Raw genomic sequence first — 68633 nt, 5'->3', positions numbered from 1 at the left:
CTGCCTCTGCGCCCCTCCAGCGAGCTCCCCGGGCCTGAGTAGAAACCCCTCAGTGTTTGAGTAACATATGGCTGATGAGGGTTAGGAGGACCCGTGGCTTGTGCACTGGCGCAAACCCTGTGCTGGGTGTTTTGTAACTAAACTGGGCCTAGAGTAACTCTAGTTTAGTGGCTGGAACACAGTGTTTTGCAGGACTTAAGTGCAATTCTCACAGCCACCTTCCAGGAAGGTACTTCCTCCAGCGAGTGTCTTGTTTTTGTTTGTGACCTGGTCCTACCTCTGAGCAAGCCCAGCAGCGCTCTGGTAGTCGAGCGCTTCCCAATAATAGAATTTTGTGGTAAATGGACCTTAGCGTCAGCAGGCACATGGGCCCTTTGCCTGCCCTTATTCTGTTGCTAGTTCGTTCCTGAGGACAATCTTTAGTCAGACATTTGCATCCCTTCATGATTGCCCACGAAAAAAAGCCCATCACTGCCACCAACACCGCCACTTCTGACAACAACCCGTTGCTATTTTCAGAACCTTACAATTTCTCCTTATAGTTCCATTCTGCTCCCCCAACCCAGACTTGTCCATCCTCGGGGGCGCGGGGGGGGGGGAATGAGTGGGGTCAGGGGAGGGTTTCATTTCACTGTATCGTCAAACCTTCTACCTTCTCCCAGACAGACTTTAAATGATTTCCTCTTGCCTGGATTCTGATTTAACTTCTTCATGGGGACCTTCAAGTCAAGTTCATAGCCCAGACTATACCCGGAAGACTGCTTTCCAGGGATGAGGCAAGGGGCGGGATTTACCTCACCTTCCTGACACTTCGCCACTCAAATCTTGTCCTTCCTTGGGCTTTTTCCTCGGCATTTCCCCCTACGCCTTGCTTTTCCGTCTGAATCTGACTGCTCACCATTGGGCCCGGTATCTGACTCTTGCAGCCTGTGACTCCCTGTAAGGGAGCTGTGTTGTATTGTCTGGTATTAATGTCTGTCTTCCACGACCCCAAATATAGGGGTGCATATAAAGTATATCTTCATGGAAATCCTTCCTAAGTGAAAGAACCAGACAAAGAAACTTAGGTGCAAGCAGTCAAGTGTGGTGGCTCACACTTGTAAACCCAGCAGTACTCAGGAGGTGGAAACAGCAGGATCAAGAGTTCAAGGCCAGCCTGGGCTGTGTACTCTGTTACGTCAATTTCCTTGACTGAAGTTGGTAGCTGGCTGTGGGCAATCACAGGCTCTTTCACTCCCATCTTAGTTACTAATATTAATGCAAGGTACAAACCACACTGAAATTGTATGTGTGTGTCTGCGTTACAGACTACTTCAAAGGGTTACAAAGGCCACAGAATTCAAGGACTTTCAAGAGGCCTTACCGGAGGCAGAGGCAGAGGCAGAGAAAGTCACTTCTGAGGTTAGATATTAACCAGTCGGAGAGCTGCTGAGAAAATGCCGAGAGCAGAAGGGTTGCAGATCTGGCGGGGAGAGTGGAGTTGAAAAGGACGGGGTCCAGGCAGATGAGCAAATAGATGGGTGCTTGGCAATTCACACAGGCTAACAAGCAGACAGACAGGTGGATGGCAGTTCAAACAGACTGTATCAAACACTGGGGACCCAGCCAAGCTGAACGGAGCCCCCGGGGCTGCCAGGAGTTCTCTGTCTCTTCCTTGGCATGTTCACTGAGTGGTCAAATATTAGGTCTCCCATTCACTGTCAGGTGTTCTCGTCTTTATGAGGCCCCAGGGAGGGTGCTCCATTCTTTCCTGTGCTAATTTTTGAGGCCTGTTTTATTTTATGTGCATGGATGTTTTGTCTGTATTTATGTGCAATGTGTGCGTGGTATCCTAGGAGGTCAATGGTTGTGAGCTGAGAATTGAACCCAGGTCCCCTGTAAGAGTGTTGAGAGAGTTTTATGGTTGCACCATCTCTCCAGTCCTTAGTATGATTTTAGTGTGCCCACGTGCCCATTAGTTCCCATTCTGCTTGGCTAAGTTTCCAGGTGGTGACTCTTTACATTTAGAAATAAGCTATCTGTCTTTGCCATCGGTAGGGCTGCCCAGGCAGCGGCTGAAAGGTTGTCAAGAGAGCTGTAGTTCAATAGTGCTACTGAGAAAGCTTACTGGGGAGTAAGAAGTTTATTAGAAATGTTGCCAGACAGTGGGGACGCACACCTTTAATCCCAGCACTCGGGAGGCAGAAGCAGGTGGACCTCTATGAGTCTCAGGCCAACCTGGTCTACAGAGTGAGTTCCGGGACACCCAAGATTGTCACACAGATAAATTCTATCTTAAAAAACAAACAAACAAAAAAACATCCCTGAGTCTTGAGCTCCTGTTGGGGAGAACAAAGAAGAAAATCTGGCATCCACTCCTGACAACCACAGGCCACTGCAGTTGAAAATCTGCTCCCAGGAGAGAGGCCTGGCTTCTCCACACAAGAAGTTCATCCTACAGCTTCTGAGGCCGGTGTTGTTCCCCGTGTGGTTTCAGTTGGCATCAGGGTGTGCTAATCATTTTTTAGAGTGTGTGCCACTGAGAACTAGTAACGCCAGTCTTATTCTTTTTACTTTTTCTTTCTTTTTAAAAATTGTAGGTTTTTTTTTTAGCAGTACTGGGATCATGGACCCCAAGGCCCCAACACATCCTAAGCCATACCCCAAGCTGGGATGGGGCTGAATTCCACTCATACACTCTCAAAAATTCTCAGTGGAAGTCACAAGACAAGGCGTCCTAGGGAACCTGTGCTCACTCTGGGTGCTCAGTAAGACTTGAGACACCAAGAACCACCACTGTTTTACTATGGCATTGTCTGGACACCCCCGTTCCTGATTCTAATTATTAGGGTCACCAAAGGATTAAAGGAACCAGGGCACATCCTTGAATAGCATGTCGAAATCTCCAGTTCAGCATGTCAAAAAAAATTAATTTAATTTAAAAAATGTAAAACCCTCTCTCATAAAAATATTAAGATTTATTTTTACTTATGATTGTGTATGAGATGATAGGTTTTCTATATCCCGATAATCAGTTTCTTCACCAGCACAATAGATCAAGTTGAATTAAAAAGTAAAAGACTAGGTGGACTAGCTTTATTTGGGCAAAGCACTCCCAGGTGACTCTCCAGCCCCCAGAGAGCAAGGCAGGGGAAGGCAGGAGACAATCCCAAGGCCGATCTGAAGGAGGGAGCTTAAATACGCTGTAGGAATATTTTATACCTAGGGATATTTATAGGATATTAAATAACCTAAGGGATAATTACTCATTCTCCGCAGACTGGGTTTGTGTCCAGTTATGATGCCTTGGACGGGGACTGGGGAGCTGGTGGCTTCAGGGGTGTCCTCGCCCACCGTGTCTGAGCATGTGTAACTGGGCCTGTTGGAGATTCTCTGAGAGAGAGAACGGGGGCCTAGCTGGAGATTTCGGCCGAACATGTGTGTGTATCAAGTGCGTGCAAAATGCCTAAGGAGGTCAGAAGAGTTCATTGGCTGCACTGGAGCTGGGGTGACAGGCAGCTGTGAGTGGGCTCACATGGATCCTGGGAACCAGGCTGGGATCCTCTGGAAGGACAGCCAGTGCCCTTAACCGCTGAACCATTTCTCTAGCAGTTTCCGAGGTTAAAAGTTCAGGCCAGAAGATGGAACAGTGGTACATAAACACACCTGCATGCATGCACACACGCGAGGTAAATAAATACATTGCAATGACAGAAGCTTGTCCAGTCAGGGGCTGCTTGTGTACCTCTAATCTATACCCTGAGAAAGTGAGCTAGCTCTGGACACTAGTAAAATCCCCCATCTGGGGTGGTTTGTATGAGATTGACTCAAATATGTGCATGCTTAGTCCCTAGTAGGTGAACTGTTTGGAAAAGATTAGGAGGGTGTGGCCTTGTGGGAGGAAGTACGCTACTGGGCATGGGCTTGAGGTTTCAGACGCCCAGGGCCAGCTCCAGTATCTCTCTCTGTCTGCTGCCTGGGGATCAGGATGTAAAGTTCACAGTTTCTCCTCCAGCTGTGTGCTCACCTGGTACCACCACTCTCTCCACCATGGTGGTGCTAGACTAAACCTCTGAAACTGGAAGCAAAGTCCGAATTAAGTGCTTTTCTTTGGAAGAGCTTCCTCGGTCATGGAGTCTCTCTACAGCAATAGAACACTGTGGTTTGGAAGAAAATGGTCCTCAAAGGCAATGGTACTACTAGGAGGTGTGGTCTTGTTGGAGAAGGAAGTGTATCACTATGGGGTGGGTTTTGAGGTCTCAGAAGCTCAAACCAGGCCTCGTGGCTCACAGTCACTTCCTGCTGCCTGCAGATCAAGATGTAGGACTTTTCAGCCCCTGTCTGCCTGCAAACTGCCATGCTCCCCACCATGACAACTAAGGACTAAACCCCCGAAACTGTAGGCCAGCCCCAGTTAAATGTTTTCCTTTATAAGAGTTACTGGGGTCACAGTGTCTCTTCACAACAAGAGACACCCTAAGACAAACACTAACTCAAATGACACCATTTCAAAAATAACTAAATAGGCAGACTTGGTGGCATACCCAGCACTAGGAAGTTGAAAGCAGAAGAATGAAGAATTCAAGGCTAGCCTCAGCTACATAGAGAATTCCAGGCTAGACAAAGTTATACAAAACCCTACTTTAAAAAAAAATGATGGGGCCAAAGAGATGACTCTGCGGTTAGCAACATTTGTTGCCCATACAGAGGACCCATGTTCAGTTCCCAGCACCACATGTGGCTCTAAACCATCTGTAACCCCCAACTCTAGTGGGTCCAGTGACCTCTGAGGGCATCAGCAACACACATGCAGACAAAACACTCACACACATAAAATAAAAATCTTTTAAGAAGTGGAACTTTATGCCAGGCAGTGGTGGCGCATGTCTTTAATCCCAGCACTCGGGAGGCAGAGGCAGGCAGATCTCTGTGAGTTCAAGGACAGGCTCCAAAGGTACAGAGAAACCCTGTCTCGAAAAACCAAAAAAAAAAAAAAAAAAGTGGAATTTTATTCAGTTTGAAAATGATAAAATCAGGGGCTGGAGAGATGGCTCAGCGTTAAGAGCACCAGCTGTTCTTCCAGAGGTCCTGAGTTCAATTCCCAGCACCCACATGGTGGCTCATGACCATCTACAACGGGATCTGATGCCCTCTTCTGACATGTAGGTGTACATGCGGAGTACTCATACACAAAATTAAATAAAGTTTAAAAACATTTTTTTAAAAAAAAGAAAATGATAAAATCATGCTATTTGGATACAACCAAATGATACAACCAAAGACTATCATATTAAGTGAATTAAGTCAGACTCAGAAAGACAAATACATCATATTTTTTCATGTGTAGATCCTAGGTTTTATACAGATACATAAAGTCATGTCTATATAGCAGAAAAGTGTAGCAAAGCTGCCTAGGAAGATGAATGGAACTAGAAGAAGGGAAAAGTGAAAAGGGAAGGGGCAGGCACAGAACATAGTCAAAAAGCTCTAAGTTTGTACAAAGGTGAAGCCTAGTACTATCTACAATAAATATAAACCAATAAATATTTTTTTAGAAGGAGCTTTGGGTCAGGCACAGTGGCGTATGCTTTTAACCTCAGCACTTGAGAAGTGGAAGCAGGTTTCAAGTCAACCTGGTCTACATAGAATGTTCTGGGCAGCCAGGAGACATCGTGAGACTGTTTTGAAACAAAATACAAACATTTTATTTGCCAGGTATGGTATGGTAGCTCCTGTCTGCAATCCCAGCTCGTGGGAGACTGAGGCAGGGAAAGGGGGATCCTTATGAGTTCAAGATCGGCTTGGATTATATAGTGAATTCCAGGAAAACCTTGGCTGCGGAGTGAGGCTCTGTCTCAAAAAGGAGAAGGGCTGGGGATAGAACTCAGAATGTAGAGTGCTGGCCTAGCACCCACAAAGCCCTGGGTTTCTCCCCTGGAACCACATTAACCACAGGCAGGTGAATTAGAAGTTCAAGGCCATCCTTGGGTACATAGTGAGTTTTCATGAGACCCTGTTGAGTTCATGTTGAATAAAACAAGGATGAATAACTAACCAAGCTCAGACGTCCGTTCAGGGTTAGCTGAGCCCTTTGTGATTTCGCCCCTGGAGCCGCATGAGCTCTGGCTGAGACATCTATATAGTCAGTCCTGGTAACTGGCTGAGACATCTATATAGTCAGCCCTGGTAACTGGCTGAGACATCTATATAGTCAGCCCTGGTAACTGGCTGAGACATCTATATAGTCAGCCCTGGTAACTGGCCCCGGGAATGGCCTGCAATCTGGGTCTGGGGGCTGTGCTTGGTTTCTCAGGGAGAAGGTCACCTTTGTGTTTCTGTGACTGCCCGTCCCATCCCTAGTTTGGAGGTAGGAAGTGGAAGAAAGAACCCTGGGTCCTTTCTGTCCCCTTCTGGGAGAGATCTCTGGTGGGTCTGCTGGTCAGCAGACTCTGTGCTGGCCTCTGGGGACAGGGACACCCTCTCAGGGTTTTCGTGAGGACTAAACCCACAGGTGAGTGTCCTTTGTCAGTTTGCCAGGTCCCTAGTGATGACGGAGCCCAGGGCCTCCTGCAAGCTCGACATATGCTTTATCCCTGAGCAACTCTTGACTTTGGAAATGAGCTTTTGGTGTCTATTGTGGGCTTGCTCACATATCAGCTTTCCCTGAGGGCCATCATCCGGGCACTTAGTAACGTGGGAAGGATGATATGGCCAGGCTGTGGGAGGGCTCACTGTTTACTATTGTCTGTGAAGTCAGTGGGTGACCAGCCTGGAGAGGGGGGAGGCAGCTGGGAGAGAGAGCAAGAGGGGCAGGGTGGCTAGACAGGCAGGAACAAGCCGTCCTTTCCCTGCTTGGATGCCTGACCACTCCTCTCCGTGCTATTCGGGTTTCTTCTTTGGTGTGAAGGCTAAAGCAATCAGCGCCTTGAAATATGGAGAAGCCCAAGCTTGACTGGAGGGCCCATGTGCTGTCTCTGTGTAGGGCTCAGAGACCTTCCCAGGCATTGCCCGGGCCCTTCTCCTGGGATCGCTTCTGGCACCTCCTTCCCCGGGCACCTGCCAGTTTCATACTGTCGTGGTCAGGCTGGCCCCATTGCTTGATCCCCAGGCCCAGGCTGCCCCTCCTGGTCCCCAGCCAGTCTAGAAGCCACCTCTCATGACCTTGGGCCCTTCCTAAGTGCCTGGCACCGGCCTCGCCAGAACCCAGCCAACTCTCAGCTTTGAAACTGGATAGTTGAAACCCAGAAGAACAAAAGGTTGTTTGCGTGGCCCACTGACAAGCTGCAGGTGTCACGTCAGGCCTGCCTACGTACTTGCGGTCACCCTGGCTTTGTGTCATTACAGGGACTGGAGGGGGCCCTCCACCAAGCCGCAACCCTGGCTCAGGGGTGCTTTCCCTTGTTGCCCTCACAGGGCTAACCAAAGATGGCTTTGCTCAGATTAACAGTAAAATACAGGAACGCTCAGGCCTCTTGGCAGCCAGAACACAGACAAGTTCCTAGGAAAAGGGACATCAGGAAGTCAGCAAAACCTTTGTGCCTGCTAACGGGACAGTCAGCTGCAAGCCCTTCCACAGGAAAGCCTGTGAGACCGGTGGAGCTTCTGGCAGCGAAACAGAAAATTCCTGGCCGCCTGGGGGAGGGGCAGGCAGCATGAGCTCCAGACTGGCTGGTTAGGCTAGACATTTCCCCTCCCCTCTTCCTCCCTCTACAGCCAGGGACCGGTTACCTGGACACCCACTTGCCTCCTAGCAATGGCCATGCGTGGCCTCTGCCTGCGTGTGACCAACCAGGCAGCACACACCCCTTCCCCAGGGCCTCTCAAAGAGGAGGAGGTGAGGCCTCCGTGGGTACTGAAGCCACAGTGTCAGCTGCCTCGCTGGCTCATCTGTCATTTTGCAGGTGCTGTGTGTGTGGCTGTGCTGAGAGCAGGATTAGGGCTGAAGAAGGGACTAGAACACACCTGTCCCCCACCTAGGCCTTGGACTGTTCAGGCCAGTGTGCCTTCTCTGCAGCCGATCAGTTCCAAAGCAATACACGGAGGCTTATAGTAGTTATGAACTGTTTGGTCTATTAGCTCAGTTATTTGTATTTTAATAAATATCCTTTTAACAAATAAAGCTTGTCTGAAGATCAGAGAGTAAAACAGCCCCACTGGTCAGCCTTACAGACCAGGCAGTGGTAATGCACACCTTTAATCCCAGTAGCCACACTAGTTGCCATAGAAACCAAGCAGTGCACGCCTTTAATCTCAGTCCTAGAGAAGATTATAAAATGGGAGGAGACAGCTCTCGACAGTCTCATTCTGAGATTTTCTCATTCTGAGATTCCTGGAGGCAGGATGGCCATTTTCGGACTGAAATCAAGGTAAGAGCCAGTGACTGGCTGCTTTGCTTTTCTAGTCTTTAGGTTGAACCCCAATTTCTTTCTGAGCTTTTATTAATCTTGCTTCATTAGTTGGGTGTGGGCTGAGGGCTCGTGGGGATGAATTGGTCATTCTGTCTATTTCTGTGTCTGTTCTAAGTTTTTTGAGACAGAAAGTACAAACGGGGCTGAGGGTGACTGACACCCAGTTGGTAGAGTACTTGGTCCTCAGTGCTGCATGAAGCTGGCCTTGTGAGGGATGGGGGATGGGCCAGTGTTTAGGAGCACTTGCCACACAGGGGAGGTGGTAGCGCACACTTTCATCCCAGCACTCTGGAGGCAGGGGCAGGTGGATCTCTGAGTTCAAGGCCAGTCTGGTCTACAGAGTGAGTTCCAGGACAGCCAGGGGTACACAGAGAATCCCTGACTTCAAAAATAAATAAAAAACAAACCAAAAAATAGCGCTTGCAGAAGATCTGGGTGTGGGATCAGTGAGATTCAGGTTTCAGGACTGGGCAGGCCTCCGGTGGAAAACTCAGCTGAGGATGGCTTAGGGTGCATCACTGCTGGGCAGAAGGCCCCAGGCCACAGCACAACAGCCTACACTGTGCCAGGCGTTTTGGGCTCCACGATGATTCACACTGGATCCTAGGACAAAGGCTGGCTTCAGTGGAGGGTCCTGGCTCAGAAGCCATGGGAGAATGAGGAGCGAATGGACTTCCAGCTTGAGTGGGCAGAACAGAGGCAGTGGCCATGTGTTCCGGAAGCACTGAGTGACCACGGGGCCCAGGATGGGGCAGCATGAAGGTCATCCTCCGGGTTCCCCAGACCTTTGCTGAAGTTGTAGGACACCCACCTGGACTTCAGAAATGGCAAATCGCTCCTGTCCTTCCTGGGTGACTTCAGGCAGGTGTCGCGACCTCCCTGGGCCTCAGTTTCCTGCAGAACTGGAGCTGGTACCAGAGTGGACTGCGTAAGGCAGCTATGGGAGGAAACAGTTAACTGGTAGCTTGTCACCATTGTCATCTTCAGCTGCTCCCCTGAGGCACCAGGGTGACCTTAACCGCATTAGGATAAATGCACCCAGAGAGAGGCTTCTCTGTATAGCTGCGACTGTCCTGGAACTCGCTATGTAGACCAGGCTGGCTTTAAATTTAGAGACCCACCTGCCTCTGCCTCCTGAGTGCTGGGATTAAAGGTGTGCACCACCACTGCCGTGTGTGTGTGTGTGTGTGTGTGTGTGTGTGTGTGTGTGTGTGTGTGTGTTTTAAGGGAGGAGTACAAGAGACACAGTAGGGGGCTTGGATCTCAGAGGCAACCTGGAAGAGTCTGTTCTCTGGCTGGAGAGATGGCTCAGTGTTTAAGAGCACTTGTTCAGTTCCCAGCACCCACAGGGTGGCTCAAAGCCATCTGTAACTCTGGTTCCAGGGAATCCAACACCTTTTTCCATCTCTATGGGCACCTAGCACTCATGTGGCTCACATACACTCATGCAGGCAAAACACGCATACACATAAAAGTAAAAATAAGTAAAAAGAAAGAGCCTGCTATCTTCTTCCACCACGTAGGACTGCCAGGCTTGTCAGTAAGTACTCTTACCCACTATGCCATCTTAAAGCCCGTGCCACTCCTCCCCACCTTTTTTGAGACAGGGTCTCAGGTAGCCCAGGCTGGCCTTAACTCCTTAGGCAGTCAAGGATAACCTTGAATCTCTCTCTTCCTGCATCCACCTCCTAAGTGGGTACCACAGGCCGCATCCCCACACGGGCTCTGTTCTGCTGAGGCTGGACCCCAGGGCTCCCTGCAGGCCAGGCAAGCACTCTACCAACTGAGCTACATCCCAGCCCTGTGGTCCATTTTTAACATTTAGCTGTTTCCTTACTGTTGGGACCATTTGGAGTCCTGGCCTCCAGCCGCTCTTCCCTGCTAGAGATCTTTACTTTCCTTCTGATGTGAGTTACTGAAAGCTGTGTCAAAGTTGTTTACCAGCTCTGCTTCACGAGCATGTGCTGCCTCGGCCTTGAGGATCAGAGGATAAGGTTTTCACCTGTTGGCTCACCTGACTGTTGGGTATATAAGCCTCCATGGTGCTATTGAAAAAAGGGCTTCTTACCAGTGACTAAAGGTCTCTGTCTCTCTGTGTCTTTGTGTGTTTCAACCTCCAGCCCCTTGCCTGAAGCTCGTGAACTGTATGGTAGCACATAGAGTGCAGACAGGCATTGTGCACTGCACCTTACAGCAATGAACAGGGTTAGATGCAAAAGGATGCCGAGAATGATACCAAGTTAAAAAAAAAAAAATCCCGGGCTGGAGAGACGGCTCAGCGGTTAAGAGCACTGCCTGCTCTTCCAAAGGTCCTGAGTTCAATTCCCAGCAACCACATGGTGGCTCACAACCATCTGAAATAAGATCTGATGCCCTCTTCTGGCCTGCAGGCAGACACACAGACAGAATATTGTATACATGATAAATAAATAAATAAATAAATAAATAAATAAATAAATAAAAAATCCCTGGACCCCATGAAGATCATGGGTCAGGCTAAGCTGCTCTGTCCAGGCTCCAGCTCCAGAAACTTCCTGTGACCCCTGTTGCTTCTGCTGGTGCATTCTCTAACAGGGCAGGGGCAGAGGCAGGGGAGACATCTCCAGTGGGTAAAGGTCAGAGTTCAGGAAAGCGGATAAAATTCTGCAGGCTCCTCCCACAGCAGGGAGAGCTGCATCTGGGACCACTTCCTCTTTTCTCACTCTGAAAATAGGACCTACCCTGCAGGGCAGTCTGAAGAGATGGGCACAGATTTCAGGCTGTCTTAGCCCTGCTTCACCCCTAGGACAGGGAGTGCGGAGTGTGCTGGCCAGTTGCCTCCCTCCCAGCTTCTGGGGTAACTGAGGACCACCCTGCAGGCTTGCAGGATGGAGCATGCCGGTGGCAGCGAGGAGAAGCAGGCGAAGGAGGCCTCAGTGTGCAACCTGGTGGCTGTGTTTGAGAACAGCAGGTACAGGTGTTTGGGGAGGGGTCAAGCCCTTCTTTTTGCCTGGTTCTTCGGGTCCTGCCCTGGGTTCTCTCCCAGGTCCCTCCAGGACAGGTAACTGGCAGTACCAGAGACTGCTCTTGGGGTCAGCTGGACAGGGTGAACAAACAGCATGCATTGGGGGGACCCCCAACACACACACACACACACACACACACACTTCCCACTCAGAGCAGGACACAGTTAAGTGGCTGTCGTTGAGATGGAGCCTAAGGGCAGGGCACAGATGACATGGGACAGGGCACACTGCTCACACTGCCACCAGCTCACATCCCTTTCATTCCCACTCACCCGAACGGTCCCAGGGTTCGTTTCCCATCTTTAAAGAAGAAAGAGGAGGCAGGGTGGGGGACCAGGTTCTTTACATTTCTGAGCTTTGGGGCCTGTGCTGAGACTTGCTTCTGAACGGGAAGGACAAAACCAGCTGAGGGAGGGGGTCCTAGTTGGTCCTGGAGGGGCGTGAGTGTGACACGTGGAACTGCTCTGCAGACCTGAGACTTGGGAGTGTCTTAGGTACCGCTCTCTGGAAGCACACCCAGATATCGGTTGGCCTCAGGAGGTTTAGGGGGGACTCCTTGAGAAGCAGAGCCTGAAAGATGGGGGGGAGAGGCTGAGCTCTGGTTGTGCTAGGGAGTTCCAGAACCTAGATGCACCGCAGGGGTTCCAGCTAGGGTACCCCTGCCTCCAGTTGCTAGATGAGAAACCTGGGTGAGGCAGGTTTCTTCCCTGGAGGGCAGCTCCCTGAGGGGGACTCTGACAATAAATAACGCTCAGCCTTCAGTGCTCCCAGCCCTAGAGAGCCAGGAGAACACAGTGCAGTGCCTAGGGGCCTATGGAGGGTGCAGGGACAGACTTCTGCTTATGATAAAAAGTTCTCTCCTCCCACAATGCAAGGCCACAGGCTTTGGATGGACTGGGCAGGCCATGGCGTCCCACCTCATGCCAGCAGTGCTTTCACTTCTGACCCTGCCTCTCCAGGGGTTCAGCCAAGCTCATCCTATTCAGCACCCGGGACAGCTCCCCACCACCCGAGCCGTGGGACCACCACACCCAGAGTGCCGGAGGGTGGGTAGGCTCATGTGGGTGCCAGCCCTTGGGGTACCGAGCTGTGCCAGGCTGCACCTCGCAGGTGGAGTCACCCTAGATGGGAGCAGGTCACAAGAAGCGTGTTCAGGGATGTGGGAGTCAGCCTACAGAGTGAGGGGTGCCGTGCAGGCTTCCCGGTGGGGCCCTTGGCACTCAGCTGATCTGAAACTAAAGCCTGGGGAGGAAACAGCCACAGGCCTGAGTGCTTGGGAAATACAGAAGCTGAAACCAAATGTTGAAGAGAAAATCTGAGACTCAGCACACTCCCAGCCGCTCACCTCCCGCTACCCATGCCTCCCTGGCTGCAGGCTCTGAAGCTAAGGAACTCAGTTTTCAGTGCCTAGAATGGGCCCCCGATATTCCTGCGACTACCTCCATTGGGCCCTGTGACCTGGGCAATCACCTCAGCTCTCAAGAGAAAAGGCACCTTCCTGTGGAGATTTGGACCCCAGCCTGCAGAATTTGAACCACTTCCGAGTTCTCATCCTTCCTGCCTCAGTTTCCACAGCTGCAGCATGGGTGCAATGATACTCTTTCTCTTTGGTCTTTGGAGGTTTTTTAAAAAACCTGTCTGGCCTCTATTTCCCAGTCTGTCTTTTTCACGGGGATGCCTACCTGGTTTGCTTCCCTGCACATGCCTAGCAGGGAGCACTCTGCCAGGGCAGGCTTCTTTGGCCTGTAGAACTGGTATATGCAGTGGAATAAAACTTCCCTGTGAGGGTCAAACCCATGGGACAGGGGTCCTGCTCCCCAGGATGCCTTTGTCCCCTGGTAGTGGTGTGAAGGGCATGGGTTCCCCTGAAAAGCCCCAGGTTAACATCTGAGTCCTTCTGTGTCTATGATTCCTACCTTCCCTTGATGATCAGGAGAAATATAGAAATTAAAACCAGGGTGAAGTCCAAAGGTGAGGGTGACCCTGCAGGCGCCCCTGAAAAGCTTCTGTGTGCCAAAGGAGAGAGGTTTTCTAGACGTGGTTGCATTTGAAACAGGGAAGTATACAGTTCCCCTAAGAATAAAACAGTCCACAATGACTCATTCAGAGAGCCGGTGCAGTTCCCTCCCAGAAGGGTGTGCCGGAGACATGGCTCAGTTGCTAGAGTGCTTGTCTAGCATGCACAGGACCCTGGGTTCTGTTTCCCACACCATGTGAACCAGGCACGGTGCCCCATGCCGATCCCAGCTCTAGGGAGGTCGAGGCAGGAGGACCAGGAGCCCAAAGTCACCTTCTGTAACACCTGCACTACAGGACGGTACGCGAGCCGGGAACTAAGCTGGAGACTTAAAAAAAACACACAGACAGAGACCCGGGTCATCCCTGATACAGGAATTCCCCCTTTGCTGTGCTCAGGGGTAGCTTACATAGGGCTCTGGCCACGCTCCAGCTCTTGGGATCTTTCAGCTGCTGACCCATCAGAACCCACTCTCTTGCCATCAGGGTCTCGTGCTCAGAGCAGCTGCAGGCAGCTCAGACCAGAGTTGTTTACAGGAAATTCAGGGTCTGGTGGTCCCCAACAACCTTCCACTATAAAGAGGGTCAAGTCCAGCCTGTGATGCACGAGATCCTGGCTCAAAAGTGTGGGGGGCAGGAGGGCTGAGGAGAGATGCGGAAGTCTTGGCAGTTTCCTAGCTGTACCAGGCACTCGGGGGGCCGTGGATACCAGCGACTGACTCACACCAGTCACACCGAGGGGACCCTCAAGCATGGTTTGTTCTTAGCAGGACCCTGGGAACAACATCTGGATCCCATAGTCTTGATGGCCAGCCCCAGAGCCCCGAACACCAGCTGCCCCTGTCCCCAGGTCCTTGGGAGACACCTCCTGCTGAGGAGACCTTGAACTCTGAGCTCCGACCAGTCAGCAGGACATATCTGAACTCCCTCAAAAATAAGCTAATAAGTGGGGCTTGGAGGAAATCCTGCCAGCCTGGAGCCAGCCCAGGGCCAGAGGCACAGGTGAGGAGGGCTCTCATGGCTGCTGGTTCTGGTGGGGGATGGGTGGAAGGGCCGCTCAGTCTTCCATCTTTCTTGCTCTTTCTGCCTCCTCTCCCTCTTCCTCCTCTTCAAAACAGGACCTTAGAATGTAACCCAGGTTGGCCTTAAAGTCACCTCCTGCTTCTACCTCCCCAGTGCTGGGATGGCAAGTGTGTTCCAATAAGCCCAAGACCCCCTCTTCCTATAAGGTCACAAACCACATTGGTTCGTGGCCCACCCTTATGACCTAATGTAACCTTGATGACCTCCTACCTCTAAAGAGCCAGAGGATGGCTCAGCTGGGAAGCCAGGCCCCTTCTTCTGTCTCTTCCTCTCTGTGGCTTTCTAGAGAATTCCCCAGCAGGCAGCCAGGTCTCCTCCACAGTGTCTCCTTTGTTCCTGGCTCCCATGAAAACCCAGATGGAAGCTGCCTAACCTTAAAGCCTCAGCCCACGAACTAGGCACCTCTCTAGGCTGTATCCTAAGAAGGCCAGTCCAGGGCCAGACTGTGGGGGGGCAGGGATACCAGACGGGGTGCTCACTGGGCACAGCCACAGTGTCTTCTGAGCAGTGGCAAGCCAAGATGCCTATCCTTCTCCCCACCCCACCCCCCTGTAGGAACCTGAGGAGAAGAGGGTCGTGCGGGAGCTTCTGGAGACAGAGCAGGCCTACGTTGCACGCCTGCACCTGCTTGACCAGGCCAGTGGAGACACCCCAGCACCCTCCATATCAGGAATGCTGACAGCAGCCCAGGGCTTGGCTTTGACTCAACCCACTGACCCTTGGGTGGGGTTGGGCCAGCATCGGAACTGAGACCCTTAGCACCACAGGCACTGCCTTTGTTCCTAACCAGCCTTATACATGGCAGCCCTGCCTGGTTTCCCCAGGTTGCCCTCACCAGACAGACCCTCCCCTTTTTTATGGTGCTTCAGCCAAGGGAAGCCCAAGGCCCCCGGATGGCACAGATGGAGCTGTTTCCTTGTTCCCTTGGCCACCTCCTAGAAACTCCTGGCTTGCCCGTCTGTAAAGTAGCTGGAATCCATTCTCCCCTGGCTATCTCCCCCAGGGCTGTGGCAAGGACTGCTGGAGCGGGCTGTCCCCCTGGGTCTGTGGGGGATGCTGGATGGCGGCTCCTTCTTAGGCAGGGTATGACCAGGTGCCGGTCCCCTGCACAGGTGTTCTTCCAGGAGCTGCTGAGGGAGGCGGGCCGCAGCAAGGCCTTCCCAGAGGACGTGGTGCGGCTCATCTTCTCCAACATCTCCTCCATCTACTGCTTCCACGCTCAGTTCTTCCTCCCAGAGCTGCAGCGGCGCGTGGATGACTGGTGAGGTCCCAGGTCTCAGTGCCCGAGCTTGATCAGGGGCCGCAGACCCAGGCTAGGGAGCCTGTGAGGCAGTGAGTAACGCTGGCCATGACTGTCTCCTAAAGGCCTCTACTCCTTGCACGACTGAGGAGGAAGGGGGCAATCCTAGGCTCCCGGGACTTAAGAGACCATGAATGTCATGAGCTCAGAGTCTAAGGAGGAATGGGACTCTCGGGGTGTCGCTCTCCCCTGCACCTGCCCCAACTGGTACTAGAAAGACTGTTTGCGGCTGGGGCCAGACTGAGAGCCTCCCCTCCCCCACTCAGGACAGCCACACCCCGCATCGGGGATGTGATCCAGAAACTGGCCCCGTTTCTGAAGATGTACAGCGAGTATGTGAAGAACTTCGAGCGCGCAGCGGAGCTGCTGGCTACCTGGATGGAGAAGTCTCAGCCCTTCCAGGAGGTGGTCACCCGCATCCAGGTGAGGGGCGCAGGGGCGGAGCCTGCACGGCCACCTGGTGGGCCTGCCTCATTTCCCCAGGTCGGGCGCCCCACTCAGACCTGGGACCCTGCTCTCCTTTCCCTCACCCTCCCGCCCCCGCTCCCCGCTCCACAAGCTCAGCGAGGCTTCGGGCAGCCTGACCCTGCAACACCACATGCTGGAGCCGGTGCAGAGGATACCGCGGTACGAACTGCTGCTCAAGGAGTACGTGCAGAAGCTGCCACCCGGGGCGCCAGACCTTGCGGACGCCCAGAGTGAGGACACCAGGGGTCCCAGGGAGCTGGGGTGGAAGGCAGGCTGGTCACCGCCATGTGTATACCAAGGACCTACTAAAATGATTCTCATGACCTGTATCATTGCATCAACCACTGACACTTCATACATGTTATCGACACCACAGCCACAGTTGACAGACAGGCCAGTAAGGCCCAGAGAGGTTAAATGACTTGCCAGGGTCACACAGCCCAGAATGGAGCCAAGCTGGGATTTGAATTTACATCTGCAAGGTGTACCTTCTAGGTCTGGCTTTGCTCAGGGAGTGGAGATTATTGCTGAAGTCATACACCTAATCACACAGCTTCCCGGTGGTCTCAGTGCCCCTCTCCTAGGTGATTCCTGCCTTCTAGACCCTCACTATGCTGGCCTGCATGGGAGGGCTGTGCTGTGCCTGGTGGTGGTTATGGCAGGTCCCCCAGGCCATATTGCCGCGCCCCAGCCCCAACCTGCAGGTCTCCAGGAGTAACTGGGTCCTTGCTCCCTTGCTAGGAGCGCTGGACATGATCTTCTCAGCTGCGCAGCACTCCAATGCAGCCATTGCAGAGATGGTGAGCAGCCCGTCCTCGGTATGGGTGTGGGGCGTTCCCGGATGCACCGATCTCTCCCAGCGTACCTGTCCCACGCTGCCTCCTTGCCTCCGGCTCCCTCATCCCAGCCCCACCAGGCACATTATCAAGAAGCTGGGACCCTGCCCAGCGTAGGCTGAAGGTGTGCCCCATCTCCAGGAGCGGCTGCAGGGCCTGTGGGAGGTATATCAGCGCCTGGGCCTGGAGGACGACATCGTGGACCCCTCCAACACCCTGCTCCGAGAGGGCCCCGTCCTGAAGATCTCCTTCCGGCGCAGCGACCCGATGGAGCGATACCTGTTTTTGGTAGGGGCTGTCGGGTTCTGCTGTCGGGTTCTGCTGTCAGGTGTGCACTGGGAAGCAGAAAACCAGAGTCTGAGCCCTGGCTGACTTCTAAAGACAGCACAGCCCAAGGAAATTAAGGCAGTCACCAGGAAAATCTGCCAGACCAACCCTGGAAAAACCAGGGTCTCCGGACATCCAGCCGTATGGCTACATTGAGGTCTATAACACAGTCAACTCTGGGGCTCATCTGGCTGCTCTGGTCCCCTAGTGCTCAGAGTAGAGGGACCCTTCAGAGTTCGTTGGTGCAATTGGGGGCTAGACAGCTACATTCTCGCTCCTTCCCAAATCACCTGTGCAGACTGTGCACCAGCCTAGAGTGTGGCCAGAGGGGAGGGGAGGGATCACCTGTGATGACCTGTGAGCCAGCCTAGAGTGTGGCCAGATCACCTGAGAGACCCTGAGCTGCTACCCATACCGCCTGTGTCTCCCCAGTTCAACAACATGCTGCTGTATTGTGTACCCCGCGTCCTCCAAGTGGGCGCCCAGTTCCAGGTGCGGACCCGCATTGATGTGGCTGGCATGAAGGTGAGCCATCCTCCAAACAGGACCCAGGGTGGGTGACAGTGGGGGGGGGGCAGAGCAGGTCTTTGAGGGGAAATGTGGCGGAGCTCTGCTGTACGGCCCTTAGGGGGCAACACAGCTTTTCCCAGGGCAGTGCACAACGCTGGCAACTTCCTAGCTTTCCTTGCTATCAGCACCATTGCTGTCCACATGGCAGCATGTGACCAATGCTCTGAGAGGCAGGTCTGGGCGGGCCTGGTGGGCCTGACGGCCTGATGTGTGTACACTTTTCTGTTCTGTGTGGGTCCCTGTGTGTGCTGCTGGGGATGGAGCCCCTGCCTGGGATGGCTGGCAAGCATTCTGTTGGGTCTTACCCCAGCCCTGAGTCCTGCATTTCTAGGCCCCCACAAGGGACCCTGACGCTCCTGCCCATGTGCTGATGTTTGAGCAGGATTGGAGAGTAAGGCAGCCCTGGCCACTGGCTGGATGTGTTCTCATCTAGAGTGGAGCTCAGATGAGCCAGGCCAGCCCCGCCTCCTCCTCCATCAGACCCTCTCCACAGTCCTCTGCTGCAGCGTGTTCCCTGGATGAGGTGTCTTCTTATCGTCTAAAGACAGTTATAGATAGGGCTGGGGATGTGACTCGATCGATTGAGCGCTTGTCTGGTGGATTCCATCCCCTGCGCTGCACAAACTAGGCAGAGTGGGGCACCCCTGAAATCCTGGCCCTGAGGACCCCAAAGTCGGGTAGTAAACCCTCCCTAGAGTACCCAAGCCAGAGGGGAAAGCTCAGAGGTACTGAGTCTGGAGCCCAGGATCTCACCCCCATCCCCACCCCATGGAGAGTTCCAGGGGAATGAACACCTTCTGAGGGTTCATAGTGTCTTCACCTGAGTTGGCTGGAGTCTTTTAAGTGTGTGACCCTGACCTGAGGCTTCTAGCCTCCATCCTGAGATGGTCAGAGAGTCTCAGAGGCCAGAGTGCGAGCAGGCATGTCTGAGAGGGGCCCTTGGTGAGCAAGATTGAGGGAGGAGGTAGACAGGACTATGGGTAAGAGAAAGATACTGAAAGGACAGGCTCAGCCTAGAGAGAGTGTCAGAGGCCGACAACGGCAAGAAGCAGACACCAGGGCCGGGTGTGACGGTACATGATTTTGATCTCAGTTTTACGGAAGACAGGCAGATCTCTGTGAGCTTGAATCTAGACGGATCTACATAACGAGACTAAACTGGTCTACATAGTGAGTTACAGGGCTAGTCAGGGTCTCATAGTGAAACCTTGTCCCTAAAGAAGGGGAGGACCCAAAGGAGACAAAAACTATACAGACCAAAGGAGATTCACAGCTCGTCATGGGAGCTCACACCTGTAATCTCAGCACTTGGGAGGCTGAGACAGGAGGATTGCTGCAAATTCAAGAACAAACTGAATTGTATGGTGAATTTCAGGTCAGCCTGGGGTGTACAGAGAGACCACCTCTAAAAACAAACGGAGTTTGTAATGCCTCTCAGTTGGTAGAGAGCTTGCCTAATGTTCCCAGAGATCTGGATCGGATCCAGGCACCCAGTAGCCCAGATGTGCTGGCCCACACCTGTAATCTCAGCATTAGGCAGGTGCTGGTGGGAGGACCAGGAGTTTTGGCCATCCTTGGCTACATAGTGAGGTTAATGCCGGCCAAGACCACATGAGAACCGGCCTCAAAAACAGAAGGACGGCTGAGAAGGCCACGTATCCCTTGTGTGCCTGTTCTTGGCTGCCACCCTCTGGCGCAAGCCTGTGTCTCTTGTCAGTGGCCTCACAGTACCCTCTGCTGGATGTTGCTGGGCACGGCGGGTGAAGAGCAGGCTAGGAACCATTTTCTGACTCAGGTTTGAAGGAATCTGGCTGGTGGTTCTACCGGCCTATGGTCTGGTGCTAGGACCACATGGTTCTCACAAGGTGATTGTGCCCATGGTGTGAGCCGGTCCTGTGAAGGAGAGGTTACAGAGGCATGCCTTTCCAGAATCTCATATCCACCCAAACAGGTGCACGAGGGCACTCCATCGCAGAGGTGCCATCTGTAGCCAATTGTGACATAGCATAGCTCGCATATTTGTAGCGAGAGTTGACCGGCAGATGGCAGTCAAATGCCTTGTTCTAACAAGATCTGGAGAGGAGCCAGTTGGCCAACAGAAGCCAGGAAAGCCTTCTGAAGCAGGGTGTCCTTTGATGACGGGCACAAAGACCTGAGTGGGCTAGAGGAGTCCTGAATGGAGCCAGACCCAGAGAGGGCCAAGCAGGCTAAGATGGCCCAGCAGGGCACCATAGCCTGAAGATGCTAATGAGGACCCCAGAGCATCTTGACCCAGGCAGGGAGTTCCCCTTTCCTCTCAACGCTCTCCATTCCTTCCTACCCTGGACCCCAAGCTTTGGGCTTCCACCTTCTTTTCTTGGCTCCTCCCCTGGCAGGTTACAGAGTCTGCCCAGGCCTCCCATACTGTCCCCCAGCACCTCTGTCCCTAGCATCAGGTCCAAAGGCCTGAGCTGCAGAAATGCTCGGCCCCATGTTGCCAGGCTTTGCCATTTGTCCCTTGTGCACAGTGGCTATGTGCAGTCACCACCATTCATAGGCCTCCCCTAGGCAAGACACAGGGTCCAGGCCATGCCCAGTCCTTCCTAAAAGTCAGGCTGCGCAGAGAAGCCTGGCCACTGAGGAGCTGTAGGAACGCAAGCCCCAGGCTCTAGCCTTGGGTCTGGCTTAGGTTCCCTGGGCCAGTCCCTGTGTACACCTGGGGCAGGACTGGGTTGACTGCACCTTGGGGAAGGGGTGAAAGTTAGTATTCATCCAACCTCGCTTTTAATGGCAGAAACCCAGCATTCGGTGCCTCATTTTCCCCTTGAAATGCTGTGCGATCTCGGGCAGGTGTCAAGCCTGCTCTGAGCTTCCAGTTTCAGCACCATGTAACTAAGGATGAGATCCACTTCCCAGGATCCCTCTGAGAATGACCGAACTTTCTATGACGGAAATATTTGTCCCGTAAGCTTGCACAGATCCATCTTACTTTGAGGTCCAGTTCCTGTTTCTGGTGACTCTTTGGAACTGTCCCTCCAATCCCGAAGGCTTCGGTCTGGTTTGCGTGGAGTCGGGTGCCTGTGCACCGGCACCAGCCTGGCGGGTTAGGGCTGTCCCGCCTGCAGTGCAGGGCCTGATGCTCCTTCCTCCATGGGCAGGTGCGGGAGCTGACTGACGCTGAGTTCCCTCACTCCTTCCTGGTGTCTGGAAAGCAGCGCACGCTGGAGCTGCAGGCCCGGTAGGCACCAGCAGGCGGAGGCTACGGGAGATTGGCAGACAGGGCAGACAGGGCGGGTGGGTGCTACTCTCTGCCCTGTTCTCTTTCTTTCCGGGCAGATCCAGAGAGGAAATGATTTCCTGGATGCAGGTATGGACACTCCAGGCCTACGTGGGAGGAACGAGGAGGAGGGTGTAGGTGTGCCCCACACATGAGTGTGCCCAGCTGCCCCCTCTTCATGTGGAGTTTGAAGTCAGCCCTGAGTTCAAATCCTGCTGTGTCCCACTGCCTTGCTGGGCAGTCTGGAGCAACTCCTGTCATTTCTTTGAGACTCGGTTTTGACATGTATATTCTGGAGCTAATGCCTCTCCTCCATGCTGTTAGAGTCTGGGCCTACTTCAGGTACGGGTAAGATGCCTGGGGCAGCTCTCACCCTCCACCCTCACCTCCACTCAGGCCTGCCAGACAGCTATTGCCCACGTCGAGAAGCGGAGTGAAACCTTCAAGGCTGCTGTCCAGGGACCTCAGGGGGACACACAGGAGCCCAAGGTAATAGGAGCTTCTGTACCCCAAGGCCAGGTCGCAGGAACAGAGAATGTCCCCTACCAGGACTGATGCGAAGCGCTCCAAGAAGCCCTTCCACTCGACACCACCCTCAGGTGACCCAGGGCTAGTTTCCTAGTTAGCAAAATCTGTCTCTGAGCCAGGTGTGCTGGGATGCCAGCCCTCGGGAGGGAGAGGCAGGAAGGTCAGAAGTTCTAGGTTGTCCTCTGATATTTTCTGAGTTCAAGGCCTACTCTGGTCACATGAGGTCCTAACTCAAAAAGATCTTCAAAAATAAAATTCTCCGCCTTTAGCTAGGCATGGCAACAGGCCTTTAATCCCAGCTCCTCACAGTGAGTTCCAGGCCAGCCTGAGCTACATAGTGAGACCCTGTTTCGAAAACAAATAAAGCCAAAATTTCTGCTGGTGGCACCTTGAGTGGAGCTGTGTGAGGCCAGGGACGCCCCCTGCAGAGCCAAGGCCTAACAACCAGAGCTGAGTCCATCACAGAAGCAGGGAGAGAGGGAGGTGAGTGGCCTTTTGGCTCTGAACTCTGGCTCTCCGGATGATGATCCTGAGTTGTTCGACCTCTCTAGGCCTGTTTCCTCCCCTATACAGTAAGAATATTAGTAGGTAGATTACCTCAGACGCTGCAAGGCCTCCCAGGGATGCAAGATGCCTCGACGTGCTCACCCAGCCAGATGCTCTCCTCCCTCAGCCACAGGCAGAGGAGCTGGGCCTCCGAGCGCCTCAGTGGGTCCGAGACAAAATGGTGACCATGTGTATGCGCTGCCAGGAGCCCTTCAATGCCCTGATGCGTCGGCGCCACCACTGCCGGGCTTGTGGCTATGTGAGTATGCCTGTGGGGACTGGGGACCCAGCCCAGCACCTGCCTTTGCCCATGCCATTCCTGCCTCCAGCGTCAGGCTCCAGCTGGATCCGTCCTGGCCAACTCTCTAGCCTCGGCTGGCACACTAGGAGAGGAGTGTCCACTGCCCGGGCCTTACAGTGCCCAGTATGGTGAAGCATTGTGCTACGTCCCTGCTTTCTTGGATTGGGAGGTGGGCTCAGAAGGTGAACTGGCTCCCTGAAGCCTCCTTCCGCGGCTCTCCTGTCCACTGAGAGGGTCTCTATCCCAGGGGTGGGTATTGACTCACCACCCACTGTCTTTCCAGTCCCACCATCTGGCAGGCACCCCAACATCATTCTCTCTCTCCCGTCCTCTTATGTGCTGCGAACTTCACCTTCTTGTGCAGGCCTCAGTTTCCCCACCTGACCTAAAATAAAATGTTAGAACCTGGGAGAGGAGAAACAGGAGGACCAGGGGTTCATAGCCAGCCTGGGCTATAGAGAAAGACCCAGTCTTAAGACTTTAAAAAACAACACTATGCCGCTAAGGTGACTTGGAGGGTGATAGCATTTGCCACCAACCCTGAGTTCGATCCCTGGAACTTATATAGGAGAAGGAAAAGGCTAACTCCTATGAAGTTATCCCAACTGCACACCCACACCATGATGCAGGGTGAGCGTACACATGCACACACACACACACATTCATTCATGCTCATGCACACTAAATTAAAAAATAATAATGACAATTTAACACAAAACCAAATGTCCTGGGACATGTGTGCAGTCTCAGCACACGGAAAGTAGAAGTAGGAGGATCGGAAGCTCCAGGTCAGCCTGGAGCACAGCTATATGAGAGCCCGCCTCAGAAAAGCAAACAAGGTTGATGAAGAAAAAAATTAACTATTGATCCAAGCAGTGGTGGCACACGCCTTTAATCCCAGCATTCGGGAGGCAGAGGCAGGCGGATCTCTGTGAGTTCGAGGCCAGTGTGGTCTACAGAGTGAGTTCCAGGACAGACAGGGCTACACAGAGAAACCCTGTCTCAATAAATAAATAAATAAGTATTGAATGGTTATATGAAACAAATTTCTCAATAAAGGCAGGAGAGAGCTCGCTCAGTACTTAAGAGCATTGGCAGAGGACTCTGGCTCCAGGGGCTCCAACACCCTCTTCTGGCCTCCACAAGCACCCACATGCCTGTGATATACATTCACACAGACACCTATATGCACATAAATAGAAACAAATGTTTAAATGTCTCAATAAAAGCCTAATATACACCCAAGGCACGCAGGCCCTGGGAGTCCCCATCCTGACTCCAGGGTGTCTGGGGGCCCGTGATGTCCTCCTTAGGGAGCCAGTGAGTCACTCTCTCGTTTCGTGTTCGACTGCCAGTTTCTGTCTTCCCTTTGTGCCTTGGGCACCCTGTGAGGGCGGGGTACACAGTGACTCCCTGAGAGTGGCCACACCCAGCATGCCTGGGGCACCCCAGTCTTCCTTGGAGTCACACAGCACCCAGAGTTTCTCTTCACACCTCCCCACTCAGCCTTACCTAGTATCGCTGAATATCTTATGCATCATCACCCTTAGGGGAGAGCTGGGGTGGCTGGACTCCCCAGAATACTCCTGCCAGGTCTTCCTGCCCCTCCGTTCTAATGCAGGACAGACTCCATCAAGATGACAGACTTCCTGTTTTTTGTTTGTGTTTTTGTGACAAGGTCTCATGGAGTCCAGACTAGCCTTGAGCATTTCTTCCTCTCCTATTCCTGTGCTCAGTCATGGCTGCTGCCATAAAATAGACAGGACCGGCAAGAAAGAGTTTTCTTGCAAATGTAATGTGGCCTTGAACATCTTTAACCTCCTGCCTCCACACAAATGCTGGGATTACAGGTGTGCGCTACGTCACCCGCTTTCTGTGATCCCGGGGATTTACCCTGGGCTTTGTGCGTGCATTCTCCCAACTGAACTACATCCCTGGCTCTAAACTGTGGGCCTGTGAAGACGCCGAGGGCGCCTGCACTGCCAGTTAGCCGTGTGGCGCAACCAAGGCACTTTCTCCTCTGAGTCACCCTGCCCTTGTGTCAGCGGAGGACAGAGCCCTGCCCTTGCTGGGGCCAGCGAGGTCCTGGCAGCTACCGGCTTGCCCTGCCGAGCCCTCCAGGACCCAGCTCCAGAAAATAGGCTCATGGAGGGAGCGTGGTTAGTTGCGCAGAACCCTGGGCCTTCTGCCTGGGCTCCTGTGGCATGCTTTCTCACCCCTGCTGCCCCCCTCCTCAGGTGGTCTGTGCCAAGTGCTCCGATTACCGCGCGGAGTTGAAATACGACGGCAACAGGCCCAATCGCGTCTGCCTGGCCTGCTACACGTTTCTCACCGGAAACGTGCTCCCTGACTGCAAGGAGGATAAGAGGAGAGGCATCTTGGAGGTGAGGGCTGGCAGCATCCTTCCCACTCTCCCCTTCCCGGAAGATTCTGTCCTAGGTTCTGAGAAACAAGCCACCAAGTCCCGCCTTCCCTCATCTTTCTATGCACCAGCAGCCCCGTCTCCTCCAGTCCAACCACCCTGGGCCTGACAGCAGCCAGAAGTAGCTATGGACTGTAGGCTACTATCCAATCTCTTCTGCTCTTCTGTGTCCCCATCCAATAACAGCGCGGCCCATCTGTTCCAGTTCACGGTCCTAGGTCCCATCCCGCAGCTCTGCACAGTAAAGAGAGGAATATGTGTGATGGATGGGGTGCCCAGGCTCCAGTCAGGCAGACTGCAGGCAGTGTCCTCACTAGAAGGGGCCTCAGAAAACCAATCCGGAGAGATGACCTGCTTAACATGGTGTACAGCTCTTTCTAACCTCTGTGGTCTGTGTGCACCTTCAAAGCGTCCCGGGACCATGCTCCATCCCGTGAGCCCTCTCTGTGGATTCCAGTCAGGTTCATCTTTGACTCCCAAGTGCAATGTTAAAACCCAGATGCTAGCTAGCATTAAGGCCAGAGTGGCATCCTGCAGTCCCTTGGGAAAGAAGGAAAAGCTGGCCTGTTTGAACCGAGACTGATTCCGACAGGCAAGTTAGCACCTTCTCACAGACTGCAGCCCCTTCCCGTTCCATGTATCCCTTCAGATCAGCCCCTGACTAGGCAAAAGGCCTGCTTCTGGAGTCTCATGCCTGGCAAATCCCAACTCTGTCCCCTGAGCAGCTCGGGATGACATCCCTGGCTCTGGTACCTGCCCTGTAAGTGCGCGCGCGCGCGCGCGCACACACACACACACACACACACACACACACACACACACCTCGTCTCTCCTGCAGTTCTGTCTGTTGTGGGTCAGCACGAGTCAGGGCCACATGGTGGAGTGTCTTCACACTCCAGAGACAAATGATGTCTTCATTCCTTGCAGTATGTGCAGAGATTAATTAGGGCTAGTGATTGTTGGGAGTGCTGGCATATGCCTACTACCCCAGAATCTGGGGGTGCAGGGAAGAGGATCAGAGGTTCAAGGTCATCTCCTGATACATACCAACTTTTAGGTTAGCCTGAGCTATGTGAGCTCCCTGAGCTATGTGAGCTCCTGTCTCAGACAGAAAAAATGGCAGTGATTGTAAAGTTCCCTGGCTGTGTCTGGTCCCCTGACACCTTGAGAGCACTCTGTCACCTGACTGTCCTCTCTACTTCCAGAAAGACTCCCTGGCAGGGCCTGACCAGAGTCTGGTGTGCAGCTTCCTGCATCTCATGGGGGACAAGTGGGGCAGGAGCGGCCCCCGGGGCTGGTGTGTGATCCCCCGAGATGACCCCCTAGTGCTGTATGTCTACGCAGCCCCTCAGGTACGCCATGCCTGTCCCACCTAGGCCTCCTCATTCTCACGGGGTAGGGGAGAGGGGGCTTAGGGTACTATTTGCCCTACGAGGACATGGTAGTCTCAAGTTACAGTTTACCGAATTTCAGAGCTGACCCAGACTGCAGTTTGCAGCTACTTTGCCCTCAGGAAGGCCCATTCTTTCCTCCTCTTCCTTCTCCAGCTTCTGACAGCCCACCTCCATCAGGGGGCTTCTGCGTGAGCAGGGGGGTGTGGCTGTCGGGAGCATCAGGGCTGAAGCCGGGCACTCGGCTTTCTCCTCCACCAGGACGTGAAGGCTCACACCTCCATTCCCCTGCTGGGCTATCAGGTGACCGCGGGGCCCCAGGGGGACCCTCGGGCTTTCCAGCTGCAGCAGTCGGGTCAGCTGTACACCTTCAAAGCTGAGTCTGAGGAGCTGCAGGGCCTCTGGGTGAGGGCTATCAGGCGCGCGGCCAGTGGCTGGACCCCCGAGGAACCTGACGAGGAGGACTTGTCTGACTGAACCACGGCTGATGTTTCTTAAGAACCTTGCCCGTGGCAGCCTTCCCGGGCTGACCCCACTGCTCTGTCTCTCCCCGCCAAGTTAGGTTACTCTGACCCATTCTGTCATCTATGTACAGCTGTTCATCCTGACTCTGAGGTAAAGGATGAAGGTCCTTTACCTCAGGAAGACCCAGCACGTGTCTCAGCCGGCTGGGGCAGGAGTGTCCCTGAGCCGTGAGATCGTCATTGCTGAAACAGGGAAGCGTGACCGGTGTTGTAGCATAGCAGGTAGAGTGGCTGCCTAGCACATGTGAAGCCCTGAACTGGGTCCTCAGCATGACACACACTGCCATGGTGACACATGCTTGTGATCCCAGCAATTGCATAGGTAGAAGAGGGAATACCGAAAGCTCAAGGTTGCCCTTGGCTGCATAGCGAGTTACAGTCCAGCCTGGACTACATGAGACCTTGCAAGCACACCACACATACACACACACACGCACACACACACAAATCAAAATAAGCCAGGTGGTGGAAAACTGGGCAGTGGTAACATACAACTTTAATCACAGTGCTGGGGAGGCAGAGACAGACAGATCTCTGAGTTTGAGGCCAGCCTGGTCTACTGAGTGAGTTCCAGGACAGCCAGAGCTACACAGAGAAACCCTGTCTGGAAGAAAAAAAAAAACTCAAAGTATGAGAAGTCCCAGGTACCCAGAACCCAGGACTGTTGGCTCCCTTGTGAGGGTCTCAGCCCAGGCTGCGAAGTAATCACCTAGGAAGCTTTGGAATGGTTGTGGAAAATAGACACCAATTAACTCTGAAATTAAACATTGTCCATGTCTACTAGCAAGGTTTTTTATTTGCTTGGTCTGGGAAGAGGGTGATAAGGGAACTTGGGTTGCTTCCACTGGAAGGCAGTGTGCACTGGGCTGCCTGGCTGGGGAGGACACAAAAATACTTGGGGTACCTGCCAAAGTCAGTGGGACCAAGCCCACAGCAGTAAGCTTACCGTGGGGCCTCTGCGAGTGAGCACGCATGTGTGCGTGTTCGTGTGCATGTTTTGAGTCAGGGTCTTACTGTGTAGCTCTGTAGCCCTGACTGGCCTGAAACTGACAATGTAGACTAGGCTGGCTTCACAGAGAAGCCCCTGCCTCTGTCTCCAGAGTGCTGGGATTACAGGCACACGCCACCACTGCCCTGGATGTTTCATCTGGACTATCTGAATCATGAGCTGAGACTCCCGTTTTCCAGAGGAGGACCTCAATGCAGGGAGGAAGACTAATTACCCACACAGGCGGTGGGTAAGAGAGCAACTCATTAGCTCTCCTAGAGCTAATGAAGGCAGAGAAGGAAGGAAGAGGAGAGTGGGGGAGATAGGGATGAAATGGGCACCTCTGTCTGGCCCCACCCCTTCTAGCACCAAAAAAAAAAAAAAAAAGTGGGGAAGCTTGGAGACAGAAAGATGGCTCCGCAGGTAAGGGCACTTGCCACCAAGCCTGATCAGCTTGGTTTGAGCCCTAGAACCCACAAAATGGAAGATGAGAACTGACTCTCTGCCCTCTATATGTGTGCCAGGCATGCTCATATGACCCCCACCCTCAGCAAACAAATAAATGTGGAAAAACATGTTTACCCTGCCTTAGCCTAGCAATCCTTCTGTGCTGGGTAGTAGAGGAGGGCTTTTAAAAGTCCCAGGCCCCCACTGATATCATCCCTCTGAGCACCAGGCTGGCCAGAAGCTCATCCCTGTGCTCATTCATTCAACAAACGCGGAACATCTTCCAAGAGTCAAACTCATTAGAGACACAGCCACAGTCGAGCCCCCAGGCAGCTGATCTTTCAGGGGGGGAACTGGCGTGGCAGAGCCCACGAGTGCAAAGCAGAGTTTGCCAGATGTCACAAGTGCTAACCATACGCTACTTCCCTGATGTCAAAACTGGAAGTCTAAATATGTTCATCTTGAGAAGACGGTCTGTGCTGGGTGTGGGGACCACCTCTGTGGGGAGGCAGAGGCAGGTGGATCTCTGTGAGTTTGAGGTCAGCCAGAGCTACATAGTGAGATGCTGTCTCAAAAAAAAAATGCATCTAAGATGTGAGGAAAGAAGAATCTGTTCGGCACTGGGGAGATGGCTCAGAGGTTAAGAGCACTGACTATTCTTCCAGAGGACCTGAGTTCAATTCCCAGCAACCACATGGTGACTCACAACCATCTGTAATGAGGTCTGGTGCCCTCTTCTGGCATATTGGCATATATGCAGTCAGAACACTGTATACACAATAATAATTAATAATAATAAAGAATCCATCTACCTGGGGAGAAGGTGAACTGGAGCAGCCACTGTGCAAATCAGGATGGAAGTTCCTCAGACACTGAAATAGAACTACTATGCAGCCCAGATGTGCCACTTTCTGGCCACACACTCTAACAAAGTCAATATGCCACAGAGGTACCTGCACATCTGTGTGTCCTGCTGCAGTGTCTACAGTCATCAGAAGACAGAACCAGTTGCCATGTCCATCAACAGAAGAATGATACAGAAAATGTGTTGTACATATATGCACAGTGGAATTTCATGCAATGATGAAGAACAATGGAGTCATGATATTTGCATAAAAATGGATGAAAGTTACTGCCTTAAGCCAAATAAGCCAGACTCAGAAAGACAAACACAGCATGTTTCCTCTCATTCATGGGACCTGAATTTTAAAATGTATGAATATGTATATATATGTAGGGGAATTTAGGTCTTAAAACTAGAAAGGGAACCAAGAGATGGGAAGAAGGTCTTGAGGGGAAGAAAGGGGGGCGCACACGTGAGATATGAAAATGGAAAGAGGTGGGAGGGGAATCGGCATGGAAAGAAGAACAGGAAGAGAGCAGAGGAAGGGGAAAGTAAAATGCAAGCAGAAATCTACGGCGGAACCCATTCTTTATACTGATTTTAAAATTAACTTAGGGGCCGGAGAGATGGCTCAGCAGGGAAGGGCGTTTGCTGATCTTAGAGGACCTGGGTTGGGATCCCAGGGCCTACAGCAGGCAGCTAACTGTAGCTACAACTTCAGGGGATCCAGAACCTTCTGGCCTCCAAAGGCACCTGCATTCACACACACACACACACACACACACACACACACACACACACACACACATACACGATCTTAGAATTGCAGAGATGGCTCAGCAGTTGGGAACACTAATTGTTGTTGCAGAGGACCTGGGTTCCGTTCCCAGCACCCACATAATGAAAGCTGGGAAGGACCTGGATGCGAGGATCCCCTGGCAGGAGACCTTGATGAAGGGATTGTGGTCATATGCCAGAGCCTGGAGAAAGCTTGCCTCTATGACCCTCCTCTGGTACATTATTCTTCAGTCCAAGGGCCGGATCCTGCCATCGGCACTCAAGACTTCTGGCTCCCTTCACCCTTTCCTTCTGGACGTGATCATCTTTCCAGCTGGAGCCACACCCTCAGCTCCAAACCAGTCTGTTGGCACCAGTGAGTACCCACACCTGGCCTGGGAGAGGCCAGGAAAGGCAGCTTGACTGGTCTAAGGTCATTCAGGGACTGTTTCCGAGTCACACCCAGCCACCACTAGGGGGCAGCATCTCCCAGGAGGTGGTGTCCAGCCCATGGCACAGCCCTGCCACCTAATGTCCTCTAGGGCAAGACATCTCTGGAGGAGGGTGGCCACTGATCGAATATGTACATAGCCTTGGCTGATAGGCATGTGAGCATCCCCTGAACTTTTTAATTATTATTTTTTAATTAAGGTTTTATTTATTTTTATTTACGTGTATAGCTGTATTTGTATCATGTCCATGCAAGTGTGGCAGAGGCCAGACGAGGGCGTCGGATCCCCTGGAACTCCACTTATAGATGGCTGTGAGCTGTCTGACGTGGGTGCTGGGAACCAAGCCCAAGTCCCCTGGAAGAGCCATACCTGCACTTAAGTGCTGGTCCTCCTCTCCAGCCTCCCTCCCTTTTTTAGAGGTCTCTTGTATCCTGCCTGAAGTTAATGATCTGCAACTTCTGACCCTCCTGTCTCTACCTGTGCCATGTATCATGTATGCAGTGCTGGAACCCAAGGATCCTGTGTATCAGGTAACTCCACCAACAGAGCCAGATCAGCGCATTCTCAGAATAATTCCGTCTAGCCCTAAGCCCGACTGCCTCCGCCTTCGGCATGGATTCCAAAGGGAAAGCCTGGCCCATGTTCCACCATGCTACCCTAGGCCATGCCATCTCTGGTTAAAACTCCCCTGGCTCTCACATGGGTCTTGATGCCCATGCTCTGCATAAATACTCTTTTTCTTTCCTGACAGGGACACACTAGGTAGCCTGGAACTTTCCATGTAGCTCAGGCTGGCTTTGAACCCAGAGATCCACCAGCCTTTGTCTCCTAAGTATTGGGGCTAATGCCATGCTTGGTCACATAAATCATTCTCTCTACAACGGTGTTGTTGTGGTTTACCTAAGATGTCTCCCATAGACCAGGCACTTGAATACTTGGTCCCCAGTTGGTGACACTGGGGAGGCTTAGAAGTTGCAACCTTGCTGGAGGAAGTGTGTCGCTGGACTTCGAGTTCTCGAAAGCCTCTTGCCATGCCCAGTTCACTCTCCGTTATGGTTAGAGGTGTGATCTCTCTGCTGCTCCTTCCTCCTTGCCTGCCTGCTGCTCTGCTTCCTGGCTGGGATGCTCATGGACTCTCTGGAACCGTAAACCCAAATAAACCCTTCCTTCTATAACATGTTTGGCCTTTTTTTTTTAAAAAATCACAGCAATAGAAAAGTAACCAAGACACGTGTGTAGGAGGCAGCTTCCATCTGCAGTGGCATCGGGTTAGGAGTTTATCTGATGGACGATCCTCTTTGTGGGCCACCAGGCCCTTCGTGATCTAGCCCCCCCTGTCTCCTCTCAGAAAATAATCTCCGTGACCAAGACTCCCAGGTGCACCTCAGAGCCTTTGCACCTGTTGCTCCTTCAACTGGGGCTTCTCCATACATCCCTGGCTGACTCAGGCCTTTGCTTCAGTGGCCGTCTTCAGGAATCTCCCTGGCCACCCTCCAGGGTCCTTTCCTACACTGCCCTTTGACTTTGCTTATCTGTAACTATCACCCCGACATCAGTGCTGTTTAGTCTGTTTTCTGTTTGTCTGATTAGCTTGTCTCTTAAAATGTGGGTTCAGGTTTCTGGAGGGCAGAGTCCTTGGAGCTCCAGTACCAGGCACAAGGTCCATCCTCCCTGAAGATCAGGGAATGGCAGCATGCCGTGTGTGGCTCAGCCACGACAACAGTGGCCTCATGCTCACTGATGCTGTCACTCCTTTGATGATGTCATAGGGTTTCCATGTCTGTCAGCTACCCCAGCACCCACTCTTTAATTCACCTTTGGTTCCCAGAGGTTAACAGACAGCAAGAGCTTGGAAGTACGGCGGGGCTGAGGGTTTGCCCAGCGTGTGTGCGTGTTTGATCCCCAACACACCTTAAACCAGGCATGGCGGGATGCCTATAATCCCAGCACTGAGATGTAGAGGTGGGGACGTCAGGAGCTGAGGGTCAATCTGACCGTTGTAGCTAGCCCGGGGCTAACCAGGCTGCATGAGATCCTAACTCAAAACAAGGGGCTGGCTAGAGACAGCTCAGTGGTAAAGAGCACTTGTTACCTTTTCAGAGGACCTGGGTTAGGTTCCAGCACACATACTGGGTAACTCACCAACCACCTATAACTTCGGTCCTCAGGGGACCTGGTGCCCTCTTCTGACCTCCAGAGGCCTGCACATACATGGTATGCATCCACACATGCGTGTAAATAAGATATCTTCAAAACAACAGAAGAAGGAAGGAAAAGCAAGAAAGGAAGGAAACACAAATCCTTGCATGTCCTGTTGGGTCTTCTGACTACATGGCAGGTGTTCTCTGTCTTCTGTTGGGGTGACCAGAAGTCGGGGGGTGAAATATGTGTTTGAGATCACAAGAGAAGGGGGAATCAGAACGAAGCCCCCTAACTGCCCATGATCCCACCCTTTTGCCCTCACCTCTTGCCCGCTTGGCCTCCCCTGGGACTGCTTTTGACACTGGCCCCCACGGGTGCAGTTACACCATGGGAATTAGCAAACACACATGTTGACAAATCAGTCCCTCTGACCCCAACCCCCATCCAAGAGTCAATGTCAAACTGTTACCAGCACACACAGAGCACAGGACAAGGAGGGAGGGGGCTTTCTTAAGAGACCCAGGAAGTCGCCAGCCATGGCCTGAGTTTACCTGAACACCACTCACTGCTTAGGTGGCCAAGGCACCTCCCCCATCCTCTCCTGCTCTCCATGTGCCCAGGCAGGCTGCCAGCTGGATGTGGGCCTTGGCAGATGGGGACACTCTTGGAGGTTGAAGGCCAAGGTGGGCAGACTAGGACAGACTCCGCCTCTGCTCCTGACCCGACCCTGGCCTCTGCCGGTCACCCCATGTCTGTTGTCACAAGCTGGGTGGAGCTGAGCCTTTCCCTCCTTGAGTCTCTGCGTTTTCTGTAGGGTTGGTTTTTTGTTTTTCTTTTTTTCTTTTTAGTTTTTTGAGATAGGGTTTCTCTGTGTTCCCTTGGCTATTCTGAAACTTAACTCTTTAGACCAGGCTGACCTGAAACTCACAGAATATCTTCCTGCCTCTGCCTCCCAAGTATTCGGGTATATTGTTTTTTGTTTTTTTAATATTTATTTACTTATTATGTATACAATATTCTGCCTACAGAACAGAAGAGGACACCAGACCTCATTACAGATAGTTATGAGCCACCATGTGGTTGCTGGGAATTGAATTCAGGACCTTTGGAAGAGCAGGCAATGCTCTTAACTGCTGAACCATCTCTCCAGCCCCCCAGGTATATTGTTTTTAAGACTTCAGTTTGGAGCTGGAGAGATGGCTCAGTGGTTAAGAGCACTGGCTGCTCTACCAAAGGTCCTGAGTTCAATTCCCAGCAACCACATGGTGGCTCATAACCATCTGTAATGAGATCTGGTGCCCTTTTCTGGCCTGCAGGTGGAACACTGTATACATAATAAATAAATCTTTAAAAAAGAGAGAGAGAGAGAGAGACTTCAGTTTTATTTATTTTTATGTGTGTGTGTGCCTTTAAGTACCTTTAAGTACCCAATGAGGCCAGAAAAGGGCCTCAGATTCTCTGGAGCTGTTCCAGAGGGCTGCAAGCTGCCCATTGTGAGTGCTAGGAACCAAATTCCGGTCCTCTGGAAAAGCAGCAAGCCCTGTTGACAGCTGAACCATCTCTCCAGCCGCATGCCTGTTTTCTAGTCAGTGTCTCCAGCAGCCCCAGCTGTCCTGGAACTTTTATACAGCAGAGGATGACCTTGAGCATCTTATTCTCCTGCCCCAGCCTCTAAAGGGCTGGATTATAGGCATGTGCCACCACATTCGGGCCAGGCAGTGCCGGGGGTAGACCCTTCAACAGCACTCTGCCAACTGAGCTATATCACTAGACTTTGTTGCTGTGTTTTATGTTTTGAGTCAGGGGTCTCATGCAGCCCGGGCTGTAGCCAAGGATGACCTTGAACTCTTATTCCTTTCTCCTCCACCTCCCACGTGCAGGGATGACAGCCATGCATACATACATGCCAGGCTGTGTCTATGGCTTTTTCCTTATCCATGCCCCCACACCGTGGTTTGGATTTGGATTCCTCACCCCTGGGACTTTCCTCACAGGTGCTTTCTTTTCTCTGACAGCACAGGCAAGGACTCCTGCTGTCCACTGCCCCTGTGCCCTCTATGGTCCAGCCCTGGCAAGAGGAGCCTGGCCTCAACGTACGATACTACACCGTTGACCCAGGCTTTCATCCCAGCCCTGCAAAAACTGGATGTGTGTGGTGGGAGTATAGAGGTTCAAAGCCATTCCTGACCTCCTGGGATATATGCAAGCCAGACTCAAAATCAGGAGGCAGGACAAGATGGCACAGGCCAGTGAGGACGCAGAGACTAGAGATTCTGTGAGTTGGGGACTAACCTGATTTATGTAGCAAATTCCAGTCTAGCCAGGAGATACACTGTGAGACACTGTTTCAAAATAAGTAATTGATTGATTTTCTGTTTTGTTCTGTATTTTAGTTTCTCTGGGGTTTCTCTGTGTAACCACCCTGATTGGCTTGGAATTCCCTCTGTGAGTCAGGCTGTCCCCAAATTCACAAAGATCTGCCTGGCTCTGCCTCCCGAGGGCTGGGATTAAAGGTGTGCACCACCACCATCAGATGACTTTTAAGACTAGATTTTAGAGGAGGGGAAGGGTGCAGTGTCTGGGGAGGGAGCTCAAAGGCAAAGAGCTTCCTGTGCAAACACGAGGGCCTGAGTTACAGGAGTCCACTCTGGATGCTAGGGAAAAGCCAGCTGGCACACGTGCAGTCTCTGCACTGGGGAAGCAGGACCAGCAGCTTCTGGGCCTCTCTGTCAGTCAGCCTGGTCCAATCTGCGAGCTCCAGGCCAAATCAAAGTGGATGGGTCCTGAGGCACACCTGGGGCTGGCTTCTGGCTCTGAAGGCACATTGCACATACATACACACGTACCACACACATGTGCACTTGAACACACACACAGACATGCAAAAGAAAGAAGAAAAAGAGGTCGCTTGGTCTCTCCCAACATGCAACATTCTGCGAAGACAGATTGAGGACATAGATCTTTTTTTTATGATTTTGTGTGTGTGCGCACGCATGCGTGTGTGTGAGGTCAGAGAACCAGCTCCTGGGTCCTGGGGATCAAATTCAAGTCACCATGCTTGGTGGCAGGTACTTTTACGTGCTGAGCCTTGTCAGTGACCCAGTCTTTCTTGCTTCCAAGATTTATTTCATTTGTGTATATGTATGCACATGAGTGCCGGTATCTACAGAGGACAGAAGGAGGCTTACTCCGCTCCTCTGAGAGAGCAGTTAATACTCTTTCTTGATGGGGACAGGAGAGATGACAGGGTCTCACTATGTAGCCATGGCTGGCCTGAAAGTTGCTACATAGACCAGTCTGGCTTCAAACTCACAGAGATCCACCTGCCTCCCAAGTACAGAGACTAAAGATGGATACCTCCATGCCGTGGCCTCTGGGAATATTCTTAGCAAGCCATCTTCATCCCCCAAATGTTCTAAATATTTTTAATGCATTTTCTTCTTTTGCCAAGTGTGTTGGCTCAGGACTATGATCCCAGCACTTAAGAGGTAGGAGCAGATCAGAAATTCAAGATCAATCGGGGCTACATGAGAGCCTCTCTCAAAAAAGAAAGTATGACAAAAATGACACATTGTATGCATGTATGAAATTCTCCCAAAATTAATTGTATATTAAAAATAAATTGTGTGTGCATATGCATGTGGGGGGGGCATGTGCATAGAGTGCACTTTTAATCAAAACAATCAGGAGGCAGAAGGAAGTGGATCTCTCTGTGAGTTCAAGGCCAACCTGTTCTAAGTGCTGAGAGCTTCAGGCTAGCCAGAGCTGCACAATGAGACCCCATCTCAAAACAAATTATAAATAGATTTTAAAACGAGAAAACACAGGCTGGGAATGTAGATCAATGATAGAGAGCTTGCCTCACATGTGTGGAGCCCTAGGCTTATTTCCCAGCATTGAAAAAAAAAAAGAAAGAAAGAGAAAAAGAAAAAAGAAGAAACAAAAAGGAAAGACTGAAACCATACAAAAGCGCATTGTGCAGTTTTTCTTGGGAAATTGGTGCTGGCACTCTGGTACCGCTGGGGTTTCCTCCTTGGGGAGGACAGAGCAGGTTTGCCAAAGGGAAGCCAAGGGCTGGGGTTCGGGCTATGAGTTCTGGGAATCGGAAAGGGGCCTGGGAGAAGTGGGAAGGAGCGTGGAGGGTCCAAATCCCTTCCTCCAGTCATCAGCAAAGCCAGAGCTGGAGCCGCAGCCTGCCAATCGGCTCTGAAGCTGGGCCGAACAGGCCAAGGAGCCCGGCGAGGAGGCAGCAGAGAGACACCGGAGCGCTGGAGTCAAAGCTGAGTATGAGGTCAGCTTTGGACGGTCTCAGCCAGGGCATGTGCGGGGCATGCTGTGTCAGTGCCGAGCATGCTGCATCAGCGTGGGACATAGGGCATTGGCTTGTGGCGTGCGGCATCACAGTGGGGCATATCTGCGTCAGCGTGGGGCAGATGTACGCCAGTGACTTTACACATATCCTTGGGGAGAATTGTGACCAAAGGGGTCCCCAGTAGAATGTCATGCCTGTGCCCTGGTCTCTTTGCAATGCTGGAGTCAAGCAGGACCATTTTAACCTTCCTTGAATTGGGGGGCTCCTTGTCACTTGCTCTGACCAATAAGATCCATGACAAGTGATGGTGTTCTGCTTCTGAGGCCAAGCTCTTGTGTTTGCCCTTTTGAAAGTCTACCAGCCTGAAAGACCACTAGGGGCCCAGGAATCGCTGCTGGGAGCCTTGCAACCGCACTCATGAGACCAGCCACCAACCCTCAGCCCTAAAAGAACTAACCCCGTCTTGTTGTAAGTCACTAAGTCCCCAGGTGTTTGTTACACAGCTGCACGCAACTGATACACTTACTGCTCAAGCCCACAAGGACATCTCTCGTGTGACAAAATCCTGGACAGAGGAAGGAAAGCTGAATATGGATGGTACCTGTCATCCCAGCCCTCGTGGGGTGGAGGAGAATCAAGGCTATTTGGGTCTGAGGCCAGTCTGTGTTAGACCCTATCTCAAAAAGGGTGGTGGTGTGATGTGTCAGTGGGTCAGGGTTCGGGCATCAAGTCCAATGATATGATTCAACCCCCAGAACCCACATGGTGGAAGAAGAGAGTTAATTCCTGCAAGTTGTCGTTTGACCGCCACACTCTTATCCCAGCTCTTTCTCACTTAAAATTAACTGAATAAATGAAATAATAAAAATAAGTAAATACATGAAAAATAAAAATCGTTGATTGTGGTGGTACCTGCTTTTAATGCAGCATTCAGAAGACTGAGACAGGAGGATCCAGATTTTGAGGCCATTGTGAGATTCTGCCTCACAAAAATCAAAATAACAGCCCAGGAAGACAGCTCAGCAGTTAAGAGCACTTGCTGGTCACCCAGGGGACATACATTCAGTTCCTAGCACTCAAGTCAAGAAGGTTACAATCCTTTGTATGCGGGCAGACATATAAATAATATACATAATAAATAAATTAATTAATTTTAAATTTTTAAAAAAATAATAAAAACACCCTCCAACATAAGTTAAATGAGGCTAAAATATGTTAATAGTGCTTTGTCTTCAACACAGAAATTCCACCCCTAGGAGTCTAAGTAAATTATCTTGGTGAAGGGTTAGACAAATAGGGAGCTGTCAAAGCCTCATCTGATGTCTGGCAAAAGGGAAAGGGACCTATCATCCAACAACAGAAAGCACGTGAACTTGAGTTGGGCCATGTTGTCTCGTGCCTGCAATTCTAGCACTGAGGAAACTGAGGCAGGAAGATTGCCACTTGTTTGAAGCCATCCTGTCTCAAAGAAAAAAGGAAAAGAAAACATGCTGATTACAGTCAAACAGTGTCACACACCTGTAATCCCAGCATCGGAGAGACAAGAGACAAGGTCATCCTTGGCTACATAGTCTTGGGGTGGGGGACGGGTAAAAAAAAATACACGAGCTCGTTCTGCCTTGGCATTCCACGTCTGCCACAGCAATACCCGGCTCCAGAGGAAACCGTGTCGTGTCCTTCAAAGTGAACACAATTTAGTGGTTGCCCAGAGGTTGTGAAACTCAGCCCATAATCTTATCTTTTAAGTCAGTTTAATTCTATCAGCAGAGATGGAAGTGAAGAGGGAGACATTTACAGACAGGACCAGAAACCAAACGTTCGGAAGGCTTCTTCTCTCCCATCTCTCTGCATTTTTGGTTTTTTTTTCTTTCTTTCTTCAACAATAAGCATGTGCTCCTTTGTAAAAAAAAAAAAAAAAAAAAAGCAAACATTAGAAGTTTAAGAATTCAGGGGGCCAGGGTGCTAGAGAGATGGCTCAGTGGTTAAGAGCATTGCCTGTTCTTCCAAAGGTCCTGAGTTCAATTCCCAGCAACCACATGTAATGATGTCTGGTGCCCTCTTCTGGCCTGCAGATATACAGACAAAATATTGTATACATAATAAATAAATAAATATAAAAAAAAAGAATTCAGGAGCCAGCAAAATGGCCCTTGAGAAGCAGCCCCTGCAAGCTGTTATTTGACTGTTCACGAACTGAGCATGATAGGCCAGCCTGGGCTGGAGGAGACCGTCTCTAAACAAAAAAAAAGATGGGTGTCAGAGTCTTAGAAACACTTTCATTTGTATCCTGAATAACACTGAATGCACATTGTCCAAAACAAAGCAAAGATGTGATCTTCAGTTAATTGCTAATGTACATAATGGTAGTGATTATGGGCCTTGGGTCCCCCGAATTCCTGGGTGCTGTGAGACAATGGTCTTGTACCCTGGAAAGATTTGTCACTTGTACTGGTTTAATAAAATGATGATTGGCCAGTAGTCAGGCAGGAAGTAAAGGCGGGACAACCAGAACAGGAGAATTCTGGAAAGAGGAAAGTCTCAGCATGCAGTTGTCACCCAGACACAGAGGAAGCGAGGTGAGAATGCCTCGCTGATAAAGGTACCAAGCCAGGTGGCTGATACAGACAAGAATTATGGGTTAATGTAAGATGTAAGAGTTAGTTAATGAGAAAGCCTGAGCTAATAGGCCAAGCAGTTTATAATTAATATAGGCCTCTGTGTGTCTCTTTGGGACTGAACAACTACTGGACCAGGTAGGACAGAAACCTCTGCCAACACCAGGGCAATTCCTCCAAAGATTTCAGGTTAGTGGCTGACTCACAGGCAGAAGTCTAAAAATGCTCACCCATTACCCTAATCTGCCAGGAGACCCAGGTCTCAGCCCTGATGTGTCCTCCAACCCAATCTCCTGAGTAGAATTGTGCCTGTCTCTGAGGTGCCTGCCATGTTCCCCAGTCCCCTATCCAGGGCCTGTGTGGGATCTGCTTTGGTCTGCGTAATACCCTCTCAGAGGGCCTTCCTGCCCCTCAGTCCAGAGATTTCCCGCAGCTGAGAGTCACCCTTTGACCATCACCACTCCTGGTCAGCAGCAGACTAGAAGGTGGAAGATTGGTCCCCAGATCTCCTGGATAGCTGCCAGGCATAGTGAAGGGTCTGAGCAAATGCTCACTATGCTTCAGTGGGCCCTGTATTCAAATGCACCCACATCGTGATAATTTACATAACCAAGTTGACCTGTAATTATGCAGTTAGAATTGAATGGATATTTAATAAGTCCATTCTTTTTTGGTTGTTTGTTTTTTGTTTTTTGAGACAGGGTTTCTCTGTAGCTTTAGAGCCTGTCCTGGAACTAGCTCTTGTAGACCAGGCTGACCTCGAACTCACAGAGATCCGCCTGCCTCTGCCTCCCGAGTGCTGGGATTAAAGGTGTGCGCCACCACTACTCAGATAATTCTGTTCTTACTATTGCAACGTGATCCAAGATTGGAGTTATTCAAGAAAATTCTTTTTTTAGGCGTTTTCTTTTTTTATTACTTTATAAATAATAGGAATCAAAATTTCCACTTCCTCCCCTCCTCCCATTTCCCTCCTGCTCCCCCTCCCCCTCCAGTCCTAAGAGAGGGCACGGTACCTTGCCATGTGGGAAGTCCAAGGCCCTCCCCCCTCCATTCAGGCTTAGGAAGGTGTACATCCAAATAGACTAGGATCCCAAAAAGCCAGTACTTGCAGTAGAGACAAATCCCAGTGCCATTATCATTGGCTTCTCAGTCTGCCCCCATTGTCAGCCACATTCAGAGGGTCCAGTTTGATCCCATGCTCGTTCAGTCCCAGTCCTGCCAGCTTTGGTGAGCTCCCATTAGTTCAGGTACGCTGTCTCAGTGGGCAGATCAACCCCTCTTTTTTTTAGGCTTTTTCAGGATAGGGTTTCTCTGTGCAGCCCTAGTTGTCCTGGAACTAGCTCTTGTAGACCAAGCTGGCCTCAAACTCACAGAGATCTGCCTGACTCTTGAGTGCCAGGATTAAAGGCGTGTGCTACCACCACCTTTAACCCCAAGTTAACTGCCTTGGGACCTCAGTTTCTTCAAAACCACAGACTTGTCCTTGGAATGCGCTTCCGTGACCCTCTCAGGTGCAGCGGATGGGAGCGAGCTCCCTTCAGATTATTCATTGCAGCTGGCTGTTGTTTGTTTCAATGCCTCCCTGGAAAATCATGTTTTTGCCACGTGCCGCTTGCCCACCATGCGTGTGACTGGATTTTTGTACTCATGTGACTCCTGACCCTCAGAGTATAAACTGTCTGTTGTGCTGACTAAAGCTCCCTGTTGCATGAGACTTTAGTCCGGCTGGTTTTTAGGCTCCTCCTCCCAGGTTCACACCGCCAACTAGAGCTACAAACAGTTACCGTATACTTTTTTTGGTTTTTTTTTTTTTTTTTTTTTTTTTTTTTTTGCAATCTTTGTGTACCCCAAGCATCCTGGAACTCTGTAGAACAACCTGGCCTGGAACTCATGGAGATCCACCTGCCTCTGTCTCCTGAGTGCTGGGGTCAAAGGTATGCGCCACCACCACCTGGCCATATCATATGCTTTTCTAATTTGGAAAATTAGAAAAAAATAGCCTCATCCCCTGCTGAGGCTATGGACCTTTGAAACACTCCATGGCCTGGGGTGTTGAGACCAGAGATTCAGTTATGGAATATCCTTAAAGCCTCTTCCAAAGAAGTTCCAGTATATACTGGAGGGGAACCCCACCAAAGCACACGGGGACCAGTGACGACACCCCAATCTGTTTGTGGAACTGCAGGGAAGGGGGAGTGTGATTTCCAGCTGACTTTCCACCAGGACAGAAAAACCCCAGGTCTGGTGGTTCACTGTCTGTATCAGAGTCCTAGACTCCTCCCATTGTAGAGCTGAGCAGCCTGAAGTGCAGCCACTGAGCTCCCAAGCCATACCTGAGATTGGGACCTGGGCTAGAACCAGAGATCTTGGCCGCCCTAGGAAAGGTCCCAGGAGCAGGAGTCTCCACACAGAGCTTTGTGGAGGCCTGGAGAGTGGGAATGTATGTGTGGGGGTCCCCTGCTCTTTGCCCCAGGTGCTGAGTGCAAAAAGTTGCCTACTTAAAAGACAAAGCAGGACATTAGTTAACTATGAATTCCAAAAAGAAAAGACAAAGAGTAATGCCTATGGCATAAGGTGTCCCCAAAGCTGTTTATGTGAAATTCAGATTTAACCCCCCACCGCCACAGCTGTGCATGCTCTCGCTGCCACAACGTGAGTCACACAGCTGGTGACCTTCAGGCAAATGTTTTTAAAGAGAAGGGCAGCGTGGTTGGGGGGAATCCCCAACTGTCATCAAAACATGTGTTGGCACAGCAGAAACCCCAAAAATGATGTCGTGAGATGGGAACAGAAAAGGTGACAAGTCTGAAGTGCCCCGGGGTGGGGGTGTCCACAGCTGGAGTGTTGGCTCCTTCCCCGCAGCTGGCTGCAAGCTCAGGAGAGCAGAGCAAACTTTCCAGACCAAGCCTGTAGAGGGAAGAGCCTCCTCCTGCGGACCGGCTCCTGGCTGTGGAGATAGTGACTGTATCTGTCTTCCTGGACATGTCGTGGGGATTAGAGGAGGAAATCGGTTCCATGTTCTTGGCACACTGTCAGTACCCACAGTCTATGGCGGCCATTGAGAGCACGCCCAGGTGAACTCTCTTAAGATTATGTACCCTGGGGGACTGGAGAGGTGGCTCCGCGGTTAAGAGCAGAGGTCCTGAGTTCAATTTCTGACACCCACACGGTGGCTCCCTAATATTTATAGTGGGATCTGATGCCCTCTGTTATGCAGGCACACATGCAAATAGAACACTCATATACATAAATAAATCTTTAAAAAAAAAAAGATTGCATGCCTCCGGATGGGGACTGTGCAGCTCCGCTGGCAGAGTGATTCCTACACACAGGAAGCCCTGAGTTCGACCTCAGCACTGGAGAAAATGAGATGTGGTGGCCCACACCTGTAATCCGGCACACACAGACGCGAAGGCAGGAGGTTCGGGGCTTCAGTCATCCTCGGTTGCAAAGTGAGTTTGAGGCCAAATACCTGAGACCTTCTCTCAAAAACAAAACGAAAACGCAAAACCAGTGGTGGGGAGAGCCTGTACCTCTGATCTTCAGTCACCTGTGATTCTCGGCTGGGACCAGAATCTAGAGGAAGTCACCTGTCACTTCTTGGCTTTGATTAGAGATTTCTTTGTCAGCAGAGCCCAGAGTCTGCAGTTTGGCTTGGAGGGTGCAGGATGCCCTGAGAAGGGGGCAGGACTCCTGCACTGGCTCCTGTGTGTGTTGAGGGGACCTGAGGATCTGGAAGGGCCCCGGGGCACACAGCTCACTTCCTCTAGTGCAGGCCGTCCACGAGGTCCAGCAAATGAGCTTCAGTTAGAGCCTGCTGGGAAAACCCCTGAAGTCGAATTTCTCTTCCTTCAACACTTGAGTTTCTTAGAATGAAACTGAAAACCCTTAGGAGAAACCTACCACTTCCCCTTCCCCAGAAGGAGGAACTTGGACTCCCCTAACAGGAAAGTCCTCATAGGGCTTCTGGGAAATCATTACCACCTCGGTGCTGAGGAAAACCACAGGCAGGGTGGGGGGGGGGCAGAGAGGGGGGACAGGGGGAAGTGGGGGGAAAGCGGGGGGGGGGGGGGCAGGGGGCAGAGAGCCTCTGCAGACCAGTCGCCATCTTCACCTTTGAAGATGCCACCACTTCTTGGGGGCTTCATTGTACCCCCACCCCAGCTGCTCATGGCTGCCATCCTGCCTCCACCAGCTGGGATCCTGTCAGCCTTAGCTCCCGACCCCGTGTGAAAGTCCAGCCATGCCAGCCAGAACTGGGGTTCCTAGTGAGGACACGAAGCTGGGTTTTGGTATAGCGTACACCCCAAAGTGATCTTGGATGTTGATGGAGAGAGGGCATGTGCCAGGTACACGGGGACTCAACAGCGGCTGCCCTTTGCTCTGCATTCTAGAGGGGACATGGACTTCTATCTGCGGATCAGGGACTCCCCAACCCAGACTCATGCAGGGAGGGGGCTGCTACAGCTGGGATGGGGTGTGCTATAAACAATCATATCTAACGAAGGCTGCCCCCCAAGGGCTTCTCAATCCTTAGCTTCTAGCTTCGGGACAAGGGAAGTTGGGAAAAGCCAGCCTGCAGGCAGTACAAGACCCATGGCAAGAGCCCCATTCGGGTATGCCTGTCTTCCCAGCACTTGGGATGCTGAGGCAGGAGGACCAGCAAGGAGTCTGTGGCCAGCTTGGGTTATATAGTAAGTCCCTGTGTAATGAACAAACAGCTGGAGGTGGTGAGGTGGCACCGGGTTTTAAGGCATTTGCTGCTGAGCCTGGCGACCTCAGTTTGCTCTCTGGAGTGGAAGAGAACCCACTCCCCTAGCAAATTGTCCTTCGACTGCCGTGCAGGTACCGTGCATGACACGTAGCACGTGAGCACACAGCAGACCACACACAACGCCAGATTCTGTGACTGCACACTTCAAATCCTAGCAGCCCTTGGTGGGCAGAAGCAGAAAGATCGGGAGTTCAAGGTCATCCTCCTCAGCTCTAGGGAGTTAGAGACCAGCAAGACCAGCGTTAAAAACCAAAAAAAAAAAAAAAAAAAAAAAAAAGGTCCCTTTTGTAGGTGGATTTCCAGTCTCAGCCCATTTCATTTCACCTTGAGATCACGTGGCCATCACTTTGACAGCTTGTGTTTGCCTAGCTCGTCTCTGCACTGAAGAGGAACTACGCAGATAAATGGAAGACTGTACTGCTATTTACGAGGCCTTGGGGCTGAGAGTGCCACGTGCCAACAGGATCAGGCAGCCACCAGTGGACGTGAACACCTGCGTGCTCCCAAGGAAGCCACGTGGTCACCTGCCTTAGTGCTCCTGAGTGTGGGGGTCTGGGTCCGTTCGTTGTTCCCCAACATCAGCAATGCTGTTCTCTGGCCAGCAGGTGGTGCTGTGTGCCGCCTCTGCCAGCTTGGTCCAGCCTTAAGTCTCGCACTGGTTGTCAGAAAGGAAGGACCAGAGCAAGCATAGAGCCCACAGGGGACCTGGTCTGCCTGGGGCTCCTGGGTAGTCATTCTGGTTTGCTTATCAAGCAACCCAGAGGTGTAAAGCCAGACCTGAGGGGACACACAGGACCGCTTGAGTCCTGGCAACTCTGAGCGCAGGGGTTTTAAAATGGCCTCGGAGTCCAACCGCTGCCTCTGCATGGCTGTGTGACCTGGAGTAAGTCTCTTAGATTCTCTGAGCAGGTTTTCTTGTTAAGAGGGGCCATGGGCCAGTGAGATGGTGCAGTGGGCAAGCTTGATCACCTGAGTTCAACCCCCAGAACCCACAAAAGTGGAAGGAAAGAACCCAGTCAATTCTGACCTCCACACACCCGAGCTGCTGCTGTTGCTGCTGCTGCTGCTGCTGCTGCTGCTGCTGCTGCTGCTGCTAGTAACAACAACAACAACAATAATAATAGAAGAAGAACTCATAATGTGAGGTTGCACACAGTGGCATTCTATCGTGGGGCAGGGGCTCTTGAATGTGCCTGTAATCCCTAAGGAGGTGGAGGCAGATGAAGGCTGGGGTGGGGGTCATTGGGAGTTCAGGGTTAGCCTGAGCTATATGGGTGGGGAGAGGCTGCTTCTGTGCTTAAAAGCACTTAGAGTTCTTTTTATTTTTTTGTTTGTTTCGCTTTTCGAGACAGGGTTTCCCAGTAGCTATGGAGCCAATCATGGAACTCGCTCTGTAGACCAGGCTGGCCTCAAACTCACAGAGCTCCGTCTGCCCCTGCCTCCTGAGAGCTGGAATTGAAGGTGCACGCTGCCACCATCACCCAGCAGCACTTAAGAGTTCTTATAGAGGACCCTGGCTCAGGTCCTAGTACCCACGTGCTGCCTAACAATAACTGTAACTCCGATCCCAGGGGACCCAATACCCTCTTCTGACCTCCAATGGCTCCTGCTTGCTTGTGGTGCACATACACATATACAAATAAATAAATACACATAAATAAAATTTAAAGCAAAAAATGGGGGGGGGGGCTGTCTGGCTTTTTCGAATACATCTGAGCAGTTCCACCTCCCAAGTTGCAGGCTGGCGGGATCTGCGGTGGAGTGTGTGAGTTTGTGTTTCCGTCCAGTTTCTGGGTGGCTCTCACGCTGCGATTCCGGCGAGCCCGGTGAGAATCCCAAGAGACTAACAGTCCCAGGAAGCGCGGGTTGCACCAGGAAAAAAAACAGCCGCCGCGAGCGAGGAGGGGATAGAGGCAGAGGAGACAGATGGGCACACCCCAAGGCTTCAGGGGTCCTTGGGGAGGAGACACCTCCCCCTCCGCCAGGGGCCTAGGCGGAAGGAAATGGAGAAGGAGGGTCCATCACTCTTTCCCGCCACATCTGTCAGCATGGCCAGCCCCGCCCCCTGCAGGCCCTGCAGGGAAGAGGTGGACCCAGGCGCTGGCCCAGACACCCGGCCTCCTCGATCCACGTGGCTGCAGTCTTTCCCAGGAACGGACGGGTGGGTCAGTTCCCTCTCTCAGCCTGGCCTCTGCTGGGCCTCTGATTCTGGGAATTCACGTTTCCTTTCTCTTTCCTTTCCCTTTTCAATATTAGACTTTAAACAGAACATCATAAAAATAGGGCAAGGCCGCCACAGGGCCATCAGCCTAACTCAGAGAAGAAGAAAGGGCGGGGGAGGGGGAGAGAGAGAAAGAGAGAAAGGAAGAAAGAGGGAGGGAAAGAAAAGAGAGAAGAAAGGAAGAAAGAGGGGGGAGGGAAAGGAAAAAGAAAGAGAGAAAGGAAGGAGGAGGAAAGGACATTAGCACCTCAAACCAGTCACTGGAATTTCTTGGAAACACAGTCTCCAGCCACGAGACTAGCCTCCAGCTTCCCACTCTCTGGCAACCACCTCCTTCCTAAATGCTGGGGTCCCCGGCATTCACCACCGCTGTGCTGGTTCACTAGGCACAGGGGCTTCATGCGTGCTAGTGAGCTAAGCACCCTACCAGCTGACCTCCCTGCCCAGGCCCACCCATGGGGGCGGGTGTTTGTTATATATATATATATACTATTTATGGAAGGGAGCGTGTTGGTGGTCAGCAAACAACTTGCAGGCTGGAGTTGGTTCTCTTGTTCCACCCTGTGGGTTGCGGGGATGGAGCTCAGGCCATTTGACTTGGCGGCGGCAAGTTCCCTTACCCGCTGAGCTATCTTGCCAGCCCTTTTTGGGGTACTTTTGAGACAAGGTCTCACTTAGTATCCGTGGCTGCCCTGGAATTTGCTCTGTAGATCAAGCTGCCCTCAAATATGTGATCCTCCTGCCTCTGCCTCCTGGGTACTGGGACCACAGGAGGGTACCACCTGGTAATAACATACAAAGCTATTCTGCCTAGCACAGGACATTAAATCCACTTGTCCTTGTAGAGTGACCACGGACCTTTGACAGTAAAATACGTAGGAGAACAGAGGTTAACAGAGGTTAAGGCCCACACAGTAACCCACAGTAAGGTAGGAGAAAGTGTCCCTGGGATTTACACCCCTTCTGCTGTGGTCTCGCAGGCTCATTATTTATTTATTTAGCGTCTCTACGTAGCCCTGGGGAGAGGACCTTAAGTGCTGCCTTGCTTTTCAGAAGGCTCGCCCCAGGGAACTTCCTAGAAAGGGTCTCGCTGGGTCAAAGGGCAGGAGACTTTGAATACTCTGTGTGTTTAAACAAACAGCTATCTGAAGAGGTTGCTGCAGGTTGGTGGTGTCATGGGGGGCAGTGACAGCAGCTTGCTAGGCCCAAGTGGCTTCAAACCCTGGAGACCAACTCATGGCCTGTGAGATCCACGGAGGCCTAAGGGTGCCTTGCAAGGCAAACATCCTGAGCTAGGCTGCGCTGCCTCCTGTGCAGGAAGCCAAGGTTGCTCAGCACTGTCATCCTTCCTGTTCCCTGTCCAATTCTGCCGACAAATAGGACACCAATTTACAGCCCTGAGCTATCTCCCAGCCCACCTTTTGTTTTTGTTTTTCAAGACAGGGTTTTTCTGTGGCTTTGGAGCCCGTCCTGGAACTCACTCTGTAAACCACGCTGGCCCCGAACTCACAGAGATACGCCTGCCTCTGCCTCCCAAATGCTGAGATTAAAGTATGTACCTCCACCACCCCGCTTACCACCCCACCTCTTACGCAGCAAACTTGGTAGCCCTTCTCCATCTCCATCCCTTGTCTCCTTAGCAGCTCCTCTGCCAGGAGAGTCCCCAAAGCCCAGCCAGGAAACAGGGCGCGGAGGAGGCAAGGGAGAGCCTGTAGTTGCAGTGCTGTAAGCTTGAGGCCAGCCTGGCTTATCTGGCAAGTTCCAGGCCTGCAGCATAAGGATATCAAGTCTCAAAGCAAGACAAAAATGAGTTGGGCATAGAGGCTCACGCCTGTAATCTCAGAACCTGGGAGACGGGAGGGTTACTATGAGTTGGAGGCCAGCCTGGGCTAGAGAGAAATCCTGTCCAAAAAGAGAAGACTGAGCGTGGAGGCACACACCTATCACCCTAATACTTGACAGATGAGGCAGAAAGCTCAGGAATTCAGGGCCATTCTTGACTGCATAGTGTTTGAGGTCAGGCTAAACAAGGGCTGGGAGACAGTCTATGTACTGCATGCCTTTAAGCGTGGAGATCCGAGTTGCATACTCGGGACTCACATAAAAATGTTAGGCATGGTGGCACATGCTTGTGACAGCAAGCTGGGGTGGGAACATCAGAATTCTTGGGACCCATTGGTCAGCCAGTCTGAACTAGTCAACCAATGAGAGATCCTGACTCAAAGGAAAGTGGTTGGTGTTCCTGAGAATGGCTCGCAAGGTTGTCTTCTGTCCTCCATGTGTGTGCACGCAGACACACATGCATGCATGCATGCACGCACACACATATACCCACCCACTAAAAACACAAGCCTCGTGTGATGGTACTGCCCTTAGGCTCAGACCTCGGGGAAGAGGCAGGTCTATCTGAGTTTGAGGCCATCCTGGTGTACATAGTAAGACCTTGTCTCTAAAACAAAACATACATAGCTGAAACCCCTCAGGCTGGCTCAGGTCAATTCTCAGTTCTCAGCCTCTTGTGTCTCTAGGCTCACTAGGTAAAATACCTCACTATGATCCCCAAGATGGGTCTCCCCAGCTTCCTTCTGCTTCCCCCTTCCTTACCCCCACCCCAGAACACTGCTACCCTCATTCCTACCCCAGGGCCTCTGCACATATGTGACTCCCCACCTGGCATGCTTCCTCCAATATATGCAGGGCTTCCTGCTCAAAGGTCATTGAAAAACATCTCAGACTCGCGGTGGTGGCACATGCCTTGAATCCCAGCACTTGGGAGGTAGAGGCAGGTGGATCTCTGTGAGTTTGAGGCCAGCCTGGTCTACAAGAACTAGTTCCAGTACAGGCTTCAAAGCTACAGAGAAGCCCTGTCTCCAAAAACCGAAAACAAACAAACAAACAAAATTCCAGACTCTTGTCTTGGAAAGGGCCGGGGCCTCCCTGTCCATTCCCCCACAGATAGCACTTGTGACCTTCCCCCCCTTACGCCCAGCCATGTGTTAAGAGAAAGCCCCTGTGGATGTAGGACTCCAAAGGTTAGTTATCTGCCGGACCCAGGAGTCTGCCGTTGTCTGGTCCACAGTGAGCTCACTGGCGAATGGATCATCACCTGTGGTTTCCCCTGAAGGTTCTGGTCCAGCTCACAGATGCGGAGGCAGGGTTGGCTTGTACACGTGGCCACAGGGAGGAGAAACCTGCCACTTACAATAGTGAAGCTGTGGGTGAGTCGCCTGACCTCTCTCAGCCTCAATTGTGTCATCCATAAAATGGGCATGACCATACCTGTGCTGCCGGCCATATCCGGTGACTGGGGAGCGGTTGAGTGGCAGATGTAGGTCAGCAAGGCACAGAGCCACCTGACTATAACCACAGGTTCCGGAGAATCGTTCCCATTCCTGGGTCCCTAAGGGACCCACAGGTTTGTGCGTGTGTGCGTGTGTCTGTGTGTGTGTCTGTGTGCATGTCTGTGTCTGTGTGTGTGTGTCTGTGTGCATGTCTGTGTCTGTGTGTCTGTGTGCATGTCTGTGTCTGTGTGCATGTCTGTGTGTGCGTGTCCGTGTGTGCATGTGTGTGCACGTGCATGTGTGTGTATGTGTCTGTGCATGTATGTGTCTGTGTGCGTGTGTGTGTCTGTGTGTCCCTGTTATGATCATGTTAGTCCTAACCGGGACTCCCTGAAGGAGGAATCCTGTCTCCTCTCCCTTGCAGCTCCACCACGCCAGTCTTCCCAGGCAGCCAAAGACCTCAAAGGCTATAGATGTGTAGAGGGTACAGTACAGCATGTTGAGGGAGTTGGGCTACTTGGTTTCTGGGGTGCAGATCCTTAAACACCCCAGGTGAGATGAAGAAGGACTGGTACCCTGGCCAAGTTCACTCAGGGATGTGGCCTGGCCAGTTTCCTCCTCAGGGGATTGTCACATGGTTCACATCTTTTCCGTATGAGGAAGGAGGCCCGGCTGCCCACTTACATTCTTCCCTGTGTGTACCCAGAATCTCACCCAACAGGGCAGGAGGCTTCACCCCATGCCACAGATGGGGCCGTGACTCCCTTTCCCAGTCGGTCACAGGACTGGGAAGGGCCCTCTGACAATGGGTCAAGGCTAACATGGCTGTGGAGCTTCCCCTACTCTGCTCAGAAGGCCAAGTAGCCCAGCTGCTCTTACCCAGCCTTGTGTCGAGCTCGGGCTGACTGAGTCTTTGTCGAGCTACTTGGGGCTCCGAGGGCCTGCTCTCTTTCCCCTGCCATCTTAGGGACCGTCTGGAACAGCTGACAAACAGGCCGTGCCTGGGATGGGCACAGGACGAATGGAGTGAAACTCCTTTTAGAGAGGTCTCAGGGCCAAGGCTCAGCTGGGTGGAGGAGCCAGGGGAACGACTCAGAACTCAGGAATGGGTGAGGTCTAACAAAAGGCGGACACTTCTTCCACCCCAGCCCAGGGTCCTGCTCACTCCACACGGAGGAGTTCCTGGGGACAGGCAGTGACCTGTCGGCTGCCTGTGTGGGAAGCAGCTTGGCGTGGCCCTCACCGGATCATTAGGGGTGATTCACCCAGAACTCACCTGGCTGTCAGGGACCTGTGCCCCTGCCACTGGAACCAGCTAAGCAGGCATCCTCGACGGGCACAGAGTCCTTCCAAGTGCACTCCCTCCTCCCTGGTGCCCAGGGCATAGCCTGCCAGTCACCCAGAATTCAGAGTTCCTTTGTTTGACCGACAAGTATTTCCTAAGTACCTGTTGTATGGTAGGCGCTGAACTTGGTGTTGGCAACTCCAGGCGTCTCTAGCCACCCCACCTTGGAATGCACATTCTCAAAGGGGAAGTCAGTAAGACATGATTCCAGCCATTAGGGACAGACTCAGCAGAGGTTCGAGGACACCCAGAACATAGTGAGGTCTGGCTCAGCAAAAACAAAAATAAATATATGAATAATAAATGAGTCATATAATCTTTTTTTCCTTGTGTGGTTTTATTGAGACTGGGTCTCTGGTTGTCCTGCCTTGGCTGTCCTGGAACTTGCTACATAGACCAGATTGGCCTCCACCTGTCTCTTCCTCCTGAGTGCTAGGATTAAAGGCATTGCACCACCATGCCCAACTTGAAGATAGTGTTATAGTGAAAAATAAATCCAGGAGGACTAGAAGATGAGAGTTGTCATCTTTGGGAGGCTGTGCGTGTTTGCACGCCTTTAATCCCAGCACTCGGGAGGCAGAGGCAGGTGGATCTCTGTGAGTTCGAGACCAGCCTGATCTACAAAATGAATTCCAGGACAGTCAAAGATACAAAGAGAAACCTTGACTTGAAAAAAACAAAACAAAACAAAAATTACTATTGGTGTGTGTGTGCGCGTGCGCACGCACACACACACACACACACACACACACACACACACACACACGAGAGTGTAGTACCCACAGAAGCCAGAAGAGGGTGTCAGTTCCCCTGGAGCGAGGTGGGATATGAACTCGGGTTCTCTTTAAGAACAGCAGCCCCACTTAACTGGTGAATCATGGCTCCAGGTTTGGGGATGTAATTTTTAAAATGTGTTTATTTATTTATACTTGTAAACTTGTAAACCCGGAGACCTGAATTTGATCCCCCCCAACCCACATTTTAAAAAATGGAAAGAGGCTGGGCATGGTGGAACTTTAATCCCAGCACTTGGGAGGCAGAAGCAGGTGGATCTCTGAGTTCAAATCCAGTCTGGTTTACGAAGTGAGTTCCAGGACAGCCAGGGCTGTTACACAGGGGGAAAAAAATCAAACAAAACAAATTTATATGTAATAAAAATTTTATAGCTGGGTGTGGGAGCACATGCCTTTAATCCCAGCACTTGGGAGGCCGAAGTAGGCAAATCTCTGTGAGTTCTAGGCCAGCCTAGTCTACATAAGGGAGTTCCAGACCACAATGAAACTCTCTCTCACTCTCTCTCTCTCTCTCTCTCTCTCTCTCACACACACACACACACACACACACACACACTTTAAAAGACATGCAAAATAGAGGCATGGTGATGTAGTTGGGAGGCTGAGGCAGGAGAACCATAAAGCATAAATTGGAAGCTAGCCTGGGCTACATAGCAAGAGCCATCTCAGAAATCAGACCGAAGGCAATAGGCAGAGAGCCACAAGGTCCAGGCTGTAAAGGTTGGGAACTAACCGCCATTGTGGGATAACGTGCCTTGCTCTCTGAGGTATTGTTCAGGTGACAGGGCCCCAGCAGAGTTAGAAAGAGTGGACCAGGTAAGGAGGCTCACATTGTTCAAGGTCATCCTCTGACAGTACTGAGTGAGGAGCTAGCCTGGGTTAATCAGGGAAGACCCAAGGTCAAGCAAACACAAAAAGACAGGGTTACCGTTTTGAAGTGAGGAACAGCTAATTCGTAAGCAGCTGTGAAGGTGAAGTCTGTTTTTGTCTTGCTTTGTTTTGTTTTAGTAACTTCCCCCAAAATACCCGAAGCTGGACATAGAATTTTGCCAAAGTCCCAGAGCAAATTTCCAAAATCCTTGCTTTCTGATGGAGCCACAAGGTCCCGGTTCTGTGGTCTGCTGACAGGGTTCCCAGGTCATTGTTGGGGTGTTCCCTGGGTCCCTGTGACTGACCTGAGTCACCATTGCTCGGTGCTCACAGTCAGGGCTGCTCCACCTCCCAACCAGGAGGCAGACCCCCCGTCCTGAGGGTCACCCTCAAGCCCTCAACAAAACTGATCATTGGGTGTTCTGCAGAGGCTGTGAGGGGGCGGGGCTGGGGAGAGTAGATGCCACCCCCACCTCCCTTGTGCACTGGCCTCCTGGCTCCTGCCTCAGCAGATCCTAATACCTGCCTTGCCTTCTCTTCTCATTTAAAGTTTGTCTGGGGGCTGGAGAGATGGCTCAGAGGTTAAGAGCATTGCCTGCTCTTCTAAAGGTCCTGAGTTCAATTCCCAGCAACCACATGGTGGCTCACAACCATCTGTAATGAGGTCTGGTGCCCTCTTCTGGCCTGCAGACATACACACAGAAAGAATATTGTATACATAATAAATAAATAAATATTTTTAAAAAAATAAAATAAAGTTTGTCTGGGAAAAGGCCCTACTGGCCATGAAAGCAGTGACGGCAGAGGCCTAGGATGGAGTAGGAACCTCAGGCCTCAAGAAGTCCAGGACCAAAGTCTGGGGTCAGGGAGGCCCCCCAACGTGGGCTTGCCTTCTCTCCAGGTTTACAGGACTCTTGGCCCAGCCCCTATTGTCATCTGCCCTGTGGTGAGCAGTACCATCTTGGCCACCTTGACCCACGGGATTCTCAGGAAGGTTTTTGGTTACGGAGTAGCTCTGTTCCTGGAGACAGTTGCCCAGAAAGCACAGAAGTGTGTGGGCACATGGGCAGCCCTCATGTGGCTGGCAGGGAAAAGCTCTGCTGTCTCAGCGGGTGCCCCCTCAGACCTGCCAGCACAGGTGTGTTTGGGGACTGACAAAGTGGCATCTGAGGAGCTCTGGTGACCAGTATCTCCATTTCTGAGCCCTGTTTGACCACCCACAAGTTCTCTGGGCTAGGGTAGGCACCAGGACGGTTTCAAAGCCCAAGGACACACAACCTCCATCTCTGAAACGTTCTCATTGAGAAAGTGAAAGCGATAGATTCACATGGGACTCCTCCCAAGCTTGAGAGCCACAGGGATCAGGAACAGAGGGGGGTTGTGGAGAGGGCCAGGAAGCAGCGGGCCCCTTGGCAGGCCCCAGGGTGCCCTACCAGCTGCAGCCTCATCCTCTGTCTCTCTATGTGTCCATCTAGTATCCACTAATCTGTCTGTCTGTCTGTCCATCTGTCCACGGGAGTCGCATGTAGCCTAGGCTAGCCTTGAATTCCTTAGGCAAATCTTAAACTCCTGATCCTTCTGCCTCTCCCTCCTGAGTGTCGGAATTACACGTATACATCAATCACATTGCCCAATTTATAAGGTGCTGGAATACAGAGTCTCCTGCAAGCTGGCTAAACACTATACCAACATTCTCTGCAATCTAACCACTGTACTGTTGTGCACCTAGAAGACTCTAGAAAAACTCAAGGATAGCTACAGCGACCATCACACTGATCTTTGACACAGATCCAGGTTGCAGGTTTATTTAAATTTTAAAGATATGGAAACTCAGCGGGTGTGAGTTTCCCACGTCTGAGGAGGCAGAGTTTGAGGCCAGCCTGGTCTACAGACTGAGTTACAGGACAGCCAGGGCTACAGAGAAACCCTGTCTCAAAAACTAAGCAAAGAAAATAATAATATTAATAACGATTTTTGTTTCATTTAATTTACTTATAGATGCATGTTTGTTTTTAGTATATGTGCGGCCGAAGCAAGCACCATATATGTTGTTTTTATTTTTTATTGTGTTTATTTATTTATATACACATTTGCTGATAAAACCTCGCTTTGTAGCCTTGGATAGCATGGAACTCATTTTGTAGACCAGGTTGACCTCAAATTCACCGAGATCCCTCCAGAGTGCTGGGATTAAAGGTGTGCACCACCACCATCACCTGGCTATTATTTTTATTATTTTATTATGCTGTTGTTGTTTGAAACAGCATCTTTCTACATAGCCCTGACTGTCCTGGAATTCACTATGTAGACCAGTCTAACCTTGCCCTCCTGGGTGCTGGGATTAGAAGCATGTGCTAGCATGCCCAGCTGAGATAAAAATTTCAGCTGAGCGGCGGTGGCACATGCCTTTATAATCCCAGCATTCGTGAGGCAGAGGCAGTTTGATCTCCGTGAGTTCCAAGGCAACCTGGTTTGCAGAGTGAGTTCCAGGACAGCCAGTGCTGTATTACAGAGAAACCCTGCCTCAAAAAATAAAGAAACAAAAAAGGTCTCTGTGTGGTTGTTTGGTAGCCAACGGTCACAAAGAAAACCACCACCTACCGTCCATAGAAACTCTCAAAAGGACGCATGTAAGGCCATACTGCTAGGGTAGCAATGAGCACAGTATGACTCCAGGTGCCCAGGTCACCACCACCAGTGGCCTTACCCTGGCTGGCTCAGGAACCTGGGTCCAGCTGGCCCAGAGCTGCATCCAAGACCTAATAAGCTGGGTAGGGTAGGTTCTGACCCTCAAGACAGAAGGTTTAGCCCTGAGTGCCCAGCCAAACCTACAAGTGCCACCCTGTGCCATTGCCAGACCCAGAAAACAACTGATCTGGTCAAAAAGGTCAGGCTGGAGTCCAGTTAAGCACAGAGGCCTGGCAGCCAGCATCCATGGGTCATGCTGGGGGCACCAGGCCATGACATACTATGAACCCACTGTGTCCTTGGTGATCAGAGAGGAGAGGGTGGGGACCAAATCCACTGGATATCTGCTCTGTTTGCCACCTGGGCCAAGCGTGGGCCACTAGTGCAATGGTTGTGACCAGCAGTGGTGATGGAGGAGGGTTATCTGTCTATTGTGTTATTTTCATTGGTCAATAAAGAGACTGCCTTGGCCCCTTGATAGGACAGAAAATTAGGTGGGCGGAGTAAACAGAACAAACTGCTGAGAAGAGGGCTATGAGCCAGACGCCATGGAGCCAGCCACCAGGTCAGACATGCTGAATCTTTTCCGGTAAGCCACCACCTCGTGGTGCTACACGAGATTATTAGAAATGGGTTAATATCAAGATATGAGAGTTAGTCAGTAACTAGCTCTCTAGAGATAATGGGCCAGGCAGTGCTTAAATGAATACAATTTGTGTGTTGTTATTTCTGGGACTAAGCTAGCCATGCGGGAGCTGGGCAGGATGAAAAGCAGGCCTGCCCGCAGCTCCTCACTACAAGTTGGCAGAAGGGGCAACAGGACAGCCACCCAGTGGCCACCCACTGCCATTCGGAGATCTCATTACGGCATGTCCCCCATCACAAAAGGGTCTTGTATTCACAATGTGAAAACCGAGGATAACCAAAACCCCACATATACACGAAATAACACACCCATGCTGCTGTCTCCTTTCAACTCTGTAGAGTACAAAAGTTAAAAGACAAACGCTGGGGCTGGAGAGACGGCTCACCATCGAGAGCACTGGCTGCTCTTCCAAAGGGCCTGCTTCAGTTCCCAGCACCCACATGGCAGCTGACTCTAGTTCTGGCCTCCACACTGCACAGATATACATTCAGGCAAAATACCCACACAGAATTTTTTTTAATTATGATATTTTTTAAATATTTTCTTACTTACTTACTTATTTATTTATTTATTATATGCAGTATTCTATCTGCATGTATGCCTCCAGGCCAGAAAAGGGCACCAGACCTCATCACAGATGGTTGTGAGCCACCATGTGGTTGCTGGGAATTGAACTCAGGACCTCTGGAAGAGCAGGCAATGCTCCCAACCACTGAGCCATCTCTCCAGCCCCCCAGAATTTTTTTTTAGATTTATTTAAGTAAATAGTTAAAGACAAAAAACAAATGCTCGCATGCCCCCCCCATCACCCTGCTCTTTCCTACCCCAGGTTTGCAGAGAGCTGGTTTTGACAGAGCTTTCTGGAAGGTTTCTTCTCTTGCTGTGAGAGGTGATAGGAGTTGATGTGTCCCAGAAGAGAAACAAAATCTTGGTTACTATGCAGATTGACCGCGCGCGCACGCACACACACACACACACACACACACACACACACCTGGCGACCAGGGAGATGGCTGAGGTAGTAGAGGACTTGCTAGGATAGGATATGGACATGCACTGGGACCCCAGAACCAGGTTTTTAAAAACATGGAAACAGTGACTCTAAAAAAAAAAAAAAAAAAAAAAAACAAAAAAAAAACAAAAAACAAAAAAAACAATGTCATACATCTTCAACTCCTCTATGTAAGTACAGATATCGATATAAAGACACACTCAGAGACTCATGGGTAACTGATACCAGGATTCTTGTTTTCATTTTGTTCTTTTAAAGCAGAATCCCATGTGGGCCAGGCTGACCTAGAACTCACTATGTAGTCAAGGATGACCTCAGGTAGTTCCCGGGTGCTGGGATCACTAGCACAGGGTCCCCGCACTAGGCTTATGCGATGTGGGAAAAGGAAGCCAGGGGCTGTGTTCCACACTGTAAAGCACTGTGCCAATTGAAACACATACCCGAATGGTCTTTGGTCGTGTGATTTAAAAGTTTTCTTTCTAAATTAGGTGTTTATGTCGGGGGAGGGAGGTCCACGGGTCCATGTGCATCCAGGTGCCCCCGGGTGAGATTTACAGGTGGTTGTGAGCCACTCAATGAGAAAGGGCTGGGTACTGAACTGAAGTCCTCTGAAAGAGAGGAGTGAGTGCTCTTAGCTGGTGAGGTGTCTCTCCAACCACGTGATCACATGATTTTAATGGATCTATACACGCTGTCACAGAGAGCTACCCATTGCAAGTTAGCATCTCTGTCCCTTCACACGCGCGCATACACACACACACACACACACACACACACACACACACAAAATCGTGCACGCACGCGCGCATGCTGTCTGTGAGTTTGCTGAACCATCCAGAGTGACCACCCTCTAAAGGACGTGTTGAGAGCAGGCTGAACCGTGGGACTTGGAACTGGCCCAACAACACCAGCATCCTTGCGGCTGAGTGCGCAGTCCCGTGTGAAGGGCGTGCCATCCACCTGAGCGACGGGGAAACGCTGAACCCGTGGCTGTCCCTCCTGCAGCGGCATGTGAATGAGGTGGACGCTGCGGGCAGGCGCCAGTAACTGACCACATTTAATTGCATTAGGCTATCCCCCCTCTATAAAAATAGTTCTTATTCTGGATGGGGGGAGGGGAGACAGTGGGCGCTGCTCTCTGAGGGTGAGCCGCATCTGCCACGCCCAAAGGCCCGCCCTCCGCTGCTGGTCTTTGGAGCCACACCCTAGCCACCAAGCCCCAGTCGGGGGTTTGGCCTGACACAGGTATCTGTTTACAACTGAGTAGGTAGGCGAGAAGGACCATTCAACTGAGCTGTGGCATCTTCTGTATTGGACAATGATTTCCCCAGCAAGCAGGACTCCACTCCCTAATATACTGCTGTGCTGTAGGTGCATAGAACCCAGAGGGCCGCAGCGGGAGGGAGCGGAGGCTATGTGAGAAGGTGATGGGCAGGAACAAGAAGCTAAATAAAAGCCAGGAAGCAGCAGGGGACACCAGGCCAAGAGTCAACGACTGTGGTTGACTTTGGTCTCAGTTTTTAAGGCCTGGAGAAAGAATTTGGGTACTCCCTGTAGAAGAGCTGTTCTGTATCACATGGGGCCCCTCCCCTGGCTACCTACCTTTCCAGTTCAGCTTTCCTATGACGCCTCCCTCCTTTTTGGCGGTAGCCAGAGTGGGTCTGGGTGTCCCATCAACTGTGGGACCCTCAGGGATGTGTGGAGAGGTCGCAGGTCCCTGAGCTCAGGTTTGCTGACCCCACAGCCAGGCTGCTGTCGTCACAGCCAGGGGTCTCCTCAGCCCTGGAGGAAGATGTCCTTGTGCTGGGAGAGTTCAAGAGTTCGTCAATAGTTTTCTCTCTTTGAGAGGGAACTGGCCTCTGAATTAATTCCCTGGGTCTCAGATTGTGAGTCTGCTTGATAAGTGTGTGTGTGTGTGTGTGTGTGTGTGTGTGTGTGTGTGTTTGTATGCATGCATTTGTAGGGTTTTGGGAGGGTTGTTTTGTTTTTTGTTTTAGGGTCTCTTGTAGCTTAGGCTGGCCTTGAACTCCTTTATACCCTAGAATGACTTCAAACTTCTCGAATATTGTTAGTAATTGTTATTTTGAGACTGGGTCTCACTTTGTAGCCCTGACTGGCCTGGGACTCGATATGTAGACCAGGTTAATTTTGAACTTAGACATCTGCCTGCCTCTGCCTTCCAAGTCCAAGTATTAAAGGCATGCGCCACTGTGTCCAACCACAAAGCTTGTTTTGACACTTCAGCAAGCTAAAGGATGTCAAGTGTCCTTGCCCAAAGCACGGAACAGAGATGGAAGGGGCTTTGTGCATCTCTGTCCCCTCTCCAGTCCCGGTCCTTCTGTATGCAGGAACTAGCCTGGATGGTGGCTGGGAGGGAGCCGGTCTGCACAGCTGGGCTTGACCACAGGAAACCTTCCCAGAAGGACTCTCTCTAGAGAGAGATGTCCCCAGGGTACAATTGGTCTGTAGCATCATCAGTGGATGCCCAGCTGCATTCTGGGAAGTGGGAGGTTGTTGGGAAGATCTGCTGTGACGAGAGCAGGCCTGGACAGAATGCACAGTCTCTCAGGGGAGCCAGCAAAGCGGGGAGGGAGGGCTGCCCAGCCCTGTGTGCATCTCCAGCCCTGCCTGGGAAGAGGACACCTGAAGAGAGACCAGTGGCCTTGCTGCCTCAGGGAAGGCAATTGTGTCCTCTCAAAGAGCATGGCGGTGACTCACCAGAGCGCCCCACAGCTTGTCATAAACATCCCCCGAGACAGCTAACTCCCTCGGCCTTGATTCTATATTAACTCAGCCGTGCTCCATGGTTCCATAATTAATTAGGTTTCCTAGGTACCTCGAGACGAGAAGAGGGTGTCCCAACCTGTGGGCACAAATATTACTAACTCCATGAGAGCTCCCACACGCACTATGAATAGAAAGCTCAGCCTCCTCCAGTCTCTCCTCCTCTCTGAGAACAAGTTGGCATTGGTTCCTTTGTGAAAGGTGAGGGGCGGCCAAATAGCCTTGGTTGGAATAATTCTAAAATGTCAAGGGCTACCCAAGTAACCCAGTGGGAGGGTACTTACCCAGCACTCATGAGACCTTCGCTTTGATTCTCAGAACTGCAAAAGAAGAGAGAATTTGAAAAAGAAACAACAAAAAAAAGTTAAACTTTTTGACACATGACTGTAATCCCGTCAGAGAGCAAGACAAGACAGTTGATGTGTACATGGCCCTGTTGATAGCATGTTTGGGGGCATAAAACAGGCCCTGGTGACCCATGCCTGGCCTGTAATCACACTGAGGACGCAGAAACAGGAGGATTGGGAGTTCAAGGTCATTGTAGTTTAGTGTTGAATTCTGCTGCAGCCTGGGCTACATGAAACCACATCTCAACAAAGGCACAGGGCCTGGGGAGATACCTCATCCCATAAAATGCTTGCCACAGAGGCATGAGGACCAGAGTTCAATTCCCGGCACCCATGCAAAAGGCCAGGTATAGGAGCACATGTTTCTAATCTCAAACTGGGAGGTCAAAGACAGAGGGTCACAGGAGCACGGTGGTCAGTCAGTGATGCTTCACCCATGAGCCACTGAGTTACCCTGCCTCAAAAAGCAAGGTGGGGCTTGTGCTGCCAAGCCTGCTGATCTAGATTCAATCCTTGGGACCCCTGTGCCAGAAAGGATAAGTCCTCAAGTTTTGCTCTGATCTCCACATGCATTCTTCTGTGGCACACTTGCAGGTGTGCAAATACACATGCACACATACACACATGCACACCACATGCACACACATCAGATAAATGAAATCTTTTAAAAAGAGATTGGGGAGTTAGAGAGATGGCTTAGCAGTTAAGAGTGTGGGCTGCTCTTCCAGAGAACCTGGGTTCAATTTCCAGCACCCATCGCCAAGAGAGAAACTAAAAATTTTACATGTTATGGCCAGGTGGTGATGGTGCATGCCTTTAATCCCTGCTTGGGAGGCAGAGGCAGGTGGATCTCTATGAGTTAAAGGTCAGCCTGGTCCACAAAGCAAGTTTCAGGACAGCCAGGACTGTTACACAGAGAAACCCTGTCTCAAAAAACCAATAGAATTTAAAACATTTCTACATGTTATTTCACCTTAGATTTTTTTTTTTACACTTATGTATTTGTGGGGTGGGGTGGGGATGGGGGCACATGTGTGTGAGACAGTCACGGCATGAATGTGGAGGTCGGAGGGCAACTCACAAAACCCAGCTCTCTCCTTCCATCGTGTGGATTCCGCAGATCTACCTTGGGTCCTCAGCCTTACCGGCATGTGCCATTCCACGCTGAGCCACCTGGCTGACCATGTATTTCACCTTCAATGTAAGAACCGGTAGTAATTCAGCCGTCAGAAATGTCTAAGGAGGGAGCTGGAGAAGTGGCCGGAAGTTTAGAGTAATGGCTGCTCTGGCGGGGGACCATTTGTCCCCAGCACCCAGGTGATACCTCACAGTCACCTTAACTCCAGCCCAGGAGATCTGATGCCCTCTTCTGGCCTCTGAGGGTAACACACACACACATACACACACACACACACACACACACACACACACACACGTTAAAATTATAACTCTTTTGAAAGTATGTAAGGCAGTGTGGAACCATTTGGATACAATCTTCTGGTTTTCCCCTGTAGGTTTTATGGAAGTGAACCTGCAGCACAAGCTCTTCCAGTGGGAAGCTGCTGCAAAGATGAAGACGCCCATTTCAAAGGTAGCTTTTTATCTTCTGTTGTCCAGACCTGGGTCTCACAATGTAGCCCTGGCTGGTTTGGAACTTACTCTGTAGACCAGGCTGGCCTCTCAAGTGCTGGGATTAAAAGCGTGTGTCACTACCCCTGGCCTCAAAGGTTTAATTTTAATTAAATTTTTTTTTCATTTACATACCAACCACAGTTTTCCCTCCTCTCCTTCTCCTCTCCTTCTCCCCACACCTTCACCCCCACCCTACCCCCACTCCTCAGAAAGGGTGAGACGCCCACGGGTGGTGTGGGAGAATTGTCTATATTATGTCAATCATGTATTTTAATAAAACTCTGATTGGCCATGCAGGAAGTATAGGCAGGTCAACCAGACAGGAAGTAGAGGCGGGGCAATGAGAATAGAATAAGGCTACGGAGGAGGAAAGTCCCTCCGCCACTCCTGCACAGACCACCGAAGAGGCAACATGTAAGCTGTCACACTGAGAAAGGTACTGAGCCCATGTGGCTAACACAGATCAGAATAATGGGTTAAGATAAGTCATAAGAACTAATAAGTAGCCTGACCTAATGGACCAATCAGCTTATAACCTTATGGAGTCCTGTGTGTGATTTTCGTTGGGAGTTGCCGGTTGTGGGGTACCGGGCGGGACAGAAACCCCAACAAGCCGGCCCCCTCATGTTACACACGGGGAGTCAACAAAGCTTGGTTTATCAAGCTGAGGCAGGACCAAACCTCTTCTTGTATCAAGGTTGAGCATGGTATCCCACCACAGGGAATGGGCTCCAAAAAGCCAGTTCATGCACCAGGGATAAATCCTGGTCCCACTGCCAGGGGCCTCACAAGAAGACCAAGCCACACAACTGTCATTCACATTCAGAGGACCTAGTTCGGTCCCATGCAGGTTCCCCAGCTGTCAGTACCAACTCAGTGAGCATCCACTAGCTCAGGTCAATTGTCTCTGTGGGTTTTCCCATCATGGTCTTGACCCCCCCTTGCTCATGTGATCCCTCCTCCCTCTCTTCAGTTGGACTTCCAGAACTTAGCCCAATGCTTAGCTGTGGATCTCTGCATCTGCTTCCATCAGTTACTGGATGAAGGTTCTATGATGACAATTAGGGTAGTCACCAGTCTGACTACAGGGGCAGGCCAGTTCAGGCACCCTCTCCATTATTGCTAGGGGTCTCAGCTGGGGTCATCCTTGTGGATTCCTGGGAGTTTCCCTGGCACCAGGTTTCTCCCTAACCCAACAATGGCTCCCTCTATCAAGGTATCTCTTTCATTGCTCCCCCTCTCTGCCCCTCCCCCAACTCAGCTATTCCGTTCCCTCATGTTCTTATCCTCTTCCCCTTGGTTTTAAATTTTATTTCTACTCATCTTGAAATTTATTGTTTCCATTTGGCAGTGTGGGGGACGGAATGAACCTAGAGATGTACGTGTATGTATCTGTGAGAGTGGGTATATGCAAATGAGTTCTACAGACACTCCCAGAATCCAGCTAGACCAGACTGACCTCAGACTCCCTGTGTGGCTGAGGATGACCTTGAGCTCCTGATCCTTCTGCCTCCACATCCCAAGTTCTAGGATTACATATATATATGTGTGTGTATATATATATATATATATATATGTATATATATATATATATATGATCTATTTCTTTTTTCTTCTCCTAATGTGGATAATTAGCAAGCATTAAGTCACATATGTATTGGGGGAAATGGTGACAGGGAAGGTCTGGTTTAGTTCATGATTCTGTGCCAATGTTACTTTCTTAACATTGCATTTGCCAAAGTTATGCAACACACTAATCTTTGGAGAAATGGGCGAAGGGTTTAGAGGAGCTTTCTGCAGCTTTTCTGTAAATGGAAAATAACCAGGCACTAATGGTTCGTGCTTATAATCTCAACACTTGGGAGGCTGAGGCAGGGGGATTGCCACCATTTCAGACTAAACTGGGCTACCTGGTGAGTTTCAAGCCAACCCAATCTATAGTGTAAGACACTGTCTCAAGAAAAACTGATTGAGCTGCACTGAGGAGGGACACACAGGTGGATCTCTGTGAGTGTGAAGCCAGTCTGGTCTACATAGTAAGTTCTAGGCCTCCCAGGGCTATATAGTAAGACCCTGTCTCAGGGGTTGGAGAGATGGTTCAGTGGTTAAAAGCACTGGCTGCTCTTCCAGAGGTCAATTCCCAGCAACCACATGGTGGCTCACATCCATCTGTAGTGAGATTTGGTGTCCTCTTCTGGCCTGTAGGCAACCATGCAGGCAGAACACAGTATACATAATAAATAAATAAATCTTTTTTAAAAAGACCCTGTCTCAAAAAAAAAACCAAAATTATTCCCAAAAGAAAAGTGCAACCCCCCATTATATATGTAATTGTATTATAACTCTGTTATAGAATATATTAGTTTTTAAGTATCTTTTTTTTGTTTTTTTGTTTTTGTTTTTATTTTTCAAGACAGAGTTTCTCAGTAGCTATGCAGCCTGTCCTGAAACTCACTCTGTAGACCAGGCTGGCCTCAAACTCACATAAATCCCCCTACCTCTGCCTCCCGAGTTCTGGAATTAAAGGCGTGCACCACTACTGCCCGACTTAATATCCTTTTATTTTTGAGACAGAGTTTTTGTTTTTGTTTGTTTGTTTGTTTTGTTGTCATTGTTTTATCTTATTAAAAAAAGAAAAAAACAAATTGAGACAGAGTTTATGTATCTCAGACTGGCCATGAACTCCCGTAGCCCAGGATGACCTTGAACTTCTGATCTTTCTGCTCCCACCTCCTAAGAACTGAGATCACAGGTTAAACCACCAGACCGGGTTTATGCAATGTTGTGAATCAATCAGGCATTTGGGCTTGTCGGAGAAGTTCTGTGCCAACTTAACTACAACCCAGACACATTACATACATTCTGTGTGCGTGGGTGCAGTTTGTTTAATATATATATTGGTTTTTTGAGACAGGGTTTGTTTGTTTGTTTGTTTGTAGCTTTGGAGCCTTTCCTGGCACTAGCTCTTGTAGACCAGGCTGGCCTCAGACTCACAGAGATCTGCCTGCCTCTGTCTCCTGAGTTCTGGGGTTAAAGGTGTGCACCACCACCACCCGGCCCTAATTTTTTTTAATTCTTTTATATTATGTATGGGTGTTTTGCTTGCTTGTGTGTCTGTGTTTATGCAGGGTTCATAGAAGCCAGAAGAGGGTGTTGAATCCTCTGGGACTAGAATTATAGATGGTAGTCCACCATCATGTGTGTGCTGGGAACGGAACCCAGGTCCTCTGGGCAGTTAAGAGCCAGTGCTCTTAACCCCTGACCCATCTCTCCAGCCCCTTGTTGTTAAAATAGCTTTGTAAGAACTTCCGCCCTAAAACTAGGTATAGTGATGGCACCTGTCTGTAATCCCAGCATTTGGGAAGGGGAGGCAAGGTGATCAGGAATTCAAGGCTAGCCTGAGCTACACAGTGAGTCCAAGGTCAGCCTGAACTACCGGAGACCCTATCAGAGAGAGAGAGAGAGAGAGAGAGAGAGAGAGAGAGAGAGAGAGAGAGAGAGAGAGAAGTTAGGGGCCCCACACATCTCTGGACTTCTAGCCTAATTACCCTGTATTCTTTCTGGGGGCTTTGGTGAGGATGCCTGCAGGCACTTCTGCTCACTGCATGAGGCTGGGAAGATGAGAGCACAGGCTGGGGATCTGGGGTTCCTGCAGCTCAGCTGGGAAGGGCTGGGGCTAGTCTGAGATTCTCTGGACTTTCATTGGTTGGTTAGAGACTTTTATCTCAGGCCAATTTCAGCCAGGACCTCGGGAGCAGCTGCTGTAGCCTGAAGGCAGGAACTGGCAGGCTGCTTCTGACCCTAAGCTTCTCAAATCCTGAAGCTGACACGTGGTGTTACAACAGGGTCCTGCAGGTGTCCTGGAGTTCGGGAGGGACCTCAGATGTGCCTCTTAACCCACCTATCTGCTTCAGGCTCCAACCGCCTGCAGCCACAAGGCCGCCTGCAGTCACAAAGTCTGGCTACCACAAGCTGGTAGTCCTGTTCTCACAGCAGGTCCTGAAGCAATCCCCTGCCTCAGGCTTCCACAAACAACAGAGCACCTGCCTCTGCATCCTCTACAGGATTCAGCCTCCAAAGACTGCAGGTGGGGTAGGCCAGTCAGGGAGAGCTCTCTCTTCAGCAACTGAGGGACCAGGCTAGTTTGGTTAGCACAGGCCTGTAGCCCGCCACTGGCCACCCTCCACTGTCCAGATGTCAGCAGAGCCCCATGGCCTGTCCTGACATGCACCTTCCCCTTCACTGCCCTGCAGTGCACTTTGTCTCGCCGCAGCCAGATGTGCCGACTTTGGTGCTGGCTGCCTCTAAACGAGGTACATATGTGCAGTCTGGCCTGGGCTGCCACTACCAAGGAGAAGGGAGGCCCCAGGGGAGAGCGGGCTACAGCTGGCCACGCAGTGAAGGAGGGAGGAGAGATGCTTGGGGAAAGATTCCTGCTGGTAGTCGAGCTGGATCTCTGTCTAAATAAGGACCTGGCTTTGGGGCGCTCCTCCAGGCTCAGGAGTGCTAGGAGAGCTTCTGGAGCTGTACCCCTGCCTTCTCCTAACAACTGGGGTGCTGGCATTGCTTGTTTCCCTTTTCCCTCATCATAGAAATTATGAACAGAGATGAAATACAATTTAGGAAACTCAATATAAACCAGGCCCGGTGACCCATGCTTGCAATTCCAGGTTAGAGGAATAAGGTGGCTGAGGCAGGAGGATACCAAGCGCAAGACTGGGTAATTCTGTGAGGTAAAGGATGGATAAACTGGCTGAGTTGGTACAGGTGCTCATTGCCAAGACTACTGACTTGTGTTCAATTCCTAGGACCCACTAGGACTAGCACTCGCCTAGCAACTCGGTGGAAGGGAGGAATGAAATCCTGAGGTGTCCTCCATCTGCGCAGGCTCGCGGTTTCATGCCCACCCACGCACATACAGTAAGAAGCGCACTATTCACCAGTTGCTTCCACTGACGGCAGAGCACCAGGTTGTCTTCCCTGAGCTCCTATGGTAACTAGCACTGCGGTGAGCAGCCTCCAGCTTGCACAGAAACCGTCCAAGAAATGCAACTGTTGGAGGCTCGCGATGTGGCAAAGGTGACAGTGTTTGCATCCATGAAAGCCTGGGAGCCATCCCCAGCACTGCCCACAACCAGGTATGACAGAGGAGTCTTGTAAAGTTAGCACTCCGAAGTCGAAGGCAGGAGGATCCGAAGCTCAAGGCTATGCTTGGGCTATGTGAAAATCACCTCAAGGGGCTGGAGAGATGGCTCAGAGGTTAAGAGCATTACTTGCTCTTCCAAAGGTCCTGAGTTCAATTCCCAGCAACTACATGGTGGCTCACAACCATCTGTAATGGGGTCTGTTGCCCTCTTCTGGCCTGCAGGCATACACACAGACAGAATATTGTATACAAAGTAAATAAATAAATTTAAAAAAAAAAAAGGAAAATCACCTCAAAATAAACACTTCCATAGGCAGGAGGATCTCTGTGAGTTCCAGTCTCCACATGCAGATACAATGAAAACCAATTCGGGCTAGGGAGATGGCTCAGGAGGACGAGGCACCCGCCACCAAGCCAAGCCTGATAACCTGGGTCCGAGCCTCAGGACTCGCCTGACAGAAGGAGAGAACCAGCTCCCGAAACTTGTCCTCTCACCCCACGTGTAGCATGGCATGCAGGTGGTCACACATGAGCACATAATAACCAAGTAGAAACAAAAAGATGCCGTCGTTCTTGCCAATCTGAAGCCAACCCGGACTTCTCCGGGAAGAGGAAATCTTACTGAGAAAACGCCTCCATCAGGTTAGCGTGTGGGGCAATCTGTGGGGACATTCTCTTGATTGATGGTTGACGTGGGAGGACTCAGCCCGCAGTTGCAGGCGTCACCCAGACAGGTGGTCCTAGGTGATATAAGAAGGCAGACTGGGTAAGCCATGGGGAGCAAGTCAACGATGCTCCTCCAGTGGCCTCTGCTTCAGTTCCTGCCTCCCGGTTCTGAGTGTTTGCCCTGACTTTCCTCAGGAACTGACACCTGTCTCTTGGGATAAGTAAACCAAATAAACCTTTTCCTCCCATGTTGCTTTTGGCCACAGTGTTTTATCACAGCAATAGAGACCTTACCCGAGACAAGTGTAATAATAACATTTAAATACATATCCAATTCATCCCAGCACTTGAGAGAGGCAGCAGGGGACTCCTCCTCCTCCTCCTCCTCCTCTTCTTCTTCTCCTTCTTCCTCCTCTCCCTTCTCCTCTTCTTCTCCTTTTTTTACTTTTTGTTTTTTTGGGACCAGGTTTCTGTAGCTTTTGAGCCTGTCCTGGAACTTGCCCTGTAGACCAGGCTGGTCCCAAACTCACAGAGATCCCCCTGCCTTTGCCTCCCTGAGTGCTGGGTTTAAGGCACGCACCACCACCACCCTACCCAAGAATCAGAGCTTCAAGGTCACCTGTGGCAAGGTAGCAAGTTTCAGGTTAGCCTGGGCTACACAAAGTTGTATGTCAAAAGGAAAAAGGAAAGAAACGTGATCACTGCTCATGTTAGAAAACATTGCTTCTTTGTTGCTTGTTAAGGTTTTTTTGTTTTTGTTTTTAAAGATTTATTTATTTGCTATATATCCAACGTTCTGTCTGCATGTATGTCTGTGCACCAGAAGAGGGCACCAGATCTCATTACTGGTGGTTGTGAGTCACCATGTGGTTGCTGGGAATTGAACT

General features: G+C 51.1%; 1 protein-coding gene and 1 long non-coding RNA gene across 6 annotated transcripts; both read left to right on the top strand.

The window, feature by feature from the left end:
* The first annotated feature begins 8104 nt into the window (after positions 1-8104).
* Positions 8105-27743, top strand: Fgd2 (FYVE, RhoGEF and PH domain containing 2). Of its 5 annotated transcripts, none has more exons than XM_087898356.1 (16): positions 8105-8345; positions 14179-14410; positions 15047-15127; positions 15604-15752; positions 16058-16214; positions 16351-16489; positions 17001-17059; positions 17237-17383; positions 17855-17947; positions 21130-21209; positions 21308-21338; positions 21645-21737; positions 22450-22581; positions 24861-25007; positions 26251-26397; positions 26698-27743. In XM_087898356.1, exons 1-16 carry the CDS (start codon positions 8320-8322, stop codon positions 26911-26913), a joined length of 1929 nt encoding a protein of 642 aa, XP_087754482.1. In that variant the 5' UTR covers positions 8105-8319; the 3' UTR covers positions 26914-27743. The 5 variants fall into 5 exon arrangements, with proteins under 5 accessions (XP_087754482.1, XP_087754480.1, XP_087754479.1 ...); XM_087898354.1 differs by lacking the exon at positions 8105-8345 and adding an exon at positions 11078-11337; XM_087898353.1 differs by lacking the exon at positions 8105-8345 and adding an exon at positions 11078-11337 and having other exon boundaries at positions 14176-14410.
* A 28292-nt stretch (positions 27744-56035) lies between these two features.
* LOC125411298 (uncharacterized) lies at positions 56036-67994 on the top strand. The gene is made up of 3 exons (XR_015735412.1): positions 56036-56102; positions 61817-61893; positions 66743-67994. It is a non-coding gene; the product is annotated as an uncharacterized LOC125411298 (long non-coding RNA).
* Positions 67995-68633: the final 639 nt, after the last annotated feature.

Source organism: Myodes glareolus, chromosome 18, assembly GCF_982192425.1.
Source record: "Myodes glareolus chromosome 18, mMyoGla1.1, whole genome shotgun sequence".
Taxonomy (NCBI): domain Eukaryota; kingdom Metazoa; phylum Chordata; class Mammalia; order Rodentia; family Cricetidae; genus Myodes; species Myodes glareolus.
This window is presented reverse-complemented; position numbering and strand designations above follow the sequence as displayed.

Coding starts and splice junctions, on each gene's coding strand:
- Fgd2 (XM_087898353.1), top strand. CDS start 11,255: ATGGAGCATGCCGGTGGCAGCGAGGAGAAGCAGGCGAAGGAGGCCTCA. Junction 16,490..17,000: donor AGACCTTGCGGACGCCCAGA/GTGAGGACACCA, acceptor CTCCCTTGCTAG/GAGCGCTGGACATGATCTTC. Junction 21,339..21,644: donor AAATGATTTCCTGGATGCAG/GTATGGACACTC, acceptor ACCTCCACTCAG/GCCTGCCAGACAGCTATTGC.